This window comes from Sceloporus occidentalis, unplaced genomic scaffold, assembly GCF_023333645.1.
Source record: "Sceloporus occidentalis isolate IW3139 unplaced genomic scaffold, rSceOcc1.0.p SCAF_3, whole genome shotgun sequence".
Lineage (NCBI taxonomy): Eukaryota > Metazoa > Chordata > Lepidosauria > Squamata > Phrynosomatidae > Sceloporus > Sceloporus occidentalis.
The window spans coordinates 20,611,992-20,684,080 of NW_028316983.1; positions in this window are offsets into that span (position 1 = coordinate 20,611,992).

Below are 72,089 nucleotides of genomic sequence, written 5' to 3' on the forward strand. Positions count from 1 at the left end.
AGAACATGGCCACATAGCCCGAAAAATCCACAAAAAACTATAGTTACTCTATTGCTTGGAATGTATGTGGATCCTGATGCTATCTCCAGATCGTCAATTCCTAACAACACACCTGTTTCATGTTCTGAATCTCTGACCATTTAAAGCAGATGTCTTTTATCTTACAATTCCCACAACGAAGGTTATTCTCCAACAAAAGAACAGCTTAGATCAGCAGAACTTCGCCCTGTTTTCCCCCCTCCTGACTTTAAAGGTCCCGAAGAAGAATGTGCAGTCTCAGTTCCTTTCCATACCATCCAGATGTAAGAATGATGTCAGAGACTGGCATATACTGAAGAGAAGTTCGTTTTGTTAAAGATATTTTGTCAAAATTTAAACTAGCTTCAGGAAAACTCATATTCCCCTTAGCATTCCATCTGATGTTGTCTCAGTGAATTGAGGTTAGCAGCTGATATTTATCTTTGAAATAGTTAGGGAATGGATTATTTATGTATTTATGCACCATGTTTTCAAGAAGCTCATTTTCCCCCAGCAGATAAGAGAAACCAGTTTAGCCTTCTAAAAATCTCTGTAAGTGAAACAGCATTATTTCAATTTTGCAACAATACTGCAGGGTGATTGTTTTACAGACAAGGTGCAATTTATGTACCAATAGCTTGCTGGTATATTACTAACTTCAGCTTCTATCCCCAGAATAATAATAATAAAATGGGGTCCAGTATATAACATAAAGGGGAAAAAAGATAATGATATCATGTAAGTGTGGTCAGCAGTGATATTTGATGACCCTGCAAATTTTACAGTGCTCTGACTTGCACAAAATATGTAACACATGGTCTAGAGATTTCAGTGTCATTATAAGAATGATGATATAGTGGCCAATGTTGATGGGCAGGGGCTCATCATGAAAGCTTCCCTGGCCATGTCAACAAGGACATGAAAATGGAGACTTTGGGGATTAATATCTACCTTTGTGTAGAGGAGTGGAAGGGAAGCTATATATGCATAGTCTCCAACATTTTAGAGACTGAAAAGAGGGACACCTGTGGCCAAACAACATCAAGACAGCAAAAAGTTATTAGTGAGGCAGAACCCAAGACTAGAAAAGGCTGCAGCAGTTTACTTTGGCCTAAGCTTCCTGGAAATACAAGAATTTCCCTCTTCCCTGCTGCTAAAATATTGAGGGGCTAAACAGACCGCCCCTTTCAGTGTCAGATCAGGACTGCAGCAACTACATGCCACGGCCCCAAACTGGCATTTCTGTGGAGCAAAAGGAGCTTTTTGCAGCTCCTTTTTGTGCTGTAGAAAGGGTGCCTTTGCCACTGTGGTGGCACCTTCTGGTGCTCTTTTTGGCACTGCATCATCTGGACTCAGCGCCAAATGAGTGCTGTGACACTGCCCAGCGTGTGGTCAGGTGCACAGTGTAATGGCAGCATCAAGGCAGTGTTGGGGCATGTGTCATGTGGATGCCATGCTCCCACTCTACCCTGAGGCTGGCATATAAGGGACAGTCTCTGAGTGCAAACTACTGAGTGCAAACTAGTTGGCAGCAATTGAGGTAAGCCTAGAACAAAGTGAGACAGGAGGAGGAGGTAGAAATTGGGACATTTTAAAAGCAGCTGTTACTCATTGTTTCTTATTTTTTAACTTTATTCAATTTTTATTACTTTCATTTTTGAGGAGCACCTACAGAGCACTGGGGAAGTGCATACAGAGCCCTAAGAGCTTCTCAGAGCACAGGTTGTGAACTGCTGTCTTAGACTCCCAACTAGCCAGATACCATTTGTGTTTCTGAATCCACAATGCAGATGAACAGCAGAGGATACTTCTGGCAGAAATGTGTACACTTGGGGAGGATGGGAAAGGGAGGAACTCCATTGCTGCATCCATATTAGATCTGTGCAACCCTAAACAAAACTCTAATGAGTGCCTCCAATCCTGAAGTTAACACTACTCATAAATTGGTGGTATAAACTGATAATACAACCAGTTATAAATAAAAGAAACACATTGATTTAGGCTGCAATCCTATCCTCATTACTCATGCATAAAGCCTGTTGAAGTAGTCAAGACTTGCTCATGCATAGCTGAAGTTAGGTTTGCCCTCCAGATCCCTTTTCACTCATATTTTTAAATAATTTGTAGAGATATTTTAAGGCTAGTACACAGTAGCTGGTTTCACAGCAAAATCAGGTATCAGCATATTGCTGAATCAAGTGAGAAACCTTCAAAAGCTATTAGTGGAAGGGTTACTCGGAGAGCTTAGGAGAAAAGGGTATTTTCAAAATCACATCAGAAGGGAAACAGGTTTTACTGCTTCTAATGCTGATAGGAAGAAGAAAAGAATGTGACTTAGGAGGTATGTTTAAAAGGCTTGTGATGGTTTCTGTTCTCCCAAGAGAAACAATTAACTATTGATGGGACAGTTTTAATTAATTCCTTCAAAGGATGGAGAGTCTGTGTGAAAAGTTAAGGTGAAGCCAATAATAGTCATCAGTTGAACTGTAAAGAAAGACCAAAGATGCATCTACACTGTAGAAACAAGGAACGATATCACAAGACTGAAACTGGAAGTATAATCCAGTGTCATCCTGATCAGAATCATGCATATTCACGTTATTGCGTGAAAGGTTACCACACGCGATCACTGGCAGTCCGAACGCACTCTGAACGCAATCATGCGTCAATCCACAGTTAAATAAATTTGGTGAACTAGCGAAGTCACAAACCCTGTTCCTAGGCAACTTTGCACTCACTGCACTGTTGTTTGGTGTGATGAACATGTCTCCTTTGGTCCTGGTCCCCCCCCCCCCCCAAAATCCGGAAGGGGGGTTTCCCATGAAGCCACACTACAATTCCACTTCAATTTTGCTTCCGCTTGTCCTTCAGCATTGCTGCGGGGGAGGAGCTGCTGCCTGCTAATTAAGAGGCATGGACCCAGAGCTATTGGATAACCATTATATTCACGTTTTAACATGACAAGAATGAATATATGCTCATTTTCACGTGAATAGAGCATGTTCTTTCAACCATTCTTCCCACCTCCCCTCCAATCTCTTTTGTAAATTGTGGGGTTCCTTGGTTCCTCTCTCTCACTCGCCTAAATATGCTATACTCCAGTCATCTGGAGTATCACTGAACATGCACAAGGGTGTCAGTTCACAATTAAGAACCCACCGATGTGATGGCTTACTTTGCACAGAATCTGGGTCGCATTCGGGGTGGCCATTACAGCGAATTTACGGTGTGATAAGTAATCACGTAATTGCGTGAATTTTCGAATTGACCTTGCTATCTTCTCTTTCGAAATTGAGAGCCTCCCGTCGTATTTGATAAACTCCAATGTGGTTCAACACTGCTTTAAGAACTGTAGCTTCAGCCTATGGAATCCTGGGATTTGTAGTTTTACAAGGTTTTTAGCCATCTCTGCCAAAGAGTGTTGGTGCCTCACAAAACTACAAAGTAGGATGGAGCCATGGCAGTTAGAGTACTGTCAAATTGCATTATTTCTACAGAGCATGTCCAAAGGAGGGTGACTACAATGGTGAATGGTCTTGAAACCACGCCCTATGAGGAACAACTTAGGGAGCTGGGAATATTTCGCCTGGAGAAGCGAAGGTTAAAAGGTGATATGATAGCCTTGTTCAAATATTTAAAGGGATGTCATATTGAGGAGGGAGCAAGCTTGTTTTTTGCTGCTCCAGAGAACAGGACACAGAGCAATGGATAAAATCTGCAGGAAAAGAGATTCCACCCCAACATTAGGAGGAACTTCCTGAAAGTAAGGGCTGTTTGACAGTGGAACACACTCCCTCATAGAGTGGTGGAGTTTCCTTCCTTGGAGGTCTTTAAACAGAGTCTGGATGGCCATCTGTCAGGGATGCTTTGATTGAGAGTTCCTGCATGGCAGAGGGTTGGACTGCATGGTCCTTGTGGTCTCTTCCAACTCTACAATTCTATGTAGATGCACCCCTAGTCCCTGAATCCCTGTGTATATTCTGGATTGGATATCAAAAGTCTGCTTCATTTTGCAGACATCATTTTGACTGGGATACAACAGCATAGTTCTGTGAACACAACTACTTGCATCAGTGGAAGCTGGAACAGGAATTTCCTCTCTCTGTGTCTTCCTGGGTTCCCTCAAAGTCAGTTCCAGGCTGTATGGTGCACAGAGCTCTCTCCTCCAATAAAAAAGCAATGGCCCTGCTTAAAGGGAAGAGCCAATGTGGCCCTGAGCACCTGCTGCCTGAGTAGATTACTCATTTTGTCTTATAATTTATTTATGGATGGCATACTATTCAGCAGTTAGAATCATAGAATCATAGAGTTGGAAGAGACTGCAAATATAAAGTATCCCAACTGCTGGAGATTTACTTTTACAGTTTGGAAAAACCAACTAAAAAACCTACCTTCATTGCCTGGCAGCACCCTGATGGAAGTGTTTCTGAGGCACTGGAGTTTTGAGTGCTTGGAAATGATATCCTCAGTTTGCTGCTAGTTTGTGGTGCCTTGGCAGAGCTCTTGGGAATGGGGATGTCTCTAGCTGCCTGCGCTTAAGGCACTCCACAATCAGAAGAGGATTGTGGATGTCATTTTCCAATGTTCTGATCTCCATTGTCTCAGAAACACTTTGGTAGGCATGCTGCCCGGTTGGAAGGGTTGGTCTGGTGCAAGGAATCATCAGTCATAAGTATGATGATGCAGGATCTTAGTGTTCTCTAGCTGTCATATCTATCGTGCAGCTCACATAAAGCAAATAAAAACATGGTGAGTTTTAACCATTAAATACATAGACAAAAATATTCAAAACAAATCTAAAAGTACTCCTTTAAGTAATTTAGAACCAGATAGGTCCAAAACACTGCAGAAATAATCCAGTGCGAGACTGCTTTAACTGCCCTTGCTCAGTGCTAGGGAATCCTAGGAACTGTAGTTTATATGGGCACTAGAGCTTTCTGACAGAGAAGGCTAAGTGTCTCACAAAGTTACAGTTTCCAGAATTGCTTAGCATTGATCCAGAGCCATTAAAGCAGTCTCAGCCTGGATTATTTCTGCAGTGTGTTTTGGACCCTAGTTTAAGAGGCCAAGGAATTCCAAGGGCAAACATGCATAACAGCATCAACTTAGGTGCTTACCAGAAGCTCAGAAGAGATGGAACGAGCAGTTTAGACTGCTTTTAGGAGTTTTCAAAGAGTGTTTAGTGTGTGTGTGTTGAAAAAAAGTAACTTAATATTGTTTTAATTAGTTTATAAGTTGTTTATTACCTTGGGAACCCTTGTCTGCTGGGAGGTGCTATAGAAATGCTTTAAATAAATAGTTTCCTTTAGCAGGGAGCTCCACAGCCCAACTTTCCACGAAGTCTTGTTATATGTACACACCAATTTAGCCATGTGGGATACTGGATCTTTCCTGAGGATACTAATGATAGATGCAAGCATGCATTAGTGCAATTAACATGATCATGGTAGGAGAGTGAGGGTTACATTCCACTTGTCATTGCCCCAATCCTTCTCAGACCCAAATTCCTCTGTGCAGTAGTTATTTATATTTATAAAAAGTGCATGCTAATTGTGATAACACAATTAGGCTGGCATTCTGTTAGTGACATACACATGCCTAAGGCATGCTATGCATACAAGGAGAAATTATTCACCATAGCACAATATATATATTCTAGCAGAGTTGCACATACAGCAATATTACTCATCACATTTACACTCTGTCCATTGCACTGCACGATAGCACACAGTCATTGACATGTGTTACATAATGATAGATCTGGGACAGAATAACTCTGCATGTGGATATTTACACTACAGTAAGGGGGTGTTGCACTTCAGCCTTAAAATCATGGTAAATTTGGCTCTGGGTTATGGCATATATGATACAATAAATGGGCTGTTAAAGCTTCATGTAAAAATTACTAGGATTAATTCACGCATGTAATTATCCTCACATTAAATCTTTTAAAGAAATAATGCAGTAATTATTTAACAAATTAGAATATCACTATATAAAGTTTCTGTATTCTCAGACACATCTGGCCATGAACCTTAACCACTGAGTTCAGGATGTTTCAGCTTGGCTGGGGCATTTTTCAGAAAGGCCTTTCAAAGGCAGCAAGGCAGGAAAAATTAGGATGAAATAGAGGAGGGGAGGAATTGAATTAGATTTCCCAGATGCTATATCTAGTGGTCACATACAGAACATAGTTTCTGTATTAGTTAAAAAAAATTGATGTTTTAACCATGCATAGGTAGGGTTTTGAGAGGTGCTGTCAGTTGTAACTATGACGATGGAGCTCAGCTTTTATAGTTACATTGACACTGCAGGATATCAGTCATTATCATTATTATTATTATTATTTGTATTTATACTCTGCCTTTCCCCTTGGGGTATTTTATAAAAGCAAGAATTTATCTTTCTCAAACTGTAAATAGTTAAATTGGATCTCAGGTTGCTAGATGATACAAGTATAAAAATATGTTGAGATCATACATTGGGTGCAATAATGGAACTGTTAAAAATAAGAATGGTCTTATAATCAAACGTAATTCCAAACCACTGAAAATGCAATATAACAACAGTAGATTATATCTAAGGCCTGGTACAGATGAAAAGAAAGGGACAGCCATTGCCATGGCAACTGCATGGCCCCGGCAACGATCCGCAGTAAAAAGGAACTCCAAAATGGAGCTCCTTACTGCAACGCCTCCAAGGTGCCATTTCTGCCTTGCACCATCACGGTTACATCACTCACACGCAGCACTGTTTGGATGTGGCGCACATGTGAAGTAATCTATATGCATGATGGCGCCTTCTGCACAAACTAGGGCTTGGGAGCATGTGATTGCTGTGCACTCACAAGCCCTAGTTTTTGCCCGAGTGCACCACAAGGCACCCGTTTGTATTGGGCCTAAGTTACACATCTGTAACACCAGTTCTTTCTAAAGTAAGGTTGATACTGACTTATTCTTGGTTTCATAATTTTGGTGCCAACTTTGCTGATGCTGCAGTTTGAAGAGGAGGTAGACTATGAGCTTTATTACACTAGCAGAAAGTGGGGTTTAAACAAGAGTTAAACTAGAGAAAACCAGGATATGTTGTGTGATAAACGTCAAGCATTTCCTGGTTTTCTCTAGTTTAACTCTTGTTTAAATCCCGTTTGCCCACTAGTTTGATCAAGCTGTATGAAGAAAAAATTACTCTATTTACTCAACTATAAGTTGACCTCATGCATAAATCGAGGGCCAATTTTAGGGCCAAAATTCTGGATTTTGATATGCCTCATGGATACGTCCAGGGTAAGACTTAGAGGCATATAACAAAGAATCTAAAGGATGAAGCAAAAGGAAACGATGTCAAAGAACTTATAAAATTCCACTATTCATAACTGTTTGTGCTCACACTAAAGGCTGGATGGATGAGAGACTGGGTTGGGGCAGGGTCAGTGGTTTCAAAAACAAACAAAACAAACAGCTTCCTTTATATACCGCTTCATACTGAACTAACAGTGGTATTATTTTGTTTAATTTATTGTTATTTTAACTAGTTATTGTGGTTTTAAAATTAGATATGTAGTTTAATAACTTTTTAAAGGGGGAGGGAAATACATTGTTTTTATGGTATACAGTGGATCCTTGTTATACGCTGGGGTTTGGTTCCAAGATCCCCCGTGTATAACAAAATCCGTGTATGCTCAAGTCCCATTAAGTATAATGACATAGCAAAATGGTGTCCCTTATAAAAATGGAAAATCAAGGTAAATTTATACTTTTTGGGAACATTTTCAAACCGTGTATGCTTTAATCCGTGTATAAAAAATCCGTGTATAAGAAGGACCGACTGTATGTTATTTTAATGTTGTAAATTGCCTGGATTGGTTCGCCACAGGGCAGTATATAAATAAAAATTTATTATTATTATAATTATATTATTATTATTATTATTATTATTATTATTATTATTATCTAAGCGGTTTACAACTGTAAGCTAATTGCCCCCAACAATCTGGGTACTCATTTTAGCGACCTCAGAAGGATGCAAGCCTGAATCGAGCTTGAGCTCTTTTGCTGGTATTGAACTCGCAACCTTGTTGAGTGAGTGGCTGCAGTACAGGCTTTTAACCACTGCGCCACCAGCGCTCCTTTCAGGAGAAATTACAGTCTTGCCTTTCAGCAGAGGATGGTTGGCTTAATAAAGTACAGTACATACATTGACCTGTGGATAAGTCAATTCAGGGTTTTGGGGGTAATTTTTTTTACTTAAACTCCTAGACATACATGAAAACATACAGTAAGCCTTTGAAGGCTGCATCTATTCTGCAGAATTAATGCAATTTGACACTGCTTAACTACCATGGCTCAAATTTGTGGAATTCTGGGATCTGTAGTTTTGTCAGATATGTAGCCTTCTCTGTCAGAGAGCTCTGGTGTCACAACAAACTATAAATCCCAGGATTCCATAGGATGGAGCAATTAAAGTTAAAGTGGTGCCAAACTGCATTAATTCTGTTGCACAGCAACAGTCCAAGTCACTTGCTATGGAATCTGGCCAGTTCCTCCTTCCATTTTTCTGAATAAGTCACTTCTTGCTCCTTCTCTACACATACCCCTGTGATTTACCCCATGCTGGCAATATGCATATGCTCAGTCTTTATTGCCATGATGAACAAATAATGCAATTCTCCCTTAGTTCACTACAACTTTAAATTAATGTATGGTAATTGTTCTAGTTCAGCAGCATTCTGGGGTGTTAGCTAGGACCTGAAATCAAGAACTTTGAATCTTGGCAAAGAAGCATACACATTTGCAATCTATTGCAAAGATTGTCAAGTTTAGATAATCTATTTTTGTCTGATAAATCTATTCAAGGTTGAAGATCTGTAACAAATTGGAAGGCAGAGAAAGCAGTTCTTAAAATGGTGGCTTTGTGTATTTGTTTCCATGCTATTAATCTGTGCCTCATTGTAGCAAGCTGTATCCAGACCCACTGAAATCAATGGGGCTCAACTTAGGGGTAACTAACTTAAGTGCCATTGATTTCAGTGGGTGTGCTGTAAGCCTGTATAAGTCTGGACCTAACCTAATATATCTTGGTAACTCAGTGAGATGTCACTTCTACCCAGAATTGTCTACTAAAACCAAATATAAAAATCAAAAGCACAGAACATAGTGATAGTTTTCTGGTAATTAATCACATAATAAAAGTCACAGATAGTATTGCGATAAATAATGTTTAACAGCTATCAAAATCAATTGGATGTATGAGATTCCATGGTCTACTGAATCAGAACTGAAGGGATAAATTAGTTCCTACCTAGCTCATACAAAAGTGTGAATTAGTCTGTAAGATGAAAATACCATAGCAAGTAGGAGGATTTTCATATTTATTATTAAATTATTACTTTTGGATCCTGCTAATCCCTCTGGTTCTAGGCAGCTTACATCCTAAACTTTCAATATGAAATATAAAACATGCAATAATGGTAAAGATATATGACACAAAATATATAAATCTAAAACACGATGTTGCAGAGAGAAACAAGGGAATGCATATGCACAGATGAATTCTCAAAGTAAGCAGGAATAACACTTTTATTTCTTCAAAAACTAGGATGCTCAGTCTAAAGAGACTGTCTGGGCAAAATGTTTTTAAAAACTGAGCTACTAATCTCACCCCCAGAAAATGCTGGGAAAGTTGGTCAAGTAGTTGTATATTATAGAACGGAGTGGGCAACTTCTCAGGCTTTGGAGGCAATTTTGCAGCAGTGATTTGTGGTAAAGAATCATTGTGTTCATTTCAGGGCAAGGTCTGGCTTAGATTGCATTTTCTTTCTGCAGGATGATGCTAGAGTTCCTTCCTGTACCATAGAGTGTTCAGTGTGCAGGACACAGCCTCTCCTTCCATTCTAGAATGGAAGCAAAGGCTTCATTGTTCATAGTTTTTTGTGGGTTTTTCATGCTATGTGGCCATTTTCTAGAAGGGTTTATTCCTGATGTTTCACCAGCATGTGTGGCTGGCATCTTCAGAAAATTCTCTGTAGATGCCAGCCACAGATGCTGGTGAAATGTCAGAAATAAACTCTTCTAGAACATGGCCACATAGCCCAAAAAACCCACAAAAAACTATGGATGCCCCCCATGAATGCCTTCAACTTCATTGTTCCTTACTTGAAGGAGGCTTCCTCAGATGAAAGAGAAGCAGAGTTCCAGGAGGATGGACCCGAGCTGGAAATATAGGAGGCTGGCAACCCTGTTTTGATAGAATTGAAGCCTGGGCCATCCCAGGCAGCATCTGCAAATTTGGAGGAAGAAATGGAGTCAACAACCTGGATACAAGGATCAGAAATGCTAAAAATGCAATCTTCTAAATGAGCTCAGCTAAAGACATATTCAGACAATAAATCCAACATTTCCTGTTGATCTTGTGTGATATCCTTAGATTTGTATATCTCTGACCTTTGGCTTGTCTTTGGACTAATCTCTCTGGCAACCCTCTTCTTGGTTTTGGGTTCAATTCAGGACTAGCTTTGTTTCATTTCAGATTGTCTTCTCCCATACAGACGCAAGAGTCACCCTGCGACTGGACTGGCTTTTTCCTGGTTAGTCTGTGGACTTGTGGTGGATACTCTTGAGTGCTTGCCCATTTTAAGATTTTCCATATCTTAGCTCTGTCATAAATCAGAATGCGGACTGTAGTCAAGAAATCAGAAGACTAGGACTTGGAAAGGCAGCTACGAAGGAATTAAGCAAAATCCTCATATGTAAAGATACATAATTGACCATCAAAATTAGGATTGTCCATGCCATATTTCTGATTTCTGTGTATGGCTGTAAAGGCTAGAGATGAAGAAAACTGATAGGAAGAAAATCAACTCATCTGAAATGTGATGCTGGAGCCATGAGCTACTCAAAATACAAATAAATGGGTCAGAGAAAATCAAGCCTAAACTCTCCCTAGAAGCCAAGATGACTAAGTTGAGACTGTCTTACTTCAGACATATCATGGGAAGACATGACTCATTAGAAAATAAAACAATGCTTAGTAAGGTCAAAGGCAGCAAGAAAAGAAGAAAACCACATTCCAAATGAATAGAATCAGTCAAGGAAACCATGGCCTTAAGTATTCAAGACATGAGCAGGGCTGTTGATAACAGGGTGACTTAGTGGTCTCTCAACTTGATGCCAATCAGCAACAACAAACCTAAGGTTTTGGTCTTGGTCTAGGGGGTAAAGACATACCATTCAAACCTAGTCAAACTGTTGGCCATTTGAGAAGATCTGATACGCTTGGGAACTCAAACTGTCATTCAGCTGTAAAGGGACTCTGACTGTATGTCTGCTAAGGGATATCTGAAAAATCTTTACTATGAAACATGTGCTGTGCCAATTAATAATCTAGCCTATTTTGCACAATTTACATGGCCAAGTCCTGCTTGGCACTGAGTCCAGTCTATGCTCAAAGCATCATCTTTGCTCGAGAGCACCCTACCTTCTAAAACTATCTTACTTTTGACGTATCATGGGATGACATGACTCATTAGAAAATAAAATAATGCTTAGTAAGGTTGAAGGCAGCAATAAAAGAAGAAAACCAGGGCAGTATCCTGGGCAGTATAAAGTACCTGACTCCATCCAAGAGTTTTCTCCACCACCTTTCATATGGAGTCAGCCATGTGCGACAGGTAGTCAGGCTCAGAAGCATATTGGCATCCAGTACATGTTGGAATAGGCTTAAATCTTGTCTGCTTCCTCTCCAATGTTACTACACTATCTGTGGCTGAGATCACCATTTATCTGCAATAACTGTTCCACTGTATATCATATAACCTTCTTAATATGTTGTGACAGGAAAAGTGCATTTGCAACTACTGAAAAAAGGTTTCACACAAATAAGTAAAAAATGAAGTACTTCTTACACCTTTCTCCCATGTTCATGAATCCTGGATACGAAAATGTCAAGGATTGCAGATTCACTCAGGGAATAAAGTACTGGCGTTGGATCCACATGTAAATATGTGCATGCAAGCTGGTATAAGTTAATTTGCCTGCCCACTTCTGATGTCAGCCCTTTTACCTCTGAAGATGCTATGCACAGGGTCAGTATTCCTGCTAAACGGTATGAGCTGTGGTGTTAGTGAGAGGTAAGAATCTCCTAAACTGAACAGAAGGACCTTACATAAGTGGACAGTTTATGCTAGTAGAAGCTAGGTATGTTACCCACAGAAGCAGATTACTTGTTGCATTTCTTTAACTCTACCCGCCTCTTCTCATACACACACAAAACAGTGCTTGTGTAACACTTGTAATTCTATATGCTTTATAAATGCTTATTTGTGACTTTGGGGCAGATGTAAAGCTAGCTAGCATAGTGAATACTTTATTAATATTATGCCAAAGTTAACCCCAGAACAAAGAATTATTATCACAAATGGTAAATTATTTGCAAATCATCTTTGAAATTCTGTTATGGATCTGTGAAGGCATGTTTATATATATATGTGAGGCAATGGATGGGCATGAAAAAGAATGAGTGCCTGTCCTGAGGAGACCTGCCAAAGAAAGAAAGAGACAGCAATTATGACCAGAAGGAAAGAAAGGTGAACATTTCAAAAGGTAGAGATGATGATGATGATGATGATGATGATGATTATTATTATTATTATTATGTAAATTTACACAGTGCTGTACATACAATCTTTTTAATTGGACGGTTCCCTGCCCTCAGGCTTACAATCTAAAAAGACACGACACAAAGGGAGTGGTGGTGGGGAAGGGGCCTCTCTAGTAGGATAAAACATATAAAATACATAGCAATACAGGAAATGATTCAATAAAACAGACAAAAAAAGAACACCAAATAGCAAGTGACAGTTATGCAATGCCTGGGAACACTGCCCTGAACAGGATGGTCTTCAACTCCGTTTTGAAGCTGGTTAAAGAAGTGATGGCCCTTGCTCGCGGGGAAGAAGGTTCCAGGAGTGAGGGGCAGCAAGTGAAAAGGGGCGAATCCGAGATGGGGCAGAGGAAATCCTGGGCTGTGACAGCAGACCTTGACTACCAGAACGGAGGGCCCTAGTGGGAAGGTGAGGAGAAATAAGGTCTGATAAATAAGGAGGGGCCAGCCCATGGAGGGCTTTAAACGTCGAGAGCAGGAGCTTATACTGAATGCGGAAAGGGAGTGGGAGCCAGTGAAGGGATGCCAACACAGGAGAGATATGGTCAGAGTGGTGGGCGGATGTGATAATGCATGCAGCTGAATGCTGGACAGAAATTAAAGGACGGAGGTGAGAAAGAGGAAGCCCAGCCAGGAGGATGTTACAGTAATCAAGTTGTGAGACCACTAGGGCATGGACCAGGATCTTGGCAGTAGAGGCGGAGAGATATGGTCAGATTTTGGCAATATTGTATAAAAAGAATCTACAAGCCTTGGCTGTGGTCTGGATCTGAGGGATACACGACAGAGAAGAATCAAAGATAAAACCAAGACTGCGGGCTTGCTGGACTGGTTGAATAGAAGTGTTGCACACAGAGACAGAAAAGGAGTGTTGAAGGGTGGACTTAGGCGGAAAGACAAGAAGCTCTGTCTTGGACATGTTGAGCTTCAAACGCCGATGGCACATCCACTGCGAGACAGCTGTGAGGCAAGACGAGACTTGCTGTTCAAGCCTTGGAGAAAGGTCAGGGGTGGAAAGATACAACTGGGTGTCATCGGCATACAGATGGTAGGTAATGAGTTTACCTAAGGACAGTGTGTAGAGAGAAAACAGAAGAGATGAACAGATGAGTCCTTGATGCAATATTTGCCCAAGTTCTGAAACAATTATCTCAAGCACCTCTGAGAGAGGATGTGCAGAACAGCATGTTTGGACTCATATAGGCACCTGGAAATCATGATTACAGAAACCAGAATAACCTGGCTGAAACTGGTGAATTACCAAGATATGGATGTTAAAGGAGCTGAAGAGAATGAAATCTGATCCTTGGACAAACTGGAAGACAATACCCCCAGAACCAAACTTTGGGACAGTACACTGATCATCTCCTCCTACATTACACATTCTCTCTTGGGCTTGCTTCCAGATTTGAGAGACATAAGCATGGTGCGTGTGTGTTGATGGCTGCATGTATGGCTGGAGTGGTTGGAGCCATGCTTTTCTATGCTATTTATTAACCTGGGCTAAAACTCAGCCTCTTGGATTTCTCCCTTCCTTCTTCTTAGAGTCTCCATTGTTTCCAACAACTTTGCTCCCTTCTTCAGCTCAGACTGAAAATTAGTTCTCTGCTAATTTTGCCCCTTTATCACACTCTTCTCTGGTAAACTATCTACTGAACCCTGTTGTCTTGATCTAACACTTTCCCTATCTATCCTAAACTCATATGCACACAGTTTCTTTTCCTCCTCATCTCATTTTTTTTGTTAAATCCATAGAATAAGTTGCTTTCAGATTATTGATTTACCCATTTGTGACTTATTCCATTGATGTCAAATAAAATGCATTTACTTCAATTTAACTTGTGTATTAGTCTCCGAGGAGTGGGCCACACATCACGTAAACACAAGCCAAAAATCCCATAACTGTGAACAGGGACAAAAGATCTTGGGAAAGTGCATACCTGAGTTTAGAACTCTTTATGCCCAAAATTTGATACCAGTTAACAGAAGCTGGATCGAACTCCAGATATTGAATCTAGAGAACATTGTTTTGTTTCTGCATCAATAGGCTAGATTAAGAGAATGATAAAAACAAAAATTGAGGGCATCAACATGAGCAGCTTGTTCTAACTTCTAATTACAACAGAATATATCATTTATATCTTGTGGAAAAGCAGCAGCAACAACAGCAGCAACATGAGCATCTTGTGAAGAAGAACTGGGGCAATGCAGCTGACTCGTGTGTTTTTATTTGTCTGTGGAATCTTTAGGCAGTGGCTCATTAACAAGTATGTGTCCACCTCACAATTTGGCAAGATCATTCAGCACCTGTCTGCCACGCTAGAAGCACATCTAGTGTTGTGAGTTTTCATTCTTTTCTTTTATGAAGCTAAAACAAAATAAAGCTTATTATTAGACTGCTAGGCAGTTCAATAAAAAAAGTTTGACTGTGTCCCTTTTCCAGGAAAAGCATGTCATCACAATTAATGTTGCAATTGAATTCAGGGTTGAACAGCTGCATGAGTGGGGATACCCATTTAAAGACTCATTTTTAATCCAGCACGGTATAAAACCACTTCACAATTTAGGTCCTGAAATTTGTGGTTGTGTGTTCTACGTTGATCAGATATGGGATCTCTCTTCTCCTGGATGCACTAAAATTGTCCAGATGACAGGACTGGCACAGATTAGTCCCATCTTGTTGCCTACAAACAGCATCAAGTGTCACCAAGCACCCAACACTTTCCTCATATGCAGACCCTGGAATGGTCATTTTGAGATTAATTAAAGCAATGTTGGATTAAGTCATGCTACCATCCATACCAATGTGAATACAGCTGGTTTCATCTGTTCTCAGAACTCAGCCATGATCAAAATTGATTCATATTTGGATGGAAGATCACCATGAAATGCTAGTGATTTCTAGGTACAATATTTGAGTAGATGGAATCAATAATTTGATTTCTTTATAGTATTTTTTTTTGTTCCTATCAACAGTCATTTGTTGTTAACTGCCTGTCTTGTCTAAGGTGAGGAGATTCTTTTCTGTGATTTGGAAGCAGTACAAAATACCTGTAGTGGTTGCAAAAGCCGTATGATTAATTATACACCCAGTAAGCTATACCAAAGAATTTGCATAAATCATACCAAGCAAACACACACGCCCTTTGGCTGCTGGGAGCTCCAAAAAGACAGCAGCAGAGTTGGACTCCTGCTGCTGTCATGCAGGCATGACACCTCAGGCCTGAGGGTCCATGCTGAAGCTCCAACTTTGTGCCAATATCTCAAGTATTTTTTATAGATTTCTCCAAGATCATGATTTCTCCAAGATCATACCTAGGATCAAACATTGATCAGAATGGGGATTGCAGCCAAAAAGAAGACTGAGAATGGGAAAGGCAGCCATGAAAAACTAGAAAAGACCTTAAAGAGTAAAGACATACAATTGGGCACTAAAGTAAGAATTGTCTACGCCATAGTATTCCCCATCACCATGTATAGATGTGAGAGCTGGACAATGAAAAAAGCAGACAAAAAATCAACTCATTTGAGATGTGGTGCTGGAGAAAAGGGCCATGGACAGCCAAAAAACAAACAAACAAACAAACAAAAACAAAGCACACACACAAACACACACACAAATAACTGGGTCCTAAAACAGATCAAGCCAGAACTTTCCCTAGAAGCCAAGATGATGAAACTGAGACAGTCATACTTTGGCCACATCTTGAGAAGTCATGACTCACTCAAAAAGGCAATAATGCTAGGAAAGGTGAAAGGCAGCAGAAAGAGAGGGAGACCACACACCCGATGGCTAGACTTAATTAGGGAGGTCATGGACATAAATCTACCAGACATAAGCAGAGCAGTTGAGAACAGATGGGTTTGGAGATGTCTCATTTGCAGGGTTGCCATGAGTCAGGGCCAACTTGTGGGCAGTTAATAACAACAACAACAACAACAACAACAAAACAATTTAATAAATTAAAACAGATTGAAACTATTTAAAACTTGTACAGATTTAGGCAAAATGGTTTCAAATATTTTCATAACTTTACACTTGAAAGAAGTCATTTGTTGTGTTAATTGGGCCTCTAAACATCAGTGTTATCACTATCACTACCACCACCACCACAACCACTGCCTTTATCTATACCCCACCTTTGCCCAAAGACATGTATTCAAGGAGGACATATTTCACATCAGGGGCACCACAGCAAAAAAGACCCTGTCCTATATCCTCACAGAGTGTATTGTTCCTGCTGGTAGGGCACAGACAAGAGTCCCTCAGCAAACCTAGGTGCTTGGGCAGGTTTATTTGGGAGAGGCATTCCTTCAGTCACTGAGAACCCAAGCTGTGTAGGGTTTTTAATGTCACCATAAGACCCTTAGTAAGTTGTGCAATTTCTTTTAAATCCTATGGTTTCTATAAGATGTTCAGGTGACTCTGGCTACAGATATATACAAAACCTACCTGGGCCTCCCATAACAGAGATGGATCTGGGAGTACATTTTGAGGCATATTTCAGCAAAGAAGAAAATGAACACAAGCCCCTAAGTACCTTTGAAAGATGCACAGAGCTAAAATTGTATACATGGAACAATACACATAAAATACTTTAATCAGTCCATAATATATATATCAAAATGTATAGATTAGTATACATTAGTAAGATTGTGTACAAATGTATAGATTTTTTTTTTGGAAAAGTATACACACAAATATGCACACATTTTTAAAATGAAAAAAGAGGTCTTTCAAAGAAACTTATTCCAAGGATGGAACACATATTTACTCTCCTTTATAATGATTTTGTGATCAAAACTGAATATAAAATAAATGAATATAGAGATAACTTAAGAGATGGCGGCTCCTTCCCCCACCCCAAATATTTAATTTCATGAAACAATTTAATACAGCTGCAGCTTGGCATAAATGTTTTGCTTTTATGCCAGGCAAGGGCACAATTTAGCTCATTAGATTCTTTTAATTATCCCATTGCATATTCACTTTGCACATGCAGATGCCAATTTAAGCAGCTCATATCTGTTTCCATAAGGCTGATAAATCCATTAACGCTGAAATTCAATGCAAACACCAAAAATATTAAGTCCCTCTTGGCTTTTGTAGGTACAGTCTCCCCTTGTGGCTAGGGGCAGGGGGGCGGGGCAGGGTTGCCGTGAAAAATACTGTTTTGTTCAATAACCATGTCCCAATAGCTTAGCTTGAAAAAGAGGAGAAAATACATCACCCAAAATGACAACACAAATTTGTATGGAATTTGCATATTAGCAGATACAAATTTAGGAATAATTACTATAATTGAAGTAGAAATACAAGATATTTTACCATAGTTTTTCAGAGGGTGACCAGGTGGCCAGTGAACCTGTTCATTCTGCTGTCCAGGTGCTAACTATTGGCAGGGAACATAATGATCTATGTTCTTATGTTTCCCTGTGTTTAAACTGGACTTGGATATGAATGTACAGATTTGGGGTTAAATGTTCTAACAGTTGGTCTCATGTAGTGGTCAAAATTGTGAACCAAGAAGGTCCTAGATCAAACCCAACTTCAACTTGAACTTCAGTAGGAATTTTTTTTAGATATTTCACAATTATCTCAGTCTCCTTTCTTTGCATAAGACCAACATTACTGGACCAATGTAACAATTACTGAGCTAATATACATGAAGCTCTCTAAATGCTTTTGCTTGAGGCCAAGAAAGACTGTCTCTCAGAGACCTTGTTGTCTCTAAACAACTGCAAAGGTAGCCTGGAAAGAGAAATACAAGAATTGGAATTCATTCATAATCTACAGTCCCTCATCAATAGATTGAGCAGGAACAATGGCTTCCTGGCTCACTACATGCATTTCAAGCCTTCTCCAATCACTGCATAATAGTCACCATGTACTGCTTATAAACTTTGTATGGTAATCAGTATTGCAGTTAAAGATTCATAATCTGGAGTTATGGATTTGTAACTGATTAGTACTGTGAAGACTGCATAGTCTTACTGTAAAGCTACATAAATTCTAGCACAGGCTACTTTAAGAGCCAGCTACCCAATTGGATCTTGAAGGTCTGTTAGGTTTCCAGTTGGAGTCCAAGGAGAATGATGTTTTGATTCTCCTCCTGCCAACAAGCAGGACAAATAGAAGCAGGTCCCCATTGCAAGCCCTTGTTGCAGTTTCAATGGCTGCTGGGAAGAGTATAGAAATGATATCCTTTTTTTGCCACAACTAGAAGCTGAACTTACATCCATTATTGAATCCAGCAGCTGGATCTTAAGATAGACTAGTTAGACAGACATAACTAAGTAGACAATCTAGAATACCATTGCTATTTTTTTTTTTTTAAAAAAAAGAAGAAATACATTTTTCACAATGAAGCCCTGAAATTTGGAAAAAAAATTATGGTGGTTGACCATTTTCCCACTGGGATGTCATCATGAGTTAGGACACCATTTGTGATCAGCCACCAGACAATTTGTGAATTCTTTATGTCCTCAGTGTGTTTAATTTGTTGTGGCTATGTTATATTTTATGTGAGTATAGGCTATTGTCCAGAACAGTTTAAAAAAATGGTGGCAACTGCTGGTGGCACCTGCATCCTCCTCCTCTCCTCCTATCATACCAGCACCAAAAATATCTCAAGGAAGTTAGAATTTTGGAGTACATGGGTGGGTAAGGGGGAACCCCAAAATGTCTATCTGTGGTAGATATGTATATATTTCTTGTATATGACTCTATATATATATATATATATATATATATATATATATCCTCTCAGTTTGGAAGACATTTGTAAAAACACTGCTACATGATGAATTCTGAGAATAAGTCAAAAAGTTATAGGCTTAAAGTGTCTAAGAGCTTTGCACTGCATTCTTTCCTTACAGTTACAATTTTGATGCTTCTTTGATGGATAGTCCTTAGGAAGGATAGGAGGGTTCTTTCAGTGTTGCAGTTCTGAGTCTCCAGAAAATCTTTCATGCAGAGAGGCTTGGATCAAAAAAGAAGAAGGTACAGGAGGTGCTCTTTCAAACTACTGGCACACATTTCCTTGGCAAAATGCTCAAGTTAATCATCTTAAATTTTCATGATTGCATTTACCATGGGAAATTCACATTGGTTCTTATCAATTGAAAATAATTAAAAATGCTCTGAAGCTATTGGATTTCATAATGACTTTTTACCAAGCATCTTTTATTTCTTTTAATCAATAATACTGATTTTTCATTAAATATAAACCCTGCACAGTTCAGCTCAAATCATCACAGCTGTATATTGGAGGGAAAGCTATTGCCAGGTTTCCTTAAAAGAAACATGCTCAGTTTGACAATGCACTTGGGAACCAATTTTCATGAATTAAGGCATAGTATAGTAGTTTGAGCATTGGATTATGTTTCTGGAGACCATGGTTCAAATCCCTGCTCAGCCATAGAAACCCATAGGGTAACCTTGTGGAAGTTACACTCTTAGCTTCAAACCCCCCACCCCAAAAAAGACCTTGTCAAGAAAGTCCCATGACAGGTAAGAGCTGTTCAACAGTGGAACACACTCCCTTGGAGTGTGGTGGAGTCTCTTTCTTTGGAAGTCTTTAAAGAGAGGCTGGATTGTCATCTGTTGGGGGTGCTTTGATTGTAAATTCCTGCATGGCAGGGGGTTGGACTGGATGACCCTTGAGGTCTCTTTCCAATTCTATGATTCTATTATTCTATGATTCTTCTGAGGCTGAAATAATATGACTTGCCCAGTGGATTTTCATGGCCAAGTAGGGATTTGAACCCTGGTCTCTGGAGTCAATAGTCCAAAAACTCAAATCACTATACCATGCTGGTTCTGCTGCAGAAAAAAAGGTAGCACAAGGAGGTACAAGATATATCAGGCCCAGCACACACACACACACACACACACCCAATACGTTCACCATCATAACACACAATTGTTAAGCATAAATCACACAGAAGAGTCCAGCCAAAGCTCCCCAAATTTCAGACAATTACATAAAACATGGATTGTTTGTTTGTGACACACATTTTATCATAAGGAAATGGTGATATCTTTTTTTAAAAAAAATTGAATGAGTAAAAAAAATCTTAGCCTATTTGGATAAAACATGTCAGGATAATATTTTCTTCCATGAAGATGGAAGTCTGCCAAGTTTCAGAAGAAAAGATTCAGAGAGAAACCTTCAGAGTTTTTTTTTAAAAAGGCATCACCGTCTAAATATTATTATTATTATTATTATTATTATTATTATTATTATTCTATAGGCAATTGTTATGAAAGTGAAACAGAGCTGAAGTGGCCCTAGTAGAAATCTCACATGATTTCAAAAGAACAGGAGAAGTGTTCACATCAGAAATAGTGTTCACTGTTTTGGTGGCTGAAAATTGTTTACTTTTACATATCCCCCTCCCTCATGTCAGTTTAGGAGCCCCCCCCCCCCAAAAAAAAAGGCAGATGTCTAGATGTTTCCCAAAGTTAAAAAAATATGCAGAATGTCAGAAGGACATGTGCAGGTGCTAGGGACTTTGATGAAGAACAGATAGAATGTTTTGTTTTCTGTTCTGCTGGCTCCACAAAAAGTGCAATAACACAGGAGCCGATGTTGGATGTGGAGCATGTAGTGGCAAATGTAGAAATACTGTATGGAATCATGTCATATCTCTCTCTGTGTGCATCTACATTCTAGAAATTAGCTCCATCCTATGGAATCCTGAGATTTATAGTTTTACAAGGCCTTTAGCCTCCTCTGCCAGAGATTACTGGTGCCTCACACAACTACAGATCCCAAAATTCTGTAGGATGGAGCCATGGCAGCTACATTGGTGTCAAACTACATTATTTCTACAGTGCTGATGAACCCTCTGTGTGGGGAGCATTGTCTCATCTTGCTATTGTAGGATGAACATCTTCTGTTGGACAGAAGGATTTGGATGTTCAGCTTTCTTCAATATATATCTGTGCTGCTCCCACAACACAGACTCCATCAAAAAGGTTTTGATGTTTCTTTGTTTGAGAGAAGGAACTAGCATTAATGACTGAACATTGCTCTGTGTAATACACTACTTCAAGCACAGAGCTGGACAGCCTGGGTAAATGTGATCAGAAGCTACAGCTGACAATCACAAAACAACCCCACATCCTCTCTGATATCTGTCTTACCCTGATATTTTATTTATATGGACAACTTGGGGGAATTTTGCCTTAGTTTTTAGAGATCACACTGTTTGTGTTTTGCTGTCCCTCTGAATCTAGTTTGCTGACAGATCATCCAGTGTTCAGATTTGGACTGTGTGTTTCCAAATATCTCCTGAATCTATCCAAGTTAACCCAATTCATTTTCCTGCTAACTCCAAAACTTCTTTTCTTCCATCACCCCAGCTTCTTTTCATTTAAAAGTATTTTTCCCTTTCATAGTTGGTTTGTGAAAGAAAGAAAACGTTGTAAGAGAGAAGATGTCTGAAGGTGAAAGAGTCAATGAAGCTGTCCTCTACTTCCCTCAATTCATGGCTGCAATTTTCCATAGCTGCATTTTATTAAGAAGAAAGCTGTCAATAAATTGTTTGATCTTCTTCTCATGTAGTTTCTAACAGTGGGTGGTCTGCCGCCGCCGTCATTAGCTGCGTCGAGAAGCCCCAGCAGCCAGACCGCGAGGTTTCCCGGTGCAGCTAAAAAGAAGCGCCGAAATGGCGCTTCTTTTTGGCACCTGGAAGTGGCGGCATCACTTCCGCCACGCGATGTCCGGACGATGTGCATCCGAGATGTAAAGATGGCGGTGCCCGTGTGGATAGGCACTGCCATTTACTACACGCTCCACACATACTAGGGACGGGGCCAGTTAGGAAGGTAAGACCCTTCCTAACCCTAGCATGCCCCTTCCTAACCCTAGTACGCGCAGAGCGCGTACTAAATGGCGGTTTGTAACGCGCCTTAGTTTGGCCCTAAGAGGACTGAGAAAGACATATTCGGCAATTCCAAATAGAAATCTGTAGGCCTCCTGTAGTTTCTGTGTTTTAGATGATATCCTGATGAAGTTCAATTGATTTGAAAAGATAAGTTTTTTTAAGTGTGAAGATTTACTGGGAGTAATTAATAATTTCAGTTTCAATGCACTTCTATAGCAAAATGACTTTGTTTCTGTAAATTACTCAAGCAACAATAATAACAGCAAAAGATGGCAAAGTTATGGATTAATCTATATGTTTTCTGTTGTTAACTGTCCTAGAGTCAACCCTGACTCATGGAGATCTCGAAGATCCCATTCTGAAGTGCTCTGCTCTGCTCCTGAAAATTGAGGCTGGTGACGTCTCTAATTGAGTTTGTCGTTCTGGCATGCTGTCTTCCTCCCTTTCTGCTGCCTTCTACTTTCCCTAGCATTATTGTCTTTTCTAGTGAGTTATGCCTATGAACAGTGTGATGCGGCAGCTAAAAAGGCCAATGCAATTTTAGGCTGCATCAATAAAAGTATAGTGTCTAGATCAAGAGAAGTAATAGTGCCACTGTATTCTGCTTTGGTCAGGCCCCACCTGGAATATTGTGTCCAGTTCTGGGCGCCACAATTCAAAAAGGACATTGAGAAACTGAAGCGTGTCCAAAGGAGGGCGACAAAAATAGTGAAAGGTCTGGAAACCATGCCCTATGAGGAACGACTTAGGGAGCTGGGGATGTTTAGCCTGGAGAAAAGAAGGTTAAGAGGTGATATGATAGCCCTGTTTAAATATTTGAAAGGATGTCATGTTGAAGAGGGAGCAAGCTTGTTTTCTGCTGCTCCAGAGAACAGGACCCGGAACAATGGATGCAAGCTACAGGAAAAGAGATTCCACCTGAACATTAGGAGGAACTTCCTGACAGTAAGGGCTGTTCGACAGTGGAATGCACTCCCTCGGAGGATGATAGAGTCTCCTTCCTTGGAGGTCTTTAAACAGAGGCTGGATGGACATCTGTCAGGGATGCTTTGATTTGGATTTCCTGCATGGCAGGGGGTTGGACTGGATGGCCCTAGTGGTCTCTTCCAACTCTACGATTCTATGATTCTATGATGTGCCCAAAGTACAACAGACTTAGTTTCATCATTTTGGCTTCAAGGCAAATTTCTGGCTTGATCTGTTCCAGGACCCATTTGTTTGTAATTTTTGGCCATCCATGGTATCCTCAGCACACTTCTCCAACACCACATCTCAGATGAGTTGATTTTCTTTTAATTTTCTTTTTTCACTGTCCACGTCTCACATCCATACACAATAATGGGGGATACAATGGCTTGGACAATTCTAATTATAGTGCTCAGTTGTATATCTTTAAATTTTATTTGTTTGTTTATTTATTTATTTATTTATGGTATTTATACCCTGCCCTTCAGACCTAAAGGCTATCAGAGTGGCTTAGGATTTTAGGATCTTGTCTAGTTCTTTCATGGCTGCCTCTCCCATTCCTAGTCTTTTTATTTCCTAACTGCAGTCACCATTCTTGACAGTGTTTGATCCAAGTATGGGAACTCTTTATTTCAATTTCCTCATTGCATAGGTTGAACTTATGTGTTGGGACTAAACCTCCCTTATTTATTTTGCTCCTTCCAAACATGGGGCAACTAAAGTCGAAGGCTTTCATGGCCGGCATCCATAGTTTTTTGTGGGTTTTTTGGGCTTTGTGGCCATGTTCTAGCAGAGTTTCTTTCTGATGTTAGATGCTGGCGAAACGTCAGAAAGAAACTCTGCGAGAACATGGCCACATAGCCCGAAAACCCCACAAAAAACTATGGGGCAACTAGTTCCTAGCATGGAGCTGTCATACTGTTACAACCAAAAGCCGTCTTCTCTAAATATCCATTGTACAGATCTGGAGAGCAATAAAATAAGAAGAGGCCAATTCAGTGAGACACAGGAGTATCTTGTCCCCCATGTTATTGTCAGTTTTAGAAAAGTACAGCTACACTGGCACAAATGACTATGTGTTTGTAGGAAGCAATAGACATAAAGACAGGTAGTTAAGAATCCCTAGTCTATTCCCTTTGTTTATTGTCTATATTGCTTCCATAGCTTCTCAGATTTGATTGATTTACTCCCAGACCCCTCTTTCTTCTTTGTCTTGGTCATAAAACCAGTGGTAGCAAACCTTCCTAGACACTAGGGACCACATTGTAAACACACAATGGCTAATGAAATGCACCAGGGAATTCCAAAAGAAAATCAGCATGTGCTTTATAGACTATAGCAAAGCCTTTGACTGCATAGATCATGAAAGGCTATGGAATGCCCTTAAAGACATGGGAGTGCCCTTAAAGACAGATGTTCAAAAATTCCTCTTTGGGCTTCCTCCCATGAAGCGCTATTTAAATAAAATCAATAGAGGGAAGGGAAATGGATTTTATATGAAGATTTAGTAGTAAACAATGCAGGTGACCACAGAATAAAATCCCTAGGAGAGTTTAGAAAGGAAGGATATGATCTATTTTGTTTTTTTCACAGACAGTTAAGGGAACGTTACCTAATAGACAAAAAAATAAAAAATAAAAAATGAAGGTATTGGGAAATGTGATACAGAATTAGAAGGGGAGATAATTTCTAATAAGGAAGCTTTACTTTCAAGAGTTTATAAAAGTATCCTAAGAATCTATACAGAAGAGGAAGTAGTCAAAGAGAACATGATCAAGTGGTCCCAAAATTTTGGCATTACACTTAATAACAACAAAAACAATAATATGTATTTGTATTCTGCCTCTCCCAGTATTGGATTGAGGCAGGTAACAGCAAACAAGAACAATAAAATCAAACATGAATATCAATAGATAAAAGCATAACAGGACATATTAGATCCTAGTTCCCCTATCTCCCTCCCACCCTAAAATACCATTAAAAACAATTCCCAATAAAATGGTTAATAAAACAGATTGAGATCAAAGTCTGGTAGGCACAGCTAAACAAATGGAGAATGAAAATTCTGAGGAGAACAGTTTGGGAAGGCCTGCCAGAAGAGATCCGTTTTTATTGCCTTCTTAAAGGCCTCCAATGATTTTAGATGGCGGATGTCTTCCAGCAGGTCATTCCAGATTTTTGGAGTGGCAACAGAAAACGTCCTCTGGGAAGTCATCTTCAGTTTAGTTCTCTCTAACTACAGTAGGTTCTTCCCAGAGGACCTGAGAGTGCAGGAAGGATTGTATAGGAGGAGGTGTTCCCTGAGGTAAGCTGGGCCCAAGCCATGTAGGGTTTATAGGTATGGACCAATAGAAAAAAACTTGGAGAAGGAGATTGAAACACACCTGTAATCAAAATGTAAATGAGAACTATTATAAGGTTTTTTTAAGGTGGTATTTGACCCCTGATAAAATGAGTAAAATGTATAAATATTGGAGCAATTTATGTTGGAAATGTGGTACAGAAAGAGGTTCGATATCATAGAATCATAGAATCTTAGAATCATAGAGCTGGAAGAGACCACAAGGGCCATCCAGTCCAACCCCCTGCCATGCAAGAAATCCAAATCAAAGCATCCCCAGCAGATGGAAATCCAGCCTCTGCTTAAAGACCTCCAAGGAAGGAGACACCACTACACTTCGAGGGAGTGTGTTCCACTGTCGAACAGCCCTTACTGTCAGGATGTTCTTCCTAATGTTGAGGTGGAATCTCTTTTCCTGTAGCTTGCATCCATTGTTCCGGGTCCTGTTCTCTGGAGCAGCAGGAAACAAGCTTGCTCCCACCTCAATATGACATCCTTTCAAATATTTAAACAGGGCTATCATATCATCTCTTAACCTTCTCTTCTCCAGGCTAAACATCCCCAGCTCCCTGAGTCGTTCCTCATAGGGACTCCCAGATCCCTTTCACATGTAGTTTCATTCAGCCAGGTGTCCCCCATCCTATATCTGTGCATTTCATTTTTCTGCCCTAAGTGCAGTACCTTACATTTCTCTGTGTTGAATTTCATTTTGTTAGCTTTGGCCCAGCTTTCTAGTCTATTCAGGTCATTTTGAATGTTGATCCTGTCCTCTGGGGTATTAGCTATTCCTCCTAATTTGGTGTCATCTGCAAATTAGATAAGTATGCCCCCAATTCTGTCATCCAGGTCATTGATAAAGATGTTGAATAACACTGGGCCCAGGACAGAGCCCTGTGGGACCCCACTGGTCACTTCTCTCCAGGCTGAAAAAGAGCCATTGTTGAGCACCCTTTGGGTTCGGTCAGTCAACCAATTACAGATCCATTTAACAGTTACTTTGTCTAGTCCACATTTTACAAGCTTGTTTGCAAGAATGTCATGGGAAACCATGTCAAAGGCTTTACTGAAATCAAGATATACTATATCCACAGCATTCCCTTCATCTACCAAGCTGTTAATTTTATCAAAGAAAGAGATCAGATTTGTCTGGCATGACTTGCTTCTCTGAAACCCATGTTGACTTTTTGTGATTATGGCATTGCCTTCTAGATGTTCACAGACTCTCTGTTTAATGATCTGCTCTAGAATCTTTCCTGGTATTGATGTCAGACTAACTGGACAGTAATTGTTGGGATCCTCTTTTTTCCCCTTTTTGAAGATGGGGACAACGTTTGCCCTTCGCCAGTCTGCTGGGATTTCTCCTGTTTTCCAGGAGTTTTCAAATATGATTGCCAATGGCTCCGATATTACATTTGCCAGTTCTTTTAGTACCCTTGGATGTAGTTCATCTGGTCCTGAAGACTTAAATTCATTTAGATTAACAAGGTATTCCTCTACTATTTCTTTACTTATTCTGTGCTGAAATTCCCCTATTCTGTCCTCTGCTCCATTATCCTCAGGTTGAGCACCCTTTGCCTTTTCTGAGAAGACTGAGGCAAAGAAGGTGTTGAGGAATTATGCCTTTTCTCTGTCCCCTGTTAGCATTTTGCCATCTTTTCCATGCAGTGGCCCTACCATTTCCTTCTTCTTCCTTTTCCTGCAGACATATCCAAAAAATTCCTTTTTATTCTTTTTAACCTCTCTAGCAAGCCTGAGTTCATTCTGCGCTTTAGCTTTTCTGACTTTACCCCTACAAATGTCTGCTATTTCTTTGAATTCCTTTTTTGTGATTTCCCCCTTTTTCCATTTCTTATACATGTTCCATTTCAAACTCAGCCCAGTTGAAAGTTCCTTAGTCATCCATCCTGGTTTCTTGAGACACCTCCGATTTTTCTTCCTCACTGGAACTGTTTGAAATTGTGCCTTCAGTATCTCTCTTTTGAGAAACTCCCATCCGTCCTGAACTCCCTTCCCTTTTAGTATTTCTGACCAGGGGATCACCCTCAATACTTCTCTAAGTTTACTGAAATCCACTCTCCTAAAGTCTAGAATGCGTGTTTGACTATGCCTGGCTTCTCCTTTCCATTGTATAACAAACTCCAGGAGAACATGGTCACTTCCACCTAAGGATCCCACCACTTGCACCCCATTAACCAAGTCATCCTTGTTGGTTAGGATCAAATCCAAAATAGCTGACCCCCTTGTTGCCTCTTCCACCTTTCAGAACATTAAATAGTCTTCCAGGCAAGTGAGGAATTTGCTAGACCATGAGGATTTTGCTGAGTTTGACTTCCAGCAAATATCAGGATAGTTGAAGTCGCCCATCACTACTACATCTCTCCTTTCTGAGTGTGTGGTCATCTGTTCTAGAAAGGCATCATCCAATTCCTCAGTCTGACTTGGGGGTCTGTAGTAGACTCCCACAATAATATCCTTGTTGTTTCCCTCCCCTTTAATTTTTATCCACATGCTCTCCACCTGGCTGCCAGTATTGATGTCCTGGGTCTCTTCACTGGTGTAAATATCTCTGACATATAGTGCTGTTCCTCCTCCTTTCCTGTTTGGCCTATTTCTTTTGAAAAGGTTATACCCCTCTATTTCCACATTCCAATTATAAGACTCATCCCACCATGTTTCGGTGATGCCTATTATATCATATTTGCTTTGTTGTTCTAGGAGTTCGAGTTCATCTTGCTTATTTCCCATGCTCTGTGCATTAGTGTAGAGACATTGCAGATCACGGGTCCCATTTACTTGCTGCTTGTGCAAGTTTTTTTGCCTCCAACTGTTGGGTCCTTGCACTTTTTTTCTTGTTTCCTCTGTCTGTTTGACTATTTTCTCCAGCCCTTTCACCTTCCACGGAACTCAGTTTAAAGCCCTGCTGATCAAGTTCTTGAGACTGTTGGCAAAAACATTTCTTCCAACTGGCGTGAGATGCAACCCGTCTGTTGCAAGAAGTCCCTCCTCATGGAACCACAGCCCATGTTCAAAGAATCCAAATCGTTCTCGGCGGCACCATCTGCCAAGCCAGTTGTTCACATCCGCTATTTTCCTCTCCCTTCCTGGACCGTGCTCTTCAACTGGCAGAAGAGACAAGATGACAACCTGTACATCCATTCCTTTCAGCTTCCTACCCAGTGTCTAGTAATCCCTTCTGATATTCTGAAGGCTGTGTCATTGGTTCCGACATGGACCATAAGGAAGGGGTATTGGTCAGTAGGCTTGATCAGTCTTGTCAGCCTCTCTGTCACATCACGGATCTTTGCCCCTGGAAGACAACACACCTCTTGAGACATCTTATCAGGCCTACAAATCACTGCTTCTGTACCCCTCAGCAAGGAGTCCCCCCACTACGACCACACGCCTCCTACGAGGTTTAGCAGCTGCTGTTCCCTTGGGTGGGACTCTCAGGCTTGCCTGCTCTGTCCCTGAAGCCTGTCCATGCTGCTCTTCTTCATCCTCCTTGATAAGGGAAAGAGATTCGAATAGATTCTCTAGCTGCAAGCTTCCCGAACAATCCCTTCTTGGCCTACTTCTCTGTGTGACATTCCTCCAAATGTCTGCCTCCTGTGTATGTGAAGTGACCTCCTTGGCTCCAGCATCCTCCTTTGCGTGGTATTTGTCCAGGATTGTTAGTTCTGTTGTGTCCAGGAAATCTTCCTGCTCCCTAATATGCTAAAGTGTACCTACTCTGGACTCCAACTGCTGCATTTTCTCCTCCAAGAGGGCTACCAACTTGCACTTGGGGCATGTGAAGTTCTCCACTTCTGTAGGCAAGAAGACAAACATTCCACAAGTGTTGCAGGTGACTGCCGTGGTTCCGTCAGTGTCCATACTGAAAAGTCTTAAGAAATTACTGGAACAGGACTGTGGGCTTCCTCCTGAAAAAAAGAATCCTCCAGAAAAGACCAACCTTTAAGCTCCTGATCTTTCAACAATTTGTGGCAGTGAGCTCAATCAACTCTGCCTCTGCTGTAGATTTCCTTGGATGAAAATAAATGAAATAAAAATAGAATTAAAATTCCTGGGAGAAGTAATATAGAGCTAGTCTGCTAGCTCCGCCCCTTAGTGACTCACAGATGTGACTCACTGAAGATGTGACTACAAGCACACTCTTCCTAGAGTTTAAAAAAAATTAAACAGTCACCACTTACAATGGCTGCCCAACTACCTCTGTCCTCCTACTCTCTGTAGCAGGAACTGCTCTGAAGAGGCTCTGGGAGGAGTAATATAGAGCTAGTCTGCTAGCTCCGCTCCCTAGTGACTCACAGATGTGACTCACTGAAGATGTGACTACAAGCACACTCTTCCTAGAGTTTTTTAAAAAATTAAACAGTCACCACTTACAGTGGCTGCCCAGCTACCTCTCTCCTCCTCCTCTCTGTAGCAGGAACTGCTCTGATATACCACATGGTGGATCTGTGCTAGAGAAATAAAAAAAGTTACGAGGTTAGATAATCTTAGATTCTCCCCCTAAATTTTTCTGTTAAACATGATTGAAGAACCCATTGAGAAAGAATTTAGTAAATTATTGTTCTATATGTTGTCAGCGGCAAGAATGATCTACGTCAAGAACTGGAAAATCAAGGAGATACCAATGGTGGAGGACTGGACACTTAAAAGCCCTCGTGGCGCAGTGGTTAAATGCCTGTACTGCAGCCATTCACTCAAAACCACAAGGTTGCGAGTTCAAGACCAGCAAAAGGGCCCAAGCTCGCCTCAGGCTTGCATCCTTCCGAGGTCGCTAAAATGAGTTGGGGGCAAATTAGCTTACTTGCTAATGAGCTTACTTGCTGTTCACCGCTATGATCTTTGGAATAGCGGTATATAAATAAAACAAATTATTATTATTATTATTATTATTAAACTGTTGGATCTGTTAGAAATGGACAAATGGATTGTACTATACCTTTAAAAAAAGTGGGGGTAAATAAGTACTTTAGGAACAGAATTAGATTAAAGATAAAGAAAGTGAATGAAAGGATATAGTGAACTCTAGTGATGATTTGTGTAGTAAAAGTGATGCTTATGTATTAACTATGAATTTAGGGAGGAGATTGCATAAAAATGGAAGGGTGAATTAGTTTGGTTTAACTTCATTATTAGATAATAAAAAAATGATTAAATCTCAAACCCAGGCATGCAATTGGGAGTTAATGTGTGAGGGATGTTTGGATTTATTTTTTCTTTCTTTCTCCTCCTCTTTCTATTATGTATCTTTTCTCTCTCTTTTTTATTTTTTTTTCTTCTTCCCCTTTCCCCTTTTTTCTTTTGTGCCTTATGTATGTGCTATGTCTATGTTATGTTTGAATAGTTTGATTGTATATATGTACTTCAATAAAAATCATTTTAAAAAAAAGACATGGGAGTGCCAACACATCTGACACATGTTTTTCAACTATGTGTATGTGTGTGTGTATGTGTGTATTTCATCTCTATTGACAGAATTGTTTCCTTTGAATGTGCTCTCCAAATCCTGTTCTATACAGAACAGGGCTCTATCCCACACTGCTGTTGTTACAAGGAACAGAGTATTTCTTCTATCTCTTCCTGGTTATATAAACCTCTGTCTCCCCTAGCTGCATGTTTATTTCCTTCTCCCCAGCCAATGTCTCCCTTCCACCCATGCTGTTACCTTCTTTGAAAAGTGGTGCATTAGAAAATTAAAGCCCATCCCTCTGAACCTTTCTGGCTCTTAACAATTGTTATGGCTCTGAGTCAGGAACTTGAAACACTGATAAATGTCAGGAACATTGGGAAATATAGAATGACTTCTTTCCTCACTCAGATTAAAATCCAAACTGGTGAAGAAATTGCAGGTCCATCATGTTCATGTCATATTTCAGATGAACATCATGAGCTGCAGAAATGCTTCTTCCATAGCCTGGTAATATGAATCTTGACAACATTGCTACTACAAATGCAGCCTGAACTATTATGTGATTTTCTTGTTCATGCACATCAAAATTTGAAGGGTGGCATTTTTTAAGAGGCTAGCTGTCTGAATTGGAATTGCTACCTGTCAGCATCTGCAACCTAGGCTACAATCTTCTGTTTCCTAGCATAATAAATTGGGCAATGGATGTTTGTGATCCACTGATGAAAAATTAGAAGAACTGTCTCATTGGTGTCTGTTTCTCTGGTCCAAGGGTGGTGGAAGAATCTGTCGTAATCTGTTTTTTAAATTTATAGGTGAATCACTCTTCCCAGCAGAATGGAAAAAAAGCAAACTATATTGAGTGAGTCCATTAGCTGAGCATTTTCTACAAGAACAGGCTGTGTCTACCATTTTTTTCTGCTAGGAATCTTTCCCACCTCCAATGATGGAGAATACGCCTGATAGATTTATGCTTGCAAAGCACTGGGCTATGTGTGTTCACCAAATAAATTGGTCATTGAAGCCACAGTCATGGGAAAACAGCCCAGAGAGTGATCAAATTTACATCTTCACTAGTGATTTCTTCTTGATTCCCAGAAAGGAGAATGACATCCATATTCCTAGCTATTGGGCAGTATTCAGATCAGGCTACACAGGAGTTACAGAGTAGAGACATAAATCCACGACTCTGCAAGGATGAATAATTACAGTAGTTTGTCCCCACTGGGATTTAAAAAAACTTTCCTGGTATTCTCCCCATATTTGAAACTGTGCAAAATTCTTGCTAGTCTGTTATTCTTTCTGAGTTTCCTGTTAGAAAACCTATTTTTGACCTTGGAATGAATAATTATGAAGATTATTTTCATTCCCATGTAGAATATACTGAACAAAACATAGGGACATAGCTGAAAAGGGAAAGCTTGACAGATAATATGTAAGTGAACTCATCTGTAAATTTTTATTCCCTCCTATCAGTCCGGTAATGCACAAATACTTGCACAGGTGAACTCTTCTATACTGCCCCATACATAGTTGCATATAGGAGACTTTCTGCTTCAGATGTATTTTTTTCGTTGTTCTCCTCATTTGTGACTTTGCCCATGAGCCCATTTGATGAATGTTATTAGAGAATGACAGCCTGATCACCATGCGCATACATGCATGCATGGAATTATGCCTACCCATGGCAAAATTGATATAAAGGTCATTGTTAGCTTCCTTCACCTTCTCTAGCTTTTTCCCCTCATTGTCACTGGTTTTGTAATACTTATTTTCCTTATAGCATAGCTGGACCATTGTGTCATGCTTAGTCACAAATAAATTGAATCACACAGACAAACCACATGATTTGGTTCTCTTTTGTGATTGCTCACAAGGACTTTATGAGTTTCTGATATTTGCCAAGACCAGTTGACAAAAATGAGATCTGTCATTAAATCCTAGCATTAAGGAATATATTCTGATTTCTTTGTGCATGAAAAGAACTCAGGGAAACAAAAGCTGTTCTCCTGTCCATGGGTGTGAATAACTCTTATCGACATTAATGTGATGGGTTTTCAGTAATGCTGAGCAAAGCTTGAGGGTTAAGGTTCATTCACCCTGAGTAATAGTAGAGATGAGGAGAATATGAAGAAAGGCAATCTGAAACTTTTCAAAGTTTCTCTTGACTTTATGTTAGCAGACTTTTATTGTATCACATAGAGTCCTGAGGAATTCTTTTTTTTTTTTTTTTTGGGGGGGGGGGGTTACTGTTAGGTGGATTCAGGGACCCACAAATAGTGACAGCATCTCCTTGGAATTTGTGGAGAATTATTAGCTCAAAAGGCCTACAAGAGGTGGCTAATGTAAGGGGAACCATCCATTTATGTATACCGGTACTAACGACAGAGAGAAACATGTTTCAATAATCAGAGAGCTTTATTTAGAAATCTGTGAAGATGCATGCAAATACACAAATTGAATGCAACTTCAAGAACCATACAAGGCTAACAGAAAGAAAATTGTCAAAAGCCCAGTACAGACTGACGCAAAGTGCCGGCCTGGGGCTGATTTTAGGTTTCAGGAGAGTGAAGCGTCCACATGCTCCCAAGCCCTACCACGCCATATTGGCTCACCCCCATCCACATGGGGGCCACCATGATGATGTATGTGTGGCGCAGCAACCAAACGGCACCACGCCATGTGGACATCATCAGCGCACACGAGGGCACCAATGGCGCCACATGTGTGCCCTAAGAAGAACCCACTGGGAGGGGTTCTTTTTAGGGCTCCCAGAGGCCATGCAATTTGGTTGCTCCAGCCTCTGTTGGGGACAAAAAGGGGTGGCATCTCGCCATCCCTTTTTCCCCATCTGTATCCCTCCAAAGTTTAGATAGTGAGAAATCAGGAATTAGAGGGAGTGATAATTACCAGCTCTGAAAAGGGGGTTTTATGGAAGATGGAGAATGGCTCTGACAGAGTTTGAGGGCTACACTGTGAATGAGAGAGACCCTCTGTGCACACAGGGTCTATGGGAAATCTGTGAGCAATTGAGACACAAACTGTGTGCAAGGAGGCAATGTCTCAGGCCAATATTTATATCAGATTTCATAGCCCCGAGGGTAACAAATACCTGATGGGTTTCTCATGGAATTGACAAAAGGACTCTGGAATGATAGATGGCTTTAACGCCAGAGTGAAGGGATATCATATTGAGGAGGGAGCATGCTTGTTTTCTGCTGCTCCAGAGACTAGGACCCGGAGCAATGGATGCAAGCTACAGGAGAAGAGATTCCACCTCAACATTAGGAGGAACTTCCTGACAGTAAGGGCTGTTCGACAGTGGAACAAACTCCCTCGGAGTGTAGTGGAGTCTCCTTCCTTAGAGGCCTTTAAACAGAAGCTGAATGGACATCTGTCAGGAATGCTTTGATTTAGATTTCCTGCATGACAGGGGGGTTGGACTGGATGGCCCTTGCGGTCTCTTCCAACTCTATGATTCTATGATTGGATTTGAGACAACCCCTGGATAGTCACATATGAAGGGTGAATAGGGGCACAGCCTGGGATGAGATGGAGAAATAGTATTTAACTGCTTTGTGATAGAATTCAGTCTCTATTTCAAGAGGCTATGCGGAAAGCCCAGGGAAGGATGGAATGACCAGCAAACCCATTCTGCATTTATTTTGCTATTTTCTAGGTCTCTCACATGTTTCCACATAAAACCTCCTATTGTTCTAAAGGTCATTGTGCCTGCTTAATACATGCCTGATGCTAGATAACAAAAATGAAAATATGAAAACCACATATTCAGTGAAAAAGTTGTAGGGCATGCTAACATTACCCCCTCATTCACCACTACCAAGCCTGTTAGCCACAGGGGAGAATTTTGCAGAATGCAAATTTTGCAGAAAGTTAGTTTTCTGGATTACAACTCCCAGAAAGAAGAAAAAGATTTTTAAAAAGAAGCAATAAATGGAACAAAAGTACATTGATCAGTACCGTAACAATGGCAGTGTTTACAGAGGTGAATATTTGTTTCATTGATTCTGTTTACAGTGTCTTGGGCACTTTACAGACTGTCTAAAAGGGCAGTCTGCCAGCACCGCTGTTTGCTGCATGAAGGAGCCGCAGCGAACAAGCCACGCGACTCCTCCGTGCAGCAAAAAGAAGCCACAAAAAGCGGCTTCTTTTTGCGGTGCCATTATGATGCCGCAAAGCGACATTGGCGCACTTGTGACATGATAATGGCACCGAGACGTGTTGACGCTAAGCGTCTGCTACATCAAAATGGCGGCACCCATGTAGAATGGGCGCTGCCATTTTGTACGTGCTCGGCACATACTAGGGTTAGGGGCATCTGGAAAGGACACCCCTTCCTAACCCTAGTACGTGCCGAGCACGTACTTTTTGGCGGTGTGGAACCTGCCATACTTTCAAAGCAAATACCAAAACTTGGCTGAAGTTTGTTTCAAGTGCTAGATAATGTGTTCACTATCCAATACACAATGCAGGATGTAGGATGAGGGATATCTATGCAAAATGATGTCCCAAGGTACTATTGACATAAAGCTGAATATCTCTGGATAAATTTACTTAATTTGTAATATTAGGTCAGAGTGACACATACAAGTTTGGGAGGGGAAAGGAGACTGTACTGAAAAAGGCAAGAAATATCTACAAACTTTTCTGTGAGTGCTGCTGTATGTAACAAGAAGCAGGAACATAAATACATTTTTGGAGCAGGTTGACGTTTAGCCGTAAGAACTTTACAGGCTGATTGGAAATGGGAAGCAAACAGGTCTACATAATGACAATTTTATCTCTACCCTGAATTTGAAGGAAATGATTACCTACAAATGTGATAACCACTTGGAAAATTGCTTATGAAAAGGAACTGATTCTTTTTGAAGGAGGCTGAGAACAAGAGATCTACTCATTTCTATCATTATGTACAATAGAGGCAGGGAGAGCTATTGGTTTCCCAGCAAAACCAGAAGTAACTATAAAACAATGTAGTAGAATTAAAAGACATAGCTATAATAGTCTGGAAAATCAATACAGAAATTGATCTAGTAGCACCTTTGAGATTATGGGGCAAAACAGGCCGCCACTTTGCACTGGCTTGGGGATGGTGTCAGAGTGTGGAGTTTAGATGCTGTCCACTCTGATGCCACTCCCAAGCTGGTATCACGCTGCCCACATGGTGGACAGCTTTGCAGTACTCCAGTGGCATGGCATTTATACACTGCATACCTCAGGAGCTCTGCAAAGCTATGGCGGTGTGGGAAAAGCTGGCTTTTCACCGGCTTAAAAGGGAGTGGCATTTTGCTACTTCTTTTTGTGCTGGCAAAAAGCCAGGTTGGGGGCATGGCATGTGGTTGTTGTGGCCCCAACCCAGCATTCAAAGGTCCTAACTGAGTTGGTAGCATCAGCTTTCATAGACTTGATTCTACTTCCCCATGCATCTTTCTTTCTCCCCCCCTTCTCTATTGATTTAACCAACTAATTGCTTTTGCTTTTTGAATAATGACTATGTAATTACTCTTTCTGTTTCTGTAACAGACTACATGTTTGATAATTTTAAATTCTGTCTAGGGTTTGGTACAATTTGCCAAGCCTTCTCTTTACATTTTCCCCATCCAGGTGCCTGAAAAACAGGTGTAGGCCTTCTTGACATTTGATTAAACATCATTAGGTTATACAGATATGTGTTTCTACCTGTGCACATAGAGACACATGCAACAATAAAGGATAAATTTGTTCCAGTAGTGCCTCTTCTGAACTTATAATTACAAGATATCTCAGGTAGATGCGATGGCCAAAAGTGCCTGGCATCAGCTTTGACTGATATGCCAACTGCGTCCCTACCTGGACTGAAAGGACCTTGAAACAGTGGTACTTGCACTGGTAATCTCTCATCTTCATTTCTGCAACATGCTCTACATGGGGCTACCTTTGTACCAAGTTTGGAAGCTTCAATTGGTTCAAAATGCAGCTGCTAGATTGGTCACTGGAACACCCAGATCTAACACCTGTATTAAAATCCCTTCACTGGTTGCCAATCAGCTTCCGGGCACAGTACAAAGTGTTGGTTATAACCTGTAAAGCCCTATATGGCTTGGGCCCGAGTTACTTGAGGGAACACCTCTCCCTACATAATCTGCCCCGCACTCTCAGAACATCTGGGAAGAATCTTTTGGATTATCCAAATTTCAGATTATTGTCAACTTCTCACAAAGCATTTACTGTCATGGCCCCTAAACTGTGTAATGCTTTAGTGGTAGAGATCTGGCTGATTACTACTCTAGAAGCTTTTAAGAAAGTGATTAAAAGAGACCTTTTCCGGTGGGCTTATCACCCTGATCTTTTATAAAAATGAAGGGACATCCCACTCTGAGTAAGTGAATAATATATGGATTTTAACGTGCTGCCTTGATTTTAAGATGTCTTTTATATGTGGAAATTGGTGTTCTATTTTTATTATTGTAAGCCCACCTCGATTTGTAGGCAGAGGTGGGAAATATAAATAAACCTTTATTATTATTATTATTATTATTATTATTATTATTAAAGACAAAAGGTAAAAAAACATGAGTAAAACAGCTTCAGTTTCTAAAAGCATATCAAATGAAAGCTTTCATTTGTTGATGCAAGGACAGCAAGAAGGAAGCCATCCTAGCCTTCTTAGGGAGTTCCAAAGCCATAGAGTAACCACTGAGAAGGCCCTCATCTCTGTTCCCACCAAATGTGAGTGTAAATGTGGTGGGAGTAAGAGAAGGGCCTCCTGCAAAGATATTGGAGTCCAGCAAGTCCCTCAGATAGTTTGGGCCCAAGCTATGAAGAGCTTTATAGGCATAACCAGAATTTTTGACATTCACTGTGTTCACATTTGCTCACCAAAATGTTGATTCCACTACACCTCTCAAGACTGGCAATAGAATAAAAATGTACACAAAAAACGTGCACAGACACATTCTGGTAATTCTTAAAATATATCCCTGCAACATAAACACAGATCTCTGTGCAGAAAGAAGAAAATCTTGGAATGTATAGTGGGCCCCAATGCATAGTATCTGATGGGGTTTGGTTCCAGGATCCCCTATGGATAACAAAATCAGTGGATGCTCAAATACCATTAAATACAATGGCATAGTATAAAATGGCAAAATAAAGATTTGCTTTTTGGAGTTTATATTTTTTGAATATTTTCAAACATATCTGGTTGAATCCATGGGTAAAAAGTCTTTGGAGGACTAACTATAATACAGAACTGGATGGGACAAGAACTGGATGGGATACTTCATATCTTAATTTGAAGTATTAGACATATTTGGCTTCATTACAGGAATCCAGATATTCCCCAGCTTCTCTGAATATGATTGACACCCATTTTTCTACTCACAGTTATGAGACCCTTTCCTCCTCCCAAACATGGAATGGAGACAGGAGATTGTCCTTATATTTCTGCTATTTATTTTGATTTCCCCCCAAAGCACAGCTTGATTATGTTTGTTTCCCAGCTTCAAGCTCAGAAAGTGGGATAAGACTTGTTCATGTCATGCTGATCTTTGGAGGCAGTCAAAGCATTGCCGAAGCACAGCAGAGCTAAGAATGGAAAGGAATTTTGTTGATTTTGCACTTGAATCTAAACTTACTCAGTTCACACTTCTTGAACCAATATTCTTTGTACTCTGTTATCCATGCTTTCCTGAGCTCTGTGATGCACTTCTCCCACCATAAAATGTGTAGAAAAATAATATATCAAGAGAAAGGTAGACACAAAAATGCATTAGGTAAAGGCAAAATTGTGTACAAAAATGTTTATACTCAGATAAATTTACACAAAAATGTGTATGTTATCAGATGTCAGGGCAGTTAAGAATCTACTGGAATATAAAAACACAGAAGTTGCATATATTTTCAAGCATAAATCATAAATATCTAAATGAATAAATTGCATGTCTGCTAAGCACAATTAAAAAATACAAGCAAATAGTGGTAGATGACATATTAAACATATTTGCTATTAAAACAATTTATGTATTTTTGGACAGATTTTATTTTCCTGAACAAAACCAATGGATTTTACAAATTAAAATAAAAATTAATGATACTGTGAACACACAAATTAAAATAAATTTTAAAACACTACTAAATGATCAATACAATGACTTAAAAAGTTAAAGAAGGACAATCAAAAGATGCAGACCCCTCTCCTATTCAACACTTTGACCTATGAGGCTATACACTTGAATGTATGTGTGGATTTTCTGTTTTATGATTTCAACTCAGTGAAATACCTCTTTCTAACAGTTTTGTGAGCTGACCACATACGAGACCATCTTCACAGTATGAGCTTCTTAAAAGGATCACTTATCAGCACAACAGGCTTCTGAGAAATCAATAGGGTTTGTTGATCTTCTGCACTAGCAATTAAATAGTGCTTCCTCCTTGTAGCCAGCAAAGATCAGACTTTGACACTTGGAAGAGAGACCATTAAACTTTTCTAATTTACAGCAGCAGCAGCAGCGGTGTTTAAAATGAAATAAAACAACAAATGATGCTTCCTCTGTGGTTCTCTGCTCAACAATAATAGAAAAACCTCAGGGATGCAGCCAAAAGAAAAAGGAGAAGAATGGTTCTAAAATTAACCCACAGTTACTAACCTATTTGGTTCAGATGTAGGTGTTGGAGTTAGCTGTCTTTGTGTGTCTATACTCACTGGTAGTTAGATTGTATGCCACTCTCTAGTTCAGGCACAGCATGTTTATGATAACTTCCTGTTTGTTTATTCACAACCACTTTCTTCCTATATCATGTAGCATTCCTTTGTTCTCTGGGGTCTCAGCTACTCTCACACTTCTCTTGCATACACACTCCCTGTTCTCAATGAAGCATGTGTGATAAGAGCTCTCTCAGTGAGATATTCCAACTCTCTTGATGCCATGTAGTACTCTTGCTTTCTCACTTTTCTCATGAAGATGAACCTGTGTTGATTATGCACAATTATTGTGTTGATGATTTGGGAGTAAAACTGCTTTATGTACCTTATGAAGAAGACTACATTTGATTTCCTTCTCTGCTAGATATTGTATGCCAGGTGGCGTGAGCTGTTCAAACTTCTCCCTAGCACATCAGAAGCTCTGCTTGAGGGATCCACTCATATCTCTCATTTTTCCCAATAGCAGGCAACACTGGTTTAATGTGTTAACTTATCATGCAATGCATCTTTCCTTTGAGGGTAAGATCCTCTGGGTATGTTCCATCCTGGTTGACTTCTCATAGGTGTACTGGAGGTGAGAGCAGTAAAGAAGGAGGTTATTAGTCTCTCACAGGTACATGTGGAAAAGACTAAAGGGTCAAGGAGTGGTTTTGGGGGTCTCTGTAGTCTATAGGAAGTCCATTTCTCCAGCTTCCTTGTTCACTGAAGTGCTAATCTAGAATGTTTGTACACTGTGCTGAGCAAAAGAAATTTGTTTATGAGATTTTGGGAAGTTTAATTCAAATGGGAAGTGAATTGAGATGGGAAGTTCAGGTGGAAAATTTCACTGGTGTATCCCTGCCAAGTACTCTCTCCACTGAAGCTGATAAAAATGCCCTTGAATGTAGTGTTGAGCACCCCCACTTTGTGAGTTGGGAGATATCATAATTCTATAGAAGTTGAGGGAAAGGTTATTGTTCTTGAGATTTTGATCAGAGAAGGATTATCAACTCCTTTATAAAATCTTATGTCCGGAATGACACCAAAACACCAAGCTCTGTTGTTAATGTTGTTGTGTTTTTATATTTTGTATCTCTTCACAAAACTAATGCCTTTGTGTGACTATGCACACATACAGCAAGCAATAAAGGACAGGCTGATTGATCACAAAGACACAAACAATCATATCTATTGTTCCTTTTACTTTGTCATGCAGCAGGACAACAGTTGCTGTACACTTCAGTTTTGCTCATTTTACTGAACTGCAGAACAATGATCTCACCAGGATTGACATAGGATAGATAGATAGATAGATAGATAGATAGATAGATAGATAGATAGATATCTTGGTATTTTCACATTTACCATGTAAGGACAAACACAGACAAAATGTCCACTCCCTACAACCTTTTGGGAACCAGTGTGGTGTATTGGTCTGAGCATTAGACTAGGACTTTGTAGATCAGGGTTCGACTTCCCACTTGGCCATGGAAACCTACTAGGTGACTTTAGGCAACTCACACTCTTTCAACTCCAGAGGAAGGCAAAGGCAAATCCCTGCTGAAGATGTCTTGCCAAGACAAATTCAACAAAAACTGCAACTTTCATGTGTAGGCATTTTTGTCAAGCGTAGTTCAGAATTCAAAATTGTCATGCTGACCATGGAAGTGGCCCAATTTGGTCAAAGTCTATTGTGAACACACTTTATTCATCCTCTCCCTAATAGGGTATTTGGTTTTCTCAGCTTCCCATGCCATTCTTCTTCAAGCTACTGTAGAGGTGTGTATGATACAAAGCCCTTAGGTACAAGCATCTGCTGTATAGGTATGCACTCATCTATAACAATAGTCATTGTATCCCCCCCCCCCCCCCATACACACTTTATTAGTTTAAAATAAGGAAATATTAAAAACTAGAAAGAGGGGAGGGCAGATACAGGCACACCTTTTGCAATAATTATATGTGACCTAAAATATCCCAGTCCTCCCACAGATGCATCTCCACCAGAATGAATGAATGAATGAATGAATGAATGAATGAATGAATAAAATCTTGAGTCAAGAAAATGACTGCAGCTTTAATACAAGAGATGGACAGTAGCCATTCCAGTAAACAACCCTGCATGTAAAGTGGTACCTTGCAACTAAATCCCTCTGATGTATCCCACAATATCCATCTTGGGAGTGAGTACAACAGCAGAACTAATGGCCACAACTTCAAACCAAATTGTTTTGGATGCTATGCTTCTCGTTACTTTCCATCATCTCCTCATGTTTAATGCCATCCAGCCTGACAAAAAATTCTGGAGAACATGAAAGTTCATATACTTCAGTGAGAGTCTGGCTAATCCGAATAAAGATATTACCCAGTTCTGGTTATGGTTTTGATTTATGAAACACACATCTACTACTGTTTGTCATTTGTAATTTCTAGAAATTAAAGGTGAAGTAAATTTCACCAATGTCATGTTGCCCATTATCACAGTGGGATAGCTTACATCCTGCTTCATTTTGCTATTTTACCCCATGGTACAAAGCTCTAGAAACAAAGACTGGAATGAAATAAGACCAAGATTATTGGAATTGCCTAAATCTGAGAACACACTATGGAAATCCTGTTTTGCAGCCAGATCTAGAACGTAATGTGCAGCAAGTCATATTTTTGTTGCTGAAATGAGTAGGATTTGTATATAGAGGGTGGGAAAAGAAAAAGAAAAAGAAATGGGTAGATAAGAATTTCTTAAATAGTATTCAGTAGCTGATAATTAAATGAACATCTGGAAAACATTGATGGAATATACTATTGAGGACATAATTCAGTCTTTAGAGACATCTTAGAACCACAAATGGGTATAGCTTATACCATAGAATAGTCCTGTACTGGTCCATAGAGTGTAGATTAGATGAATTAAATGGACTGATTTTCATACAGTTCAGCCATGCAATTATGCTCATTAAATGTGTGTGTAATTGCATTCCTAATCTGAATGAACAATTCCCATGACTGTGCATCCCAATCAGGCAATTGCAAACATAAATAACAATTTGCATATTTCAGTTACCAATTTACATGCACAATTACTATAACTGCACATGCAAATAAGATGTGCAGCTTCACACTTGGAACTGCATTTGAACATCACCCTGAAGCCTATTTCCACCTCTAATATGGGTAAGGTGTTCTTTCCATTATTCATATGTTGTGCATAACACCTGATGAGGTTTCCCATCCTTACACCCAACTCATCAATCAACTCTTATCATGTTTCAAATGCAGGATATGTGTAATTTATAAAAGCAACACAAATCCTCCTTTATTTTCTAATGCTAGCAAACCTGCATTTAACACTATCTCCCATTAATGTCTCACAAGACAGGACAAGGAGGGAGAATCCAGTTTCATTTCAGGATCATTCTCAAATGTAAATATCCCAACATCAGGCTCATCTCTAAATGTTGCGTTATTTTCTTTCTTATCTTACCTCCTTGTGCCTTCTCAGCTGTTTTGTTGGGAATTTATATGTTGACACTTGAAACCTGCAGAGCTGCCAAGAAAACAGAGAACTGGGAGACTTCAATTTACTTTCTTATATTCTTCACACTATATCCCACGGCTAACCAGAATAATCATTTTTGTGTACGATTCCTGTCACCCATTTCATCACCCCCCCCCTTTTTTTTTGGTCTGGCTGTTTCTCTCTCACTATCTACAATAACATACCAGATGTCTCTCAGTGCACATTTCTGCCTACTTCTTCAAGCCTGAATCCAATTGTTCATCTCAAATAGAATAGGTCCATTGACTCAATGGGAAATTTTGTAAGTATACACTTATGTAAACTCCATTGATTCAATGGGTCTACTTGAGTTGGGGCTAACAATTGGATTTATATTGGCCTCAGGCTGAACCACTCTACACCTGGAGGCAAGGAATTATCAGCAGAGAGCAGAGCTTGGAAGAGTGGCCAAATTGACTACAGGATTCTGGAAACTGATTCCAAATGTTTCCAGGCTTTAGATTCTGGACCTTGAAAACAGGAGTTTAAACCTTGGAGACAGATTCATATACTCCAGAATGATTAGGCAGCAAATATCCTGTCTTTTATGAGCATATATTATGCACAGACTTGCCCAGCTAGATTTACCAGGAGTGAAAACTGGAGAGGACTCTAATGGTTTAATGATTCAAACAAAATTTAATGGTTGTATAAAAGATGGAATTTCACCAGATGTTTCTTGACAAGCAACACTTGTTGAAATTACCGATTCACCTAATCAATACAATATTAGCCTGTCACAGAATTTGGAAAAGTTACTTTTTTGAACTAATGCCTAGAATCCCTCAAACAATATGGTAATTAGGGTCCCAAAGGAGAGTCAGGGGACTCTTCCATACGGGGGCAGGGGGGGATCTATCTCAATTGCAAAAGAAAAGAAAGTGGAGCCAATTCGAAAATGAAAGCAGCCATCTCAAATTTAAAGCAGTGCGAATGCAAAAGAAATTATCATATAAGCATGTACCTATTGTAGTCTAGAATTCTAATTAGCATCCCTGAACATGTGCAGTGAGAGCAGAATCAGATCTTTACCTTTATACACTTCTGACGGGGCTTGCTTCCAGTTCCCATTGTTTTGCCTTGTTTCACATTATTAATCAGGCTCAACGCAATCAGGCCCGGCCTCAATTAAGAAAAAGAGCCCTCCCTCCGGTCCATCTGCCTTGGTCCAGGCCTCAGAGGGAGAGAAGAATGCTGGACCTGATCCCCTACCCCCCCTCACCATTCCCTTCTCCTTTTGTGTCGTGTCTTTTTAGATTGTAAGCCTGAGGGCAGGAAACCATCTATTATCCTCTCTGTTGTAAGCCGCCCAGATTCCCAGTGATTGGGCGGCATATAAATAAATCCTATTATTATTATTATTATTATTATTATTGTTATTATTATTATTATGATTACCCTTTATCCCACATTCTTTGAGCATTGGACTCTGACTCTAAAAAGCAGGGATCGAATCCCAGTGGTTGACCCAGCGCAAGTCACACTCACTCAGCCTCCTCAGACAATGGCAGTGGCAAACCCCACCTGCATACACCTGCTAAGAAAACCCTGTGACAGGGTCACCTTAGGGTCTCCCAAAGTTGGAAAGGACTTGAAACCAGAAACCCTGGCACCAAAGCCAGGAGGGTGGGAGAGGGGAGAAGGGCTCATCAACAGTAAGGGACACCCTGAAACTCAGCTCCTGAGGGACCCCTGGAACTCAAATTCAGCCAGGCTCCTCCTCCCACTCCGAAGGTTCAGCACCTCCAAATTTATCTCTCTCCGAAGCTGGCAAGGGCTTCTTTTTCAAGCAGGAAAACCGGGCAGGGAAATCCCTGGTTCCGCCCCACTGGAATTCCTGTGACATATATGACCACATACGGTCTTGTCTTGTTTGGTATCCCTAGCAATGGCAGGGTATCCCTGTCTCACAGCCCACTTGGCCTTTCAAGTGCCTCTGGACAGAATGGAGGAGGGGGTAGGAGGAGGCATACTCAGCCTTCTGTACCTCCTCCCAAAAAAGGATTCCCCCACCCTCTGGCCAGCAAAGGAGTACAAAGGAAAGTCGCCTTCACCCCCCCCCCACCCTGCTCCCAGAGGGAGCAACCAGGGAACACAGGAGAGAAGATCTTGGGAATTGTAGTCTGATGCGAAGGCAATCCAAGGACAAATTCAAATTGAATATTCCTTTTGAGTGGAACAGTGGAACAGCATTTATACATTCAATGTTTCCCCGAATTTACCCACCCCTTGGATGCCCCCCCCCCCCCAATTCCATTCGAATTGACTTAGCATTGTCTTTGATTTCATGTTAACATCTCTCACTAAATAATGCTCAATCCCATGATTGCACCCAGGATGTCCCTGCATTAACCTTCAATTTTTTGTCCGTGTGATAATGTCCAGAGTGGTTTAATGGTTGGAGCATTGCATTACAACTTTGAAGACCAAGGTTTGAATCCCTGTTCAGCCATGGAAAGCTACTGGGTGACATTGGACAAGTCACATTCTCTCAGCCTCAGAGGAAGACAAAGGCCAACCCCTTCTGAACCAAAGTTACCAAGGGAAACTCTGTGGTAGGTTCACCTTAGGGTCACCATATGTTGAAACAACTTGAAGGCACACAACAACTACAACATGGTTCCAAAAACACAAACACATACAATCCAATTGATTCAAGGGGTCTACTCTAGTCAAGACTAACAACAGAATTTAGACCATTATTACTGAGCAAATCAAAATGGAAGCTTTCTGTGTTCCCTGTGTGAGTGACACTAGTGTTGTGCACTCCTATATGTAATTGTGGGAGCCAGTCAAATATGTCAGCGCAACTGCTGGGGTCCAACAACCACTGTCAGCAACTCAAACAAGTCCTGGGGTTAAATCAGACCTTTGTAGCAGAGCTAGCAATTTTAGAAGCTGAAGCGCGGCCCCAAAAGCAGTTGAAATAACAGCAACTGGATGTCTTCCAGGAACTGAAGCAATGCAGGAACCTCTGGGGACACTCAGCAAAGCGATGCAAGACTTCTACTAATAAACCAACAGAGAAGCAAAGTCTTCCTAAGTGCTCTTTATTCACAGTGCTATAATACAAATACAGATCTCTAAAACTCCAAACCAACTCCTACTACAAATCCACAAGCTATCCCTTGCAACCCCTGGGTTTATATAGTTTCCAGACCATGTGGTCTCCCAAACCCAGTGAGTTCCTGTGTGTAACCATGTCATGTGTCCCCTGTGCAATCCAGCCACATGGTTTCATCATCCATGGCTACGTGCACCTAGACACTAACGTGTCCTTGAGCCAATGAGCATCAGCTGTGCTGATCAACCTTGTCCTTCTGCTGAATGCTCATGGTCAAACACACACACATCAAGATTTCCCTGTGTGCTGTGTTTTAACCCTTCAAATCCCTGACAAAATAATCCCAACAGATGAATGAAAAACTAGCTTCTGCTCTTGCATTGATGATGTATGAAAGAGCTGATGAAACATTGCCGGAAGACGTCTTTGGGATGGCACCATAGTTTAATGGTAGAATGGATGCCTTATATGAAGAAGGTCCACCCCTGGAATCTCCAGGTAGGACAGATATAGCTACTTTCTGAAACCTAGTAGAACTGCCATCAGTCTGCATTGACAATACTGGCCAGCTGGTATCTAAAAGTGATGGTAATCTAAAAGTGATGGTAATCTGGGTGAATATAAAACAGCTTCCTATATTCCTAATATGGGACCTGGAAGAGTAATTAGGAAAACGATTTTGTTAATGGGTCTAGCTAAAGGAAGATGACAAGTCAAGAAACTATCTCCCAGGATACTAATGCAAGATACTAATAGCTTCTAGAGCCAGCACTACCATTAGGCAGAGGGAGGCAACTACATAGGAGGCAGATGCTGGGAGACTTTCCCATAGCTGTTCCTTCTGGGTTCTGCCAATATTTTTCACTTGGAGAGAAGAATATGTCATGCATCCTGACTTTTTAGCCTGCTAGCCTCAAATGTAGTGAGGAACAGTAAAATCCACATGGAAATCCAGTTGGCTTCTGTATGAGGAAGGGAAAGAGTCACTATTTTGCTCTTTGCCTCAGAAACAATATTTTCTGAGCCATCAACTGTTGGATAAGATATTCAAGATCTGCTGGTTCTGATAGAGGCAAGAGTGGCAAACATTCAGAGGTTTCACCATGATATGCCTCCTTGTATTTCTGAGGTCCTATTATAATGCAATGTAATCCAGTGAAGCTAGTCCAATTTATACTAATTATCTGGTTTCTCCAATATGGTAATTAAGATGAAGCATACTTACAGATTCTCTCATTAACATTTAAGGATCACATCCTTATTTAAACTTAGTCAGAAAGAAGGCCTTATTTTAAGGAGATTTTTATTGACGAAATGCATCAGTTTAAATTGAAATCATGTTTCCTTTTTCCAGCTCATTTCTCATTAATAATATTTTAAGATGACATTGTATATTGAATACTGCACAAAAGAATTTTAGACTTTTTTGAAATGGCTGTCAGTGTAGATATCCCTGGTCTCCAAGCTGGTAATATTTCCAACTTTTAAAGTTTCATTTCACTGCAAATAGTCTATTAAAAATGGAAGGACCGAAGAATGAAGGGGCAGGAAATTTTGCTTGGCAATTATGGGAGATAATTATATGCCTCCAGAAATCTGATATAGGGATGAGGGAAAGTGAAATAGGCTTCATTCTTTAGCCCCTGAAATGTGTCATAGTCATTGACATAGGGATCTGAGATGTGGAATTGTCACATATTCTGCCAAGATTATCAGGCCCTTTTTTGGTAGAGAGTAGCCCAAATGGCACAAATACATTCACTTTATGTCCATAGCCTGAAATATGATACATGCTTCTAATGTTATCTTTTTAAAAATTACAGTCATCTCCCCTTTCTTTCTCATTTTGTGTTCCATTTTCCCTCCTTCCTTCTCCAGTTTCCCCCACTCTGTCTCCATCCTTTCTACCTTCCAGAATCAGAATCTAAAACAAAGGGTATTTTGGATATATTGAGCTTGGGGAAGTCTGAGAAATGACATAATAGCTATCTTTAAATATCTGAAGAGATGTCATGTAGAAGATGGAGCTATCTTGTTTTCTGCTGCATCACAGACTAGAATGTGAACCTTAACATTAGGAAACATTAGGAAGAACTTCATTACTATGAGTAATGGCAGTGGAATAAATTACCCCAAAGGATGGTGGACTCTCCATCTTTGTAGGTCTTTAAACAGAGGTTGGATGGGCATCTTCGGGAGTGGGCATGACAGGGGTGTCCCTAGTAGTCCCTTCCAACTCTAAAATTCTATGATTCTATGAAATATCAATGATGCTATTTTTGCTAGTGTGGCAACATGCCACTGAAGTCTGAATTGATGAAAAAGTTGAAGGCCAATAATGTAAAGCACAATTATTTTTTCTTTGAAGGGTTAAATTTCCTTTGGGAATAGATTGCTAAAAGTGTGAATGCACTCAATTTTTCCCTCTTTACTTTCTTTGCTGTTTTCAGTAAATGCCAAGTTGACTTATGGCAGCCTATGAACGAGAGACCTCCAGGTCACTCTGATATCAATGCTGCTGCTCAGCTTTTGAAAATTCAGGGCTGTGACATTCTTGATTGAGCCTATTCACATGTAATGTGGCTTTTTAACATTTCCTGTGCCTTCTACGTTGCTAAGCACCATTGGTTTTTATAGTGAGGCATGTCTTCTCATGATATGTCCAAAATATGACAGTCTTAGCTTAGTCATCTTGGTTGCTAGGGACAAACCATTTTAATGTACTTGTTAAAATAGTTAGGTCATCCTACAGCTGCATCTGCACTGCAGAAATAATCCAGTTTAACACCACTTTAACCACCATGTCTCAGTGCTATGGAACTCTGGCAACTGTAGTTGCTACATTTCCCAGAATTCCATAGCATTGAGTCATGGCTTTTAAAGTGGTGTCAAACTGGATCGTTTTTGCAGTGTGGATGCAGCCTATATCATGGGCTCAAACTAATTTAAAGAGTTGAAAACAATTTAAAATGTAAAACAATAAAAATAATGTAAACACACTTAAATCATATTAAACAATTTAATAAGTAAAAATTGATCTTGAAAAATAAAGCAGCTTAAAACCATATGCATGTATTTTTGGGCCTCTAAAAGCTTTTTTAAAACAAACAAACAAACAAACAAACACATGGAAACATCAGGAAGAAAATATTCTAGAACATGGCCACATAGCTCGAAAAACCCACAAAAAACTAAGCAAACACATTCTTATTTGATGCCAAAATGAAGCCAGTGTTGGCACCATTGCACTTCTAGAGGAAGGCATTCCACAACTCGAGTGCCGCAGCTGAGAAGACCCTCTCCCATACCTTTCTACAGAGCATTCTGCCCCTAGAACACTGAAAGAAGTAGACAAGATCCTCAAATGTAAAGACATGTCATATCCGTTGGAATTCTAGGACATAGTATTTCCATTTTCTATGTATGGTTGTGAAACCTGGACAGTGAAGAAAGCTCAAAAATGTCAGAAAGAACATCAACTCATTTAAGTCACGCTGGACAAAAGTTTTATGGATTTCATTGACAACAACAAAATAAATGAATGGGACTTAGAGCAAATCAAACCTGAACTCTTCTGGAAGCTAAACTGAAGCTGTCATACTTTGAGACATGTCTCAAGATAACAGGACTCACTGGACAATAGGAAAATGTTTGGCAAAGTAGAAGGTTGTAAGGAAAGTGAGAGACTTTACTACAGGTGGATTGATTTAATTTCCTTATAACACCATCCTTGTAACATCACCCATATCCTGAGACATTGCATGCATCAACATAGCATGCCTATATTCAGTAATCTTTATCTCTCTCTAACAGTTTAGGCATAATATGTATTAATGCTATTTTTTGTGCCGTTTCTCTTCCTGCATCAGGTAGTCTGAGGTTAGTCTAAGTTTCTTTGTCTTCCATTTTGTAATCTTCAGTTATCACTCTTTTCTCCATGTCTGAAGAGCATAAGTTAGAAAGCCTCTCACTATGAGAGGCTTTGAAACCTTTTATGGTTGTAAGTAGAATAGATCTGCTTTATATGTTCTAGCACAGAAGACTAAACCTGCTTTATTTTTGCTTCTGGACCTTGTAAGTGTGGGGTGATGGTGTGGGACTGATTGTTGCTCACTTTCTGCATGCAAATATTAATTATTCTTCTGGTCAGATATGCTGTTATCTTTCACATTACCCAACAGTACAGGGCAGAGCTATCTGTTCCTCACACAGGTTGGTTTCTAGGCCTTCTCACCCTCTTGCTCATCTTCCTCTTTGACATTACACCTTGCTTTTTGTTATATTCTTTCATGACACAAACTTCATCCTCATATGGTATTTTGTGGGATTTGTTGTAGATATTTCAATTTCTACTGCTGCTATACTACATATATAGTAACATAGGGGCTCGACAAACCACCCCAAAAGGGTGGGCTGGAGCCACCCATTTTTACTCCTGATGGAGGCTGGACCAACCAAACACTGTGGCCTCAGGACTAAAAAGAACCCACTGAAAGCAGGTTATTTTAGTCTGCGTGGTGGGTGCCATGAGTGCGCCATTGATACACTCGCATGCAGTGATAATGCATGTGCGGTGCTGTGATGTTAGATGCTGTGCCATGCTTGCATCATTATGGCAGCCCCCATGTGGATGGGGCCACACCATGATGGCGCCATTGCCACACGGTAGGGCTTGGGAGCATGTGGTCACTCCGCAATCCCAAGCCCTAAAATTGTTCCCAGGCCGCCGCTTTCTGGCAGTCTGTCCTTGGCCATAGACAATAGGTACAGAATATACTATAGGTCTAAGAGAAAGCAGAGATATAAAATGTTTGGAAAAGTCGAAGCTAGTGAGGGTGGGGGGAATGCAGGAAAAAAAACCCAATATTTTCAGGAAAAAAATAGGGATAATATAATATCATTCATTACAGATAGACAACCATTTTGTTACTTCAGGAACACAAAATACATTGTTTTAGGAAAACAAAATAATATAATTATATAATTTCATTTGTCATAAAATTATCATTTTTAGTTTATCTTATAAAAATGAGACTCAGTGTGGTGGAGTGGTTTGAGTGTTGAGATACGATTCTGGATCCCTGTTGGGCCATAAAAACCCACGGAGTGACCTTGGTTAAGTCATAGGAGTATATCACACGGGGCTTTTGGCAGGTCAGATCCAGGGTGACTCCTGGTTCAGCTATGCGAATTCACATCATAACATGAATGTTTTATCACACCTGGTTGCCCTTCCGTTGCCCTTCTGAATTGAGGGGGAATCGAATCCAAGACAAGTCATGTGATGCAGATTCATGCAAAGCAGAGTGAGTGCAAATTGTATTACCACACCGGTGCATACCATGCAGATTCAATGATTTGAATTGGGACCCTTGTGCATGCTCAGTGGGAGTCTGGACGCTGTCCTCATTCCCTGTCCCCTCCTTAGCTGTCATCCTTCATCGGACTGAAGGAGCAGTCAGGGAATGATGGGATAGGTCGCAGGGGTCACTGGAGCCAGCATCGGACTGAAGGATCAGTCAGGGGATGATGGGATAGGTTGCAGGGGGTCACTGGAACCAGGATTCGGATACAGGAGCAGGCAGGGGATGATAGGATAGGTCGCAGAGGGTCACTGGGGCCAGGATTTGTACGCAGGGGCAGGCAGGGGATGATGGGATAGGCGGCAGGGTGGCAGAGAGGACGAGATGGCATGAAGGAGGAGGAGGGAGATGAAGGAGCACGACACAGGGGGCCACACCAGACCAATTCAAAGTGAAATCAAAGTGAGCTTGAAAGCGAATTCTGTGAATTCACTTTTTTTCCGATTTTACCAAAATGAGGGGTCACTTTGGAATCACTGTGGAAGCCCCACAGAAGGAGAGCCCATAGAAAGGAATCTCATCTGATAACACATTCACGTTATGATGTGAATTAGCATTGTGGACCCGCAGTCACCCTGGATCTGAGTTCCAAAAATCCCCCCAAACCTCCGTGTGATAAACTCCATATTCTCTCAGCCTCAGAGGGAGGCAAGGCAAACACCCTCTGAACAAATCTCACCAAGAAACTTTCATGATAGATTCACCATAAAGTCTACCATAAGTTGGAAACAACAACCACAATATTAAAAATTACTGTTACAGTCACACAATAGTTACAAACTGATTTCTCTTTCAAAGTCTTCCTTCGTTCCCTCCTTCTCCTCTTCCTCCTTTCTCTCTTTGTTAAAAACTGTGCTGCAAGATCATGAGCAGTAAGGAATGGCTTTGGTTTACCCACTTTATTAGGAGCAGGTAAAAAACCAATAAAAACAGAAGAAACCACTGACCTTTGTAAAACAAAGAAAATTATTTTTTTTTCTCCTGTAGTCTTCCATAGTGTCAAGCAGACATAAACATTCACTCCCATAAAGAAGAACTGAGAAAAGGAAGCCAAGACCAGGAATGATAATGCTGTGATTTACTGTACATAAACATACATAATCGCTTTCCTGATACAGTGTTTTTTTAGAAATAATTTTGGGGAAGTAAATATTTGGATTGTTTGTCTTCAACATTTTATTTTTTATGCTCTCTCTCTACACACACACACACACATACAGAGAGAGAGAGAGAGAGAGAGAGAGAGAGAGATGAAAGCCAGTGTGGTATAATGGTTGGAGCATTGGAGTATGACCCTGAAGGCTGAGGTTTGATTCCCAGCTTGACTCTGAAACCCACTGGCTGACCTTTGGCAAGTCATATGCTCTCAGCCTCAGGTGAAGGCAATGCAAAACCTCCTTTGAACAAATCGTGCCAAGAAAACAACATGATAAGTTTGGTTTAGAGTCACCCTAAGTTGTAAATGACCTGAAGGCACAGAACAGTGTGTGTGTACTTTATTCCAAGATTCAGTTTTTAAAATTTCAAGTTTTCTAGGCAAAAAGGCTTTTTAAAAAAACCTACATTTTTTTTCTTTTTTAGGGAGAAGTCTTCACAACTCTAAGAGCTTCCAGGAGCAGCAATTCACCTTACAAACAGGTAGCAGCCCCAACAGCTTTCTTTAACATAAAATAAACAGTTTTTCAAAGCCAGAAGTAGTCATCAGGACACATATGGTTTTCTGTTTCGACAGGGAGCGGGGAATCTTAGCCAGTCTGTAGGAGAAGGAAATTCCTGCCTGGACTCCCTGTGTGAATGTAAGTGTCTTCAAGTCACCCGTGAACCTATTAATTTCATGGGGTTTTCTTAGGTAAGGAATACTCTGAGGTGATTTTTCCATTGCCTTCCTTTGAAATATACGGCCTGAACAATCAGGCCAAAATAAAGCTGCTTCGGGTCACTTTGGAGGTATGCTGTTTAAATGATGCCTGCATCCTAATAAGCTGGAAGCTGCACCAAAGCCATGCTCCAGTCCTAAGGCACACCTCTTACAATGTGTGTGTCATTTAAACAGCAGCTTTATTTTGGCCTGTCTATTCGGGCCCAAGGCATACAGTACCTGGTATTCACTGGCAGTGTCCCATCCAATTATTAACCAGGGCTGACCTGCTTAGCGTCCATGGTAATCTTACCATACTGACTTGCAGGGTAAGCAACTGTGTCAGGCCCAGGGGTCAATTTCTCCTTGAGCCCCAACAAACATCTTCATTTTCCTCTTCAGTACCTCTCAAAATGTTGACAAAGGGAAGTCATACACAGTTCAGATGGGCATATTTTGTGCATATTTTGGAGGGAGCTTCCTGCATGGCTTTCAGCAAAAATTTCCTGAAAATCACACATTTAAAAATGAGGTTCAGGGTCATTTGAGAGGTTCTTTAGAGAGCCACAAAACTGGGCTATTTCAGCTTCAGTCTTTTCATTATTATTTTTTTAGCACCAATAAACAAAAAACCAAAACAAAAAACAAACCACAGGTGACGTGCCTATTCTGATTCAGTGTTTTTGCTATTAACATTCTTCAAAGCATGTTATTTCTGGACTTTATGTATATACTATAAAAAGCAGGCCACTGAGGGAAAACAGGTAAAGGATGAATTTACAGTCAACTTCAGTGTTAAAGTGTGGCCCTCATTTTAAGATTGTAGTTAGCTAAAACCAAGAACTGGGATGTAATGTCTTGTACAACCAACCTCATTTTTTATTCTGAATTTGAGATGTTTCCAGAGGATTAATATTTTACAAGCCACAATCAGTATCTTATTGCACTTTCATCATTTATTTAATACACTAAATCAATTGCTTTACTGTATTGCTTTATGAGAATTATGCAAAACACAGAGCTTCTGTGGGCATCAGTTGAAATATATTACCCATCTCATTTCTTTCCTTTTAAAACGAGTCCTTAATTTCTTGCAATTAGAAGAAATTTGAACTGCTCCATATATTTATTTGAGATCAGAAAAGCCAGATTTTTTAAATAGTTACACTTTTATTTATTTATTTATTTATTTATGGTTAACTCTGCTAGTCGGATGTTGAGGAGAACCAGAAATGTTCATCATATAATTTTTATAAGTTTCTTTCATTTGTTCTTATTAACATGCTTACCCTTCTACCATTTCAAAGGAAACCTACCTATAATGCCAAAGGAGGAGACAGGTTGATGAATCTCAGAAGTTTTGGAGATCACAGAAAAAGTCATCATTTTACTTGGGATCTTTATGAATTTCACAGAGAATTAGGCAGGAAAAATGACAAACAAAACTAAAAACCACATTTTATTTTAGTCATAAAGTCATAAGATAGTTTGATTTTCTGGGGCAGATTCTTTTGGCTTTGCAAAATGATGCCTCCATTTTACTGTGGAGATGCCTCTACTTAATAGTTAGAATCCTCTTAGTTATTTCCAGCTAAAATAGAACCACTGAAATAAATAATTGAATGGTGATCAGTCAACACATAAGTAAACTCTGTAGAATCAATAAAATCTGAAATCTAATCAATTGGATCTACAGCCTACTCTAGTTGGGACTACCATTAGCATTCAGACAATTTCCTGATATTATAAACATATATACATTTTTTTCAGCTAACAAGTAACATTTTTACATGATTCCATAGCCTCCAAATGGACCAATTTGGCAGTCCTGATTATTTCTCTATCATCCAGCTTTTGCAACTCTTTTTATAGGGTCCCAATACCAGTTTCTCTCTCCTTTTCCTACTTTCTCTCCCCCAATTTGCCATAGACTGAGTTCACAGTGCAAAAGTAGTTTACGCTCAGTGGGGAAGAGGACAGGTTAGGGCAAAATTTTCCCCTTTTTTATAGATTCAGGCAAAACAAATTGGTGCAGCCTTTCCTAGTTTTCAGTGTTCTTCCTCATTAATAACCTTTGCCATCCTAACCACACTCTGATGTTCTTTGGCCACACATGTCTCTGTTTTATTCTCTGAAATGCTGGAGAATGTGCTATTAATGGGGATGGGGAGTGTTGCCTATTACTTTGGATATTCCGTGGCCAGATGGTTGCCCTCTCATTTCTATAATTTTTAAACAGGGGTTTAAGCAAGGGTTCTGTGCCATGTAACATTACAAAATCATGTTCCCTACTGTCATACTGCAGTCAGATGTAGCATGCTACCCTTCTCCCTGGCGTACTGGGCCCTTTTAAAAAAATCAATTGATATTAAAGTGTTTTTTAAAAGCCCCCATATGGGAAAATGTTGAAGACAAAAAAACAAACAAAAAAAAAAAGGCAGTGGAGGGAAGGGTAAAGCCTCAGAGATCTATATGCAATGGTCCTGATCAGGCCTGCTGTTTGCTTACTCTGAAGTAAGGGGGCAGTGGAAGCCCAGGGACATGCTACTTATTTAATGTAGTGTGCATTTCAGACCTCTCTTTCTTTTGGCTCTGTGTTGAAGCTTTTCATGGCACAACTGTGTGTTTATGTGCTTTCAAGTTGAGTCTGACTCATGGCAATCAACCATAGATCTTTCTTGCCAAGATTTATTCAGAAGAGGTTTCGCACTGCATTCCCCTTAGCCGAGTGATGTCCAAACTCTGGCCTCCAGGTGTTTTGGACTTCAGCTCCCAGAAACTCCCAGATTCCCAGACCATTAGCCAAGATGGCCGAAGCTTCTGGGAGCTGAAGTCCAAAACACCTGGAGGGCCAGAGTTTGGACATCACTGTCTTAGACTGAGAGAATGTTATTAAGGCTGCTGCCACATTGCAGAATTAATGCAGTTTGACACTATTTCAATGGTCATGGTTCCATGCTATGGAATCCTGGAATTATTAAAGTGTTTTTTAAAAGCCCCCATATGGTAAGATGGCGAAGACATATTTTGTAGTTTGTTGTGGCACCAGAGCTCTCTGATAGGGAAGGCTAAATAGCTCACAAAACTGCAAATCCCAGATTTCCATAGCATTATTCCATGACAGTTGAGGTGGTGTCAAACTGCATTAATTCTGCAGTGTAGTTGCAGCCATGGTTTGCTTGGCAGAAGCATAACTCAAACCCCAGTCTCTCAGAATCCTACTCCAACACTCAAAGCACTATAACCACACAGGCTCCAGCAATGGACAGCACAAGGAGGTAACTGCACCTCTCCTCTCTCTATCCCATAGGGGGCTAGGTTGGCTCTTTCTGTGTTCTCATTTTGCTGACAAAGACCTTTTTGTTCAGACAGGCTGTTTTAATAGCCCTAGTATGCTGGTAAACTTCTATGGGTCCCATATAGGGAGAAAGACAGAATATGTAAATAAATAAAATACATATTTCATTGCAATGTGAAGAGTTGCTTGAGCCCACCTGGTTGTCTTCTATCTTTTCACTATGCTGTAGATTTATTTGTCTTCAATCATGAACCACCATAGGACAAATAAAGTAGGGACATAAAGAATATTGGCAAAATTTGTATATAATAAAAGAAGTAATAGTACCACTCTATTCTGCTTTTGTCAGACTTCACCTAGAATATTGTTTCCAGTTCTGGACACCAAAGTTCAAGAAATATGTTGGCAAGCTGAAACATATCCAGCAGAGGGTGGCCAAAAGGATAAAAGTCTGGAAACCAAGCCTTTTGAGGAACAGCTTAGGCAGCTGGGTATATTTACCTTGAAAAATAGAGGACCGAGAGGTGATATGATAGCCATCTTTCAATATCAGAAGGATGTCATGTTGAGGATGGAGAACATTTCTTTTCTCATTGAGGTTTTCATAATTTGTGCAGAATGACTGTCTTTGTCCTTTTTGAATAAAAGCACATGCAGAGCAAACACAGAAGGTTTGAATGAGTGATGAAAAAGACACAAAAACCCATACAAGGCTTCTAATTTTGAAAAGTCTATGCAACAAGGAAGCAGCTATTGTAATTTGGTGTGATTATTTAATTTACACAAAATCATACTTAAAGATGCGGTATATCACTAAATAGGACAAGAAATAATCTTGTCAAATGACTGGTGTGTGTGTGTGCGTGTGTGTTATTTATTTATTTATTTATTAAACGTTTATTAATATATTTTTATCCCACATTATATCTACGTTTAAATTTCCCAGGACAATGTTGATTAAGATCAATTTAATCAATTTCAAATAATTTAAAAGACAAAAAACCATTTAAACAGATTAGCAATAGCAGTTTCATTTATATACTGCTTCATACTGAACTAAACAGTCCCTAGGCAGCTAATCGCCTGCAGGAAGCTGGGTACCCTCAGAAGGATGCAAGCCTGAGTCAAGCTTGAGCCCTGGCTAGTACTGAACTCGCAATCTTATGGTTTTGAGTGAGTGCACTTAACCACTGTACCACCAGAGTTTAAGAACAAATTAAACAATTTGACAGGTTAAGACAGTTTCAAACCAGTAAAGGTAGCTAAAAACCATTTCATATCTGCATATGTATGGATATGGATGAAATTCCATGTGCTGCAAAACCTTTAGTAATATTAGCATGTTGTTACTTGGTACTGGAATGGTGACAGAATTTGTACCAATCAGGCCTTTAAGGGGAAGTTATTCCAAAATCAGACCACATTGCAGAGAAGACTCTCTCCCATGCCCTCCTGGATATATTGACTCCAATGCTGGGACACAGAGGAAGGCAAGAGATCAGTCCATAGGCAAGCATATATGAGAAGAGGCTCATGATATAGATTATGCTCTTACTTATTCTCCCTTCTGAGAATGAGGCAGGCAAGAATTTACATATTTAAAACAATGTGAGAGCCAGTGTGATTTAGTGGTTTGAACTTTGGACTATGACTCTGGAGACCAAGGTTCTCAGCCATAGAAACCCATTGGGTGATGTTGAGAATTAAAGGAAGGCAGAGGTAACCTTCTTCAGAACATCAAGAGAGCCCTGTGATGGGTTGCCCTTAGGGCTGCCATAAGTCAGAAATGACAGAAGATACACAACAATGCCTATGTAGTGGATGTGGCTTCGACCGTCAAGGTCCTGGACTACTTTATCACAATCATGGTCAAATATTAAGATTATAGTGCTATCATGCTATAGTCCCATCTGGAATGGTGTTCCTAACAGCTTGTAGTCCATCACTGTGTGGGATGTTGGTATATAGGGATTCCACATCCATAGTAGTTAAGATGATGTTCCCTGGGTGGTTGTGCTATTCTATTGCTATTCTCATATCTATTGTTTTTTGTGGGTTTTTTGGGCTATGTGGCCATGTTCTAGAAGAATTTCTTCCTGACATTTCGCCAGCATCTGTGGCTGGTATCTTCAGAGAACGCTTGCCTGGAAAAAGTTGGGTGCACACACACACACACACACACACACACACACACACACACACTGTGTGAGCCTGGGAATGCAGGCGTAATTTGCAGGCCTCAGGCTGGGAGGCTAATGGAAAAGAGGATTAGTGTCTGCTAATCTTTTGTATTAGCCTCCCAGCCTGAGGCCTGCCATCAGCAACAGAACAATACACAAGCAAATCACTCCTGCATTCCCAGGCTCACACAGTATATATATATATACCCAACTTTTTCCAGGCAAGCATTGTCTGAAGATGCCAGCCGCAGATGCTGGTGAAACATCAGGAATAAACTCTTCTAGAACATGGCCACATAGCCCAAAAAACCCACAAAAAACTATGGATGCCGGCCATGAAAGCCTTCAACTTCTCATATCTATTGCTATTCACAATACAATTGTAGCTATGAAGGTCTGTTCCCAGGCACATCACTCCATGCATCTGATGAAGTAGACTTAAGTCTATGAAAGCTTATGCTACCAACTTCTTTGTCTCAGTTAGTCTCAAAGGTGCTGCAAGATCCTTTGTATACTGATTTGGACTATCACAGCTATGTCTTTGAAACTTGCCTTGTCAGTGTTGGTGGGGAGGCATTATTTAGCCACAGGAGTCTGAAGTGTTGGCTTTGTATTGATCTAAGTAGAATTTATTATTGAGGTATCCACTTCTACTACCTCCAGTAGATGCTGGAACCCTGATGGGTTGATAGACAGCTAAAGGACAATAAAGCTTGCCTGTGCTGTAGACCACCTGTTACATCAATCTACCACCAAGAAAGCTTACCTTACAACTGTGATGTGTTTCAGGTTTGGGTATCAAATGAAATCTTACAGAGGTTTGGAATTTCATCTCAGAACAGGGTAGATTTGCAAGAGTGGCTTCAGAAGGATTTCATGATCCAAACTGACTGCAAGAGCTTTTATTGGTGCTGTTCTGTTGATTTTGATATTTTGTCTGTTAATTGGTTTTAATTCTATGTAGTGTTCAGTTGTATTTGAACAATAACTTTTTATTTTTGTCTTCCCGTGCCCTCTTTTGTTTTTACTGCACTTCTTATAAATGAACAAGCTTGTATTTAATTTGATTTATATAATAAATAAAATTTTATTTATATATAATTTATTTAGTAGCCAGCATGGTGTAGCTGTTTGAGCACTGAATTGTGACTCTGGAGACCAGGGTTTGAATCCTGTCTCAGCCATGTAAACTCACTGGGTGATCTTGGGCAAGTCACACACTCTCAGCCCCAGAAGATGACAATGGCAAACCTCCTCTGAAAAGACTTGACAAGAAAACTCGATGATATGGTCACCGTAAGTTGGAAACTACTTGAAGGCACACAACAGTAATATTTTCCTTAGACTTCAATCCAAGGTTTGGACCCCAGCCTTGGACACAAGATTAGCTAAACACTTAATAACACAAAGTTAAAACTGTTAAATGCAACAACAGCAGCAGCAGTAGCAATAATAATAACGGTGCTACAATTTTCAACATTTTCTCTGCTTTTGTTCAGCTGTAATTTTCACTCTCTCCTCTTTTCGTGTACGTCTGTGTTGAATATTTTACAAGAACCAGCCACAGGCACAAATGTAAGAGTTTAATAAACACCTTTATTTGGCTCCAGGCTTCTCTCTATACCCATTTTATCAGTTAGTTACCAATATTGCCATACAACAATCTTTACGAACCTTATTACAGGCAAAAGCCCACATGCAGGGAGATTCCTATGTCTGCAGCACTTTTTGAAGTTTTAAATGCTGGATTATCAAAAGGTCAAGTCTCCCTGGACCTTGAAGAATAATTTCAGGAAACTTGGAACTTACAACTTGTTAAGAAGGCAAGAATGTTTGATGCACTTTTACATCTTAAGACTTGTGTTTTTTAACCTCTACCCCTAAATTCAAATGTTACAGGAGGGTGTGATTAGTTCCAAAATTACTGATTTGAACTTTGCAAGCATATATGAATGGGGGAAAAATGACCTGATAATTTATTTCTAATATTAATTATAGGTCTAATTTTGTCAGCCTTCTAATCACATAATTTTGGATCACATCTGCCTCTCAGGTGTATTAGCTGTCAGTGGTCCATCCAAAGCCATCCAATGAGCTGGATAAACGTGCCAACCCAACCTCTATTAGACTTGTTTCATGAGGCTGTGTGGGGGGAATAATATCTCCCAGCTTTGTCCACCAGTTTTCTCTGTAAAGCATCATGCAACATCTGGGATGTGTGGAGGTAGAATCGCAGTAGTCTATCGTGATTCATGTACATTCATGCAACAAGGCACCCTATCCCACAGTCTCCAGGGTCCAAGTGTGTGTATCTAAAGGTGGATTACTGGAGAGAATGGGGAGTTCCGTTGGTATATTGTCCACTCTGCTGCTCAATTATCTCCTTTCCTGGGCCCTAAGGGTAGGTGCGGGAGTCTCCCCAGCTTGTGGTGCTGCAGAATTTCAACATCCATGCTGAGACATCCCATTCAGGAGTGGCATAGGACTTCATATCATCCATAATAACTGTGGGCCTGTCCCAAGTGGTATCTCACTCCACTAGTGCTGCTGGACACATTCTGGACCTTGTCTTCTGTGCAGAGATCATAGTAACCTAGGAGTGGGGGAAGTTTCTATAGTGTTGTTGTTATGAACAGATTGCTGTGTAGTTTTTTGTGGGTTTTTCGGGTTATGAGGCCATGTTCTAGAACAGTTTATTCCTGATGTTTCTCCAGCAGCTGTGGCTGGCATCTTCAGAGAATACTGGCATGGAAGTGAGTGGGGTATATATATATATATATATATATACTGTTGGTTGAGAGAAGTGATTTGCATGTTAATCTGTGTATTGTTCTGTTGTTGAATGGCAAGGCCTCAGGGTGACTATTTAATTATTGATCCATTGTCTGCTGGGAAACCCCCCTCACCCTGGTGGTTTTCATTTGCATTTGCTGGGTCTTGATTTTGTTGTTTTTCAGGACTGGTAGCCAAACTTTGTTTACTCTAAGACAGTGGTTCTCAACTTTCCTAAAGTCATGACCCTTTAATACAGTTCCTCATGTTGTGGTGACTGTCAACCATAAAATTGCAGTGTCTCAGTTCCTAAGACCATCAGAAATATGTGTTTTCCTATGGTCTTAGGTGACCCCTGTGAAAGGATCATTCGACCCCAAAGGGGTCACAATCCACAGGTTGAGAACCACTGCTCTAAGGGTTTCTTCTTTCCTGTTGAAATTGTCCAGGTGTTTATTGATTTCCATGGCTTCCCTGTGCATTCTGACCTGATAGTTGTTAGCATGGTCCAGAATTTCAATGTTGTTTCCAAACAACAAGATGGTTTATAACGTGTTCTGCTACTGATAATTTTTCTGGTTGACCCAGTCTGCAGTGTCTATTGTGTTTCCTGATTCATGTCTGAACATTGTGTTTGGTGGTCCCTATGTAGATTTGTCCATAGCTGCATGGTATGCAGTAAACTCCTGAGTCTGTGAAAGGGTCTCTCCCTCTGTCCTTTGCTGAGCATAGCATTTGCTGGATTTTCTTGGTCTGTTTGTAGACCATTTTTAGGGCGTGTTTCCTCACTAATTTCCTTATTCTGTCTGTGACTCCTGTGATATATGATAAAAGTACCTTCCCTTTGGGTGTTTGTCTTCACTCCTCTGGGTTCTTCTGGGTCTGGCAGCCCTTCTGATGTCTAAGCTGGAGTAACCATTAGTCTGTAGAGCCCAATCTTGGTGCTTCAATTCATCTTCCAGGAAGTGGGGTTCATAGATCCTTTTTGCTGTGTTCTTGGTGGCTGCTCCCTGACTTTGGACTTTGCTCCCTAGGCTTTTGGAAACTGACTGAGATGGACTTTTAAATCCTGTGTGGCGTTCTTTTAAGGTTTGCATGTTGTCTTTTGATGGATGTTTATTTCAGTGTTTAATGTGTAAACTTTATTGTTTAATTGTATTTTTTAGGTTTTTTTAAAATAGATATTTAAAATCACTGGTGGCACAGTGGTTAAATGCCAGTACTGCAGCTCCAAAGTCTTATGGATTCCACTGGTTCCTGTTATCTTAGCAGGTGATTCTGTTGAAGTGCTGGTTGACTTCTGCCAGGGCAGTGGATCATTCCTGAATATCGCCTTTCATGAAATGGAGCTAAGCCAGCTATTTGGTTCTCTAGTGAGGTGGCAGCAATGAAACAATTGAGACTGTGACAAAAACAACACTGGCAGAAAATCTGGAGCAAATATGACTGAACATGGGCTAGAGCCTAGCTGAAGTCCTTTTCCAAGGCAATGCATGTTTTAGAAAAATATTATCGCTCTCGCTCACTCTCTGCTATAATTGTATCTCCAAAGATTCATCCAGTGCAGCTGTTTTGAGTCATTAAGGGCCTCTTACACCTTGGCTCATAGCTCATTTTTGTTTTAAAGTTTTTAAATAGTTTTAATGCTGTTGTCAGTTTAATACTATTTTAATCCCAACTGTTGTATGTTTTTAACTATATGCATTTTTATTGTAATTTTCTGTCTTTTGTAAGTCTCAGTGTGGCAGGAAGGTGGCATATAAAATCATGGATGGATGGATGGATGAACAATGTTTATAAAGTGTCCAATGAAAATGGACAAGAACCATCTGGGTGCAAAACAGATCACACCAATCCAATCTCTAAAGTCTTTCAATGCTGTAATTAACCAAACTGTCATACTGCAAACATGACAAAAACACAGTTTAGAGTTTGTGACTGAAACAGTGTTATATCCCAAACCTGAGGAAAAAACAAAGAGATAGAAGCAGCAGCAGCAGCAGCTGCTGCTGCTGCTGCTCCATAGGAACTGGGGTCTTTTCTACAAGAGCATGAAGCAGCCCAGAGTCTCTTGTCTCCAGAGCTGCCCCAACCCTCCCTCATTGTAAAGGCCCTCTGTTCTGGCATTAGGCAGCTGATTGTATACATGTCCCACTGAGCCACCTGGTGTGTCCACTGCCACCATAGGTCACTTTGCTTTGTCTTGAGGTCAGAATGAGCCACCAGCCTCAATCATATGGCTGGGTGCCTTGTTTTGACCTCAGAGCAAGTGACTGGTGGCAGCAGCACATGGGCTGGGCACCTCAAAAGGATGTGCTTTAAACAGAGCCATTGCAAGTACTGAAACAGCTGTCTTGAAAAACAGAAGAATTAAATTTGGAAAACCTGTTGACTAGAATTTGAAATGCATGGTTATTTGAAAAGCTTTCCTACACCATCAATTCTTGTAAATAAGTCATAGACCTTTTATGAGGATTGCTCAGCTTTTATGGACTATGTTACCACTACTTCGCATTTGCCCATACTCCCGGCCAGAAACTGCTGACTTACAAAGAGACACTTTCTACTTGAACCCAACCCCATCATGAAAGGTTCCCTCAGTGAACTTTTGTTGCATACTAATCATGCAACAGCACCCTAACAACTACCCTAATGGACTTGTCTGTTAAGCATCCCTTATATGTGTTTTTTCTGATAACTCATAACCTAAGCCTGTTTGAACATTTTAATGTTGTTGATTTAATATTCTTTGTGGAACTGAAATAAATAATTAAAATAAAACCGGAGGCATTGAAACAGAGGGCTCTGGATCTTTCAGGAAAATCCAGAGTAAAAAGTAATTTTTAAAATGCAGAACAAGCTGGATATCATCCTGTCTGCTCTCATCAGAACCAGCATTTAGTCTGTGCATCATCTGGTCTCCCCACTGATATGACAGGGGAGGCCATTTTATTTGACCCATACAAATAGGGCCTAGGTTTTGGCTCAGCATGAGTTGACAAAATGCACTGGATGTTTAGTCCTTTGTCTCATTTAATTAATAATTTAATTGATAACTGAGGCCCTGTTCAGACCAGCTATTAAGGCCGGCCTGGGGACGGAGTTGGGGTGTCGCGTCCACATGACGTACACCCTGACTCTGCCCTGCAAGGTGCCATGATACTTCACACCACTTTACATGGTATGTGGCATCATGATGCTCCTCCAGCATCGCGTCAATACGACCCAGCACTGAAGAGACCTTGCCAAGCTGCGGCAATGCGGCTATAGTAACTCAGCTATGGTGCCTTTCCAGGGCACAAAAAGGAGCTGCTTTTTGTGGCTCTTTTTTGTGCCCTGGAAAGGCCAGATTGGGGCCCTGGCATGCAGTTGCCATGTCCCTGATCTAGCTGAAACAGGGGCAGCTCCATGCGACCCCTTTGGGGCTGTTTGAACAGCCCTGAATTCTGGAATTAAGTATGTGCTGAAATTCCATCTTAGCTTTTTAAAACTTTAGTTAACTTTAGTAAAAATTGTAATTGTAGTCAAATTTAAATTTAATTAAGTTACTCCTTTTTATCAGAAAATTGCTAGGTTAATTGAAACTTAATTGATTTTAATTAATTTATTTCTCTCACTGTTAGTATGTGACTTTGGGGGTTGCATGCCAGAGGCAGGAATGACTTCAGACTATGGACTTTGATCTATGGCTTCAACCATTGCAGGCAAATGGCCTATGAAGTTCATTGGTTTGGAACCAATAATAAAAAAGAGGTTTTCCATCTTTCTTGCATGTACACTGGCATATTTTTAGTTTAATTTAGTTTAGTTTTCTTTTGTGCTGAATGGAGGACACAGAGTTAAGAGTACCAAAGTCTAAAAATAGTGGTTTAAAAATATATTGAGCTAGAAAAGCAGGGCTGGATTTCAATGCAGGAGGGAAAGCCTACTATCAATAAAATATTATTTTTCCAGCTCAAAAATAAAAACTGACATAAAAACAACTCTGATTATAAAAACAAAAAAGTGTTGTCTCATTTTATCCAGGTTGACATAGAGATAACACTGCTGATTTCAGTGGGGCTTACTTCTTAGAAATTTTGCATAGGCTGAATGAAATTCATGGGGTTGTCATGTTGAGCGCTAACTAACCTGAAGACACACACACACACACACACACACAGAGAGAGAGAGAGAGAGAGGCTTGCTTGAGGACAATCCCACTTGCCTGCCGACATGGGCAGGAATTTTACCTACTATCATCCATTGGAGCTGATGAGATCATTATACTTTGTGTTTCTTTGGTCATTTGCTAATTCTGAAAACACCATTTAAACGCAGAGCTTGTAATTATTAAAATTACATATTTAGCCCCTACTTGTCAACTTATAGCTGTGCAATTGTTTTGTAGCCTTTCCAGTCTTGCATAACCTTGCTAAGTTCTGTGGTGCTGGAAGAGAAAGGAAGTTGATTTTGGTTCAATGTTGGCTTTCTGCAGATTTATCACACCACATTGCTGTAGTGTGTTGTACAGGAAACACTTCACATTAGACAATTGCTATATAGAACATGGAAAAAGAGAATGTTGGGAAGTGTGGAGGGGGAAAATAGACCCCCAATTTGTATCAGGACCATAGTGTGGGGAGACGAGCATTAAGTTTTGCTACTACCTTGGTATCACTCCTGACTGACTTCCTCACAGATGCAGTTTACACTTGAAAGGGAGGGTATCCATGTCTTCCACTTTAGAAAGGACAGTCCTCTCTTCAAAAACATTCTCTTCTCTGGAGAAGACTGAGAGGTGACATGATGTCTGTCTCTAAATATCTGAAGGGATGCCACTGAGAAGGCTGAGCAAGCTTTGTCTTTTGTTGCTTCAGAGACTAGAACATGAGCCAATGGATTCAAGAAAAGAGATTCCACCTAAACTTTAGGAAGAAGGTCTTGGCACTAAGAACTGTCTGAGAACAGAATGGACTTTCTCTTTGAAGGTCTTTAAACAGAGGTTGGTTGGGCATATTTACAATTTAAAGTGGGCATCTTACAACTGCAATTACAGTTTAAGCAGGAAAAGGATAGGGAAAGGTAGAGTTCTAGATGTGGATGAATTTTCAGCATCTCACTGTGATTCCATCTACTTCCTCAATGGAGAGTGGCACACCATAGGCCTTTGATTTCATCAGCTCTCAAAAAGGTGCCAGGTCAAAAGATCAAGTAAAGCAGTTTTATTTGCTCCAGTGATTAACAATAAACATAACATCCTCCACCACTACCACCAAGGTTAAAGTCTCGATAGACCCACAGAACTGGACTACCAAAGCACTCAGAGAGACCAATATGCTTTAGGGGCCCTGTTGGAAGGTGACAAAGAAAGAAAGGCACAACTGCGACACTGATTTACTAGTGGCCTGGTAACCAAATAGGAACTGCCCCTGATAAATAGGACCGGTCAGAGCATATCAAGATGTTATTCTATACTTTGGCACATTTCCCCATCTTTCCTTATGACAGAACAGAAACACCACTGTTTCTGTTTCTAATTCACATATATTGTCACCAGTCCTTTGATTTGAGCCATCTGTATGAATCATGGAACTGTTCCAGTGAAAGCTAGAGTCAGAAAAAGACTTCTTGCATTTACTCATGCTGAAAAGCCTATTGTGATAAGAGGTTTTGGCAAAGACTTTGCAAATACTGGTGTGAGTGAAGCTTAATAATTTGATATGCTGGTGTTCCTCTTGCCTTGTTTACACACAGTTCAGCAAGCCTGCTGTCATTCAGCAGGCACCTCGGAAAAATGAGAAAGCAAACAGATTACAAAGATGAATGCAAATGGATGGGATTATTTGTGCTGGCTTTTTCTCCCAGACATATCCAACAGATATGAATATCAGATAAGAATTTACAAACACAAACATGCCATGGCTGCTTCTTACACTCTTCAAAGCAGGAACTCCCTCTCCCTAGACTTAGTTATCCAGTTTTTATTTGGTCCATTGTGTCCAAGTAGCTTCCAGGGGATAAAAATACAATTGTAAAAAAAAAAAGAAAAAAGTTTGCCTAAGCAATAATGGCTGGGACGGATCAGGAACGGAATGGGAACTTCTGGCGGTGGTGGTGGCAGCAGTGTTCCGGCCTTGTATGTGTATATTGTAATTACATCAATTGAAGTTGTCACACTTTCATTTGTTTTTGTTTTTGTTTTGTTTTGCTGCAGCCCCACACTGCTTCCAGGCTGTTTATATGCAGGTGTGAAAATATCCATTTTCTGCCCTAAACTGGACTATCCCAGCTTTTTTTTTTTTTTTTTTGCTCAGGCTTTTAGCCTCAGAGTATGGCTTCATTTCAGTTTCCACCATATAAACTCCCCACTTTCAAAGTGGCTAGAAACTATTTCATTTTCCCCATGTGTTTCACCCCAAAGTTTCTTCAAGATCTCAGACTAGTTTATTTCCTAGGAATTTATCACATGGGGGAAATCACATGCAAAAACAGGAGTTTAAATTGGGTTTCACGTCATATCATTGTTAAACTAATATTAACTTGAACAGAAAGTGGAGGGAAAGTAGACAAAAGCTGCTCCTTTTTACTTTAGGAAAATCATGAAAGTAAAAACAAGCAGCTTTTGTTTACTTTCCGTTTGGGTTAATACAAGTTTAACAACGACATGTGTGAAAATAAACCCACTTTTGTGAGGTATTTCTCCTACCTTTTTAATCCCGTTTTGCATGCGATTTCCCCCATGTGATAAACTCCCTAGTCTTTCTTTCCAGACTTTCTACTTCAGTTTTTTTTAAAATGAGAGGTTACCAACAGTGACATTTCAGATACTTTTGGACTGCAACTTCCATAATTCCTCACCATTGACTAATTGCACCTGGAAGGTTACAATTGCCCACCTGTGTTCAGTTGTTAGTTACTCAACATAAGATCTTGTAGTTACATTTCACAAAATGAATAAACAGCAAATCATGTGCTATACCACAGAGTGACAGGGTGAAGAACATTTTTACTATGTCCACTTTCACACTTTCACATATTTTTTCCATCTAGATATTGAGAACCATCAACTTTAGGTAGAGCTCTATACAGAATGTGATACAGGGTGGTATCATTAGTTTCAAGATGACAAAAGAGTATGATTTAGCAGCTCCATAACACAACAATGAACACATAATTGATGAAGATTTTTGTTTAACAGTTTGCTTGTAAGACTTAATTACCCATGTATTCTAAATAAGGATAAACAGAAAGGGAAAAATTACTCAGAAAGAAAAAAAGAGAATGAAAGATAAGTCTGGGCACACCAGGAAATTAACATGAAAATAGTGTAATCAGATTTGAGTACATTTTTAATTTTGCTCGATTTCTCTGATCTGGCTCTCTTATTCATTGTCTTTCATATAACAAAAAGAAAGTACATGGTATCAAGATATGTCAACAACAGGGGCTTTTTAAAAAAAACTGAAAACAGAGAGATTGTGCATGTGTGTTTGTGTGTGCGGAATGAATCTACAGCAATCAAAGGGCCTTCCTGCAGTTTGGGAAAAAAATACAACCCTAATTAGCAGAAATAGTGAGCAAAATCATGAACATTTTTGGACCCTAAAAGCAAGAATGTTGCAAATGTATTTCAGTATAAGTAGAGTAAGATTTGACCTATTGAGTATAATCTACCAGGAACCTGGGGAATTGTGGACAGAGGTCAAAGACATAATTAAAGATGAATGCAAGAAAACATTAACAGTGGCCAAAAAGAAAGGTAAGAAACAATGGATGACAGATGAAATACTTCATGCAATAAAAGAAAGAAGAAAAGCAAAAGCAAAGGGAGATAGGAACAAAGACAGAAGTATGAACTCAGGGATAAGGAGAAATACTACAATGATCAGTGCAGAGAAATAGAAGAAAACAACAAAAAGGGAGGAACAAGAGACCTCTATAAAAAAAAATCCAAGAAATTAAAGCCAAGTTCAAACAGAGGGCAGGGATGTTCTATGGGAGGGAAAAGAACATTATAGAGTCGGCCCTCCTTATAGGCAGGCTTGCCTTCCGCAGCTTTGAGCTCATGGGGAAGGCAAGCCCAGGCAGAAATAATGGGGCGCGTACTCAAGCCACGCATCCTGTGCACCACCATCAGCACACACCCCATTATTTCTTATGGGGCTTCAGCATACGCTCTTTTCCCCATACACAGGGGGAGGGGGAGGGGGATGGTCCGGAAGGGATCCCTGCATATGGGGAGGGCAGACTGTACATGAACAAGAAGAAATAAAAAGATGCTGGAGGCAATACACAGAAGAGTTATATAAAAGAGATGAGGGAATGAATGAATGGAGTGAAAAGCCATGTGAAGATCAACCCCAAATTCTAAGAAGTGAAGTTGAATTTGCAATAAAGGAAATGGGAAAAAAATAAATAACCAGGAACACATGATATCCCAATTTAACTGCTACAGTGCCTATAGACAGATGCAACTTTAGTGCTAATTGAAATATGGCAACAAATATGGAAAACAAAGCAGTGGCCAACAAACTGGAACTGCTTGGTATACATACCAATCCACAAGAAATGAGATATAAAAGACTGCAGCAACTATGGCGCAGGACAGACCGCCCAAAAAGGGCAGCCTGCCGGTGGCCTAATTTCCTCCGGAGGGAAGCTGCAGCTGCCAAACCGCGTGGTTTCCCTCTGCAGGAAAAAGAACCTGGAAAAACCAGGTTCTTTTTGCACTGAAGGTGCGACTTAACGAGTGCACCACTGGTGCATTCGTTACTTAAGTGCCGCGCAGCACCATGCGGACGCATGTGGCACTTAAGTAACAATGGCGAGGCCCGTGTACATGGGGCACCACCATTGTTACGGCACTGCTCCGTGTTAGGGTTAGGGACCGTGCAGTTGCCGTGCGGCCCCTAACCCTAATATTGGCACCAGAAAAGCACTTTTGCGCGGTCTGTACTGCACCAATAGGACAATAGGACTAATCTTACATGCAAGCAAAATAATGCTCAAAATTCTACAGCATAGACTCTAATGGAGAGAGGCATTCCAGATGTGCAAGCAGGATTCAGAAAAGGAAGGGGCATTAGGGACTACATTGGAAACATGCAATGGCTAATGGAGCACACCAAAGAATTTCAAACAAGAATCAGCATGTGTTTAAAAAACTACAGCAAAGCATTTGATCTTATAGATCATGAAAAGCTATGGAATGTACTCAAAGACATGCAGGTGCTACTACATCTGATTGTCTTGATGAGGAATCTATACCAAGGAGAAGAGGCCACCGTCAGAATAGAATCTGGGGAAACAGCATGGTTCCCAATAGGCAAAGGGATCAGGCAAGGCTGCATCCTATCACCTTACTTGTTTAACCTACACACTGAAAATATCATAAGAAAGGCAGAATTAGAATCATAAAAAGGAGGAGTGAAGACAGGAAGAAGCAACATTAACAATTTAAGATATGCAGATGACACCATAATATTAGCAGAAGACATTCAGGAATTGGAATAATTAATAAGGAAGGTCAAAGATAGAAGTGCAAAGGCAGGTCTGATGCTGAACATAAAGAAAACAAAAATAATGACCACAAATTCAGTCTAGACGGAAATGATTCAAAAAGGTTTGAACCCTGAAATAGCCTTCAAATGGTGAATCACTTCCCCCGGAGCCTACTTTGGAGTGCAAATCTCCATTTGGGCTGCTTTGGGAACCTGGGGAGAGGTGTCTCAGGAAGAGATTAGCAGCTGCACTGACGGTCTTGGCTAAATATACAATTCCAATTCCTGTTTTGAAGGTTTTAAAAAGATTTTTGTTCTGTAGATTTGCAAGCCTGCATTATCCTTTGGCTAGAAAAGTAAAGGTTTTCACAGTTCCAAAACAATGCAGAAATAATCCAGTTTGGTACTGCTTTAACTGCCTCATCTCAATGCTTGGGAATTCTGGGAACTGTAGATTTGTAGCCTGTTTTGTCTGAGAGCTCTGGTGCTACAATTAAACTACAATTCCCAAAACTTCCTAGAATTGAGCTAGGGCAGT